Below are 72,089 nucleotides of genomic sequence, written 5' to 3'. Positions count from 1 at the left end.
TATTTTGCAATGTCCCTAATCATAGCAACAACGACCCAAACAGTAATAGACCACATTCATTGTTAGTTCTGCCTGTAACCACTCCATTGTATTTAAACATGATGCTGTGAACTATGCCACTGAAGTTGTGCAACTTGTGTGAAATTCAAAGTTCAAACTTACTACCTGCATATATGTAATCTGAAACAGGTGCCTTGACTTCCTAATTATCAGATGACCTGCACAGAACTATCGGTGGAAACTTTGCCTCAGATTTAAAGGTCATGGACAGTGTGAGTGGGTATAAAGGGTGGGGTGGGGGAGGGGTATGGGTCTCCCACTCCTCGCCTTCTCAGCTCCACCACCCCCACATCCCCCCCATTAGCTTGCATCCCCTCCTCCGTGGGCCAGAGAACAATCAGCCTGGCGTCTGATACTTCCTGCCCGGCAATAATTACCCCACCTAATTAAAACTTAATTGCTGGCCTCTCCGACCGCCATCTTAAATGAGCAATGGGAGCCGGGGCGGGGGCGTAAGCCTGCTGGGATGTTTGTGTGGACGGCAAATTGGTTTATCCCTATCAGATTCCTCAGTCCCTGGCCCCGCGCACGCTACTGCACCGGTCTACTGCCCAGAAACAGAAAGAAAGGGAGAAGGCTTAATGTGATGGAGGCCAGACAAGGCCTAATGAGATCTACTTTTTTCCCTGCTTCTTTAAACCACACTTTCATTCACAGTTTCGATTAGTTAGCTTGAAGGGGCCTGTCTGGCCAGGTTGATGAAAAGTGTGGGCGCTATGAAGTCGGCCTTGTGAGGAGAAAGAAAAGGCTTATTTTTGGGGGAGCTGGGGGTGGAGGGGGAAGTGGTGGTGGTGGGGCAAAGAGAGGGAACGAGACAAGAGATAAGGAAGTTAGGATTCATGGCCCCACTGCAAAATCATCAGGGGTAAATGAAAGAGGAAATGCTGCGTTAATCGTTATGGATTCTCATAATTGTTACGATTAAATTTCATAATTGACTAATGGCCAGCTGCGGCTTGCATTACACGCAGGATAAATACATCACATTAAACATGCAAGCTGAGAGGAGATGAGCAAAGATGGATGGACAGATAGGACAGGATGGATGGATGGATGGACATGCATGCCAGGCTTGTAAATAACTGATGGCCAGTATGGAAAGGAGTAAAAGAAAATGCATGAGGGTGAAGGAGAGAAGGAAAACTAAGTTAAGAGACAGGGGAATTTATGATAAGGTGGAAACAGAGAAAGATGAAGATGTGAAGGGAAAGGGAAGCTAGATTCGTGGCCTCCAGGGGTATTAGGCTGGGTGCCAGAGTGTGTGTCTTCCATGTTAGTGCTCCCTGCCACACTCCCTTCTTTTTCCTATGAACTCTGATTTCCCTAAAACCCATCTCTCGCTCTTGCCATCCTTCACTCTTGAACTCGCTCTGGTTTTGCCTTCCTTTCTTCATCTTTGTCCCAGGGAAACAAGCAAAAGGCAGTTGTGATGAGCAGATAGCAGGGGGGCAATGGAAGGAGGGGAGTGCAGCAGCGGAGGTGGAGGTGTGGAGGGAGAGAGAAAGTTGGAGGGTGATTAGAGAGAGATGACAGGTGACATCCATAAAGGGATTACGGAACAGGCCTCAAAGACAGGGCCCTAATCCTGGCTTTGTACAGGCACAGATAAACAGCTCCACTGATGGCTTGCTCTCTTAAAAAGTGAACATGAGCTACACAAATAACTTCCTAATTCCCCCTTTGTAGAAGTGAGTGCACGCTACAACACAAATAAGTTCCCTAATTCTTCCTTTGTACAAGTGAGCCCGAGAAGCACAAAATAACTTGCTCTCGAGGTGTTTGTGAACAGGATGCTCTGTAAGAGGCGAGAGTGACTGTGGGTGTTTGCGTGCTTGAAGGAGGGGGGGCCCACAAAGTGTCGATATGTGTCTTGGAAATGTGCGATTGTACTTGGTAGCATATAGTTGTTGGGACTTTTGAAATATTTGCAGGCTTACATTCACAAACAAAAAAAAACTGCTTAGAAATGAGAATTAAAGTGGAAATATTAAAACGCACACACTCAGGAGCACCAGCAGTTGTCAGTTTGTGGTCTAATTAAGCGTTACCTTAAAAACAGAGAGGGAGAATACACACACACACCACACACACCTGTGCTCCACAGACAGGAAAGACCACCAACTGAAAGTCTGGTTTCCCATCTAAGCGTGTGTGTGATGCGTGTCTGTGTGTGTGTCTGTGTGTGCGCACATGTGCCTAAATTCAGCGGACTACATTGACTATTTGTGTACAGACATTACTAAAAATCCCAAGAGAAGGCTCAGTTTCATTCATTATTTTATTGTCATTTCAATTATATTAGTTTATTAGCCTACTATAAGATAAATAGAAGCTTATGTCTTCCACAATTAAAGAGGGTTTTTTTGCCCTGCACGCTGTAAAGGATTCTGCAATAGTATAGTTATATTTCAAGTCATTGATCATTGAAGGACCAAAAAAATAAAGTTAAATCGCTTTACTGAGGCAGTAATAACCAGGTCCAAGCACAAAGTAGCATAAGCGTAAAATAAAGACTGCTCTGTAGCAAGCAAGCAAATATTTTAGGGTTGCTCAGTTATGGTGTGGTATAACAATTTGAATCAGATAAAAAAAAAAAAACATTTCATTAATCACAATAAAAATATTATGGTTATTGCACACATAAATGTAAACATCCTAGTTTTAGCATCATATTGTTGTGAGTTACTGCTCTGTGTATGCTAATATGGTAACTAGATATGCTAATATTAACAATAGACATGATTTATGACAATCAAATCTGAAAAAGTCAAAATTGGCTAGACAGGTAGTATGACTCATTATATTAAAAGATGTGTAAACATCTAACACTTCTTTTGTGTGTGCAAAATTAGCATTGAAGTCTTTAAAGGGTCTTAACATAAATGGGGGCTTGTCCAGGATTCAGATACAAATGTGGCCTTCTTTATATTCAATCCAAATCCGGATAAGAGGTGAGACTGAAAAAATGCAGCCAGAAGAAGCCTTTTAGCAGTAAAAACTGATGGCCATCCTAAAGGACGCAAGCAATTATTCCATGCACTAGTTATTGCAAGGCCCATAGAGCTTGCAGAAGGCCATGACAGAACTAAGAGGAGCCAAACACATTTTTCTTTTGTCACTTGAATGCACTTATCTTGTTCACAGGTTGTTGAGGGTTGAGAATATTTGTGTACGTTCCCCACCCATATATATACTTTTCCCACACACACAACCACCAGAGTCACACCAAATTTAGTTAACAGATAGCGTTTTGATAGCAGTGCTACTTATCACGCTGGGTATGATATCTGCCCGGCTCCCTCTAGCCTTCTCTTTCTTCTTTTACATATGCAAGGCCAAATCTCTATCTGCTGTTTCACACTTTGCCTTTCATCACCCTCCATTACCTGGTAATGAACAGGTCCCTGCTCTTTCTTCTTCCCCTACTCTGTTAAGTTCATGCAAATTCGGCCATAGTTTCTCCGCAATCGACAATTCGGGAGTCACTTTGTTGAGGCATAAAAGTAAAGCAGAGCAGAAGTACATGTCTCGCTTAATGACTTCATTTTCTCTTTCATGGCCCTTTCAGTATGTCTGCAGTGGGAGTCCTCGCCTAAAGCACTGATTTAGTGACATAGATACTACCATGAAATGTACCGGCTAAAAGGAGCATGACTAGATGTGTGGGATTGATGCAGAAGCAGGTCAAGCATTGATTGGACAGCTATTTTGAGGATTTTCAAATGCACTGATAGTGAGAGAAGTTGAGTGTGGGTGTGACGAGGGAATAGGAGGAAAATAAGCAAACAGCGGCTACAAATGCAGACAAACGCATAAACACACACATCTCTGTCACACTCAAACGTTACACACTCGTACACACACCTCAGCCCCCTCTAATAATCCGCTAATCCTGTTTATCATCAGCCAGCTCCTCTCAGTGCGAACGATACATGAGAGAAATCATACTCACAAACACACTCCAATGTGCAGAGCTGAGATACAGTATAAATACACACATCTCTATTTCTTGATTTCTTTCTCAATCTTCACTCCGTTTTGCTATTTTCCTCTACGCTATGTTATGCATCAGTTATGCAGTTACACATCACAATCCCACATCAATGCCCAGCCTCTCAGAAATACTGTTTGCTTCTTGCTTCTGTGTCTGAAGAGTTTTACTAAGCTGTGGAGAGCTCGCGTCTTCTCGCTCCCCTCATTGGGTTTTTAACTCCCCGCAAACGCACATACAAATTCCAAGACTTCCATGTGAGCGTTGGGAGGATTGAAAAAGTTCAGCTGTAGTTTTGGACCACATTTATTTCTAAAGAAAAAGCATATTTTCTACGATATGCCAGTCTGAAAATAGGAATATAAGGTATAATCACAGATGATCCAGGCTTGGGTACATAAGCAGGCAATAAATCTATATTTTTCATATTTCTCTTTTGGGATGCTGATTCAAGTAAGGCCTAAGTAAGTTGTAAATATAGCCATAATCGCCATTTCCCATTTCATAAGGTAATCTGTGGCGCTTAAGGGGTCATTGGAGGAATTGCTATTTGGCTGTTGTGAAGCACAGAGCAGGTTTATTCAAGCCCGGTATTGTGTAACTCTTGCTTGTCATATCTTTGAAGGAAAAATGAAAGCGGATAGGTGGGAGTGGAGGACAAGGATGGGAAGGAAAATGCTGCAGTTCCTCTACGGCAAAAACTGGCTGAACATAGGATGATACTATGTTTTTTCTGAAAGTTTCAGCTCTGTTACTTCAGAGAAGATCGGACAGACAGTTTGGTTTGACAGTTGAAACAATGTCAGATTTCTTGGGAAAAGTGTTAAGTGGAAAGGTTTTGATAAGTAATGAAGTCTGGGCTCTGGGGAGTCTGAACCATGATTCATGACCAAAGTCATAAAATAAATTCCCAATAATAACACACAATCTCTTGAAGAGGCCCAGAATCTCTTCAAAAGTAAATATATAAGTGTTGAGAAGCATTAAGGTTGTTCAGTGTGAATCAAACCATTTTTCTTCAGTGTAGTCATTTTGTGACTGTTTCTCAATTCAGATGCTTCCATAGTCTTCAGGAGTAATTCTCCGGGCTTCTTGAAGGACATTCAGAGCTCTTCTTTGGATACTGGCTGCCTCTTTTTTCCATTCTCTGTCAAGATGATCCCACATTACTTCAAATATGCCGAGGACAGGATCAGAGAAAGCCAGCCCATAACTGATATGTGAGGTCAAGTGTGTTTGTGTGCCTGTGTGTTTCTTTTTTCTTTTCTTCGATCCAGATATACTTTTGCTGTGTTGGCAGTGTGTTTGGGATCATTTTCATCCTGAAAAATTAATCTGTATCTCATGTCTTTTCCAGATGGTGCTGCATGTTAGATCAAAATCTGATGGTACTTTTCAGAGTTTATAATTCCATAAATTTTGGCAAGATCTCCAACAACACTGGCTGAAATGTGTGAAATGTGTGTGTTTGGCTTTCGTGTTTATGGGAGATTAAACCAAAGAGATGGGAACAAATTATGTTTTTGCCGCTGGCTGCTTTGTACAGTACTGTACATGTATTGTTAGTATTGGAATAAAAAAAAAAACTAGCTAGCTAAAAATGTTCTCTACATAGCATTGACATCTATGCTAATGACTTATCCATAACTAAAAGTTGTTTATGCAAACTGACAACACTATCAGGGCAGTAAAGTCAAACATGCATGAATGCCAGCATTTAGTTTCCATTTCATTTAACATTTGAGCAAGGGCACATAAAAAAAAAAAAATGAAATTATTAAAATTTTCTATAAAGACAATCCATTTACAAGTTGTATGGAAAAAGAAGAAGCATCGAAAACTTTCAAAACTTTCAAATCTACTCACTACACAAAAAAAGCATGATCATTTGAAATGCAAGGTGTGTAATACTGGCATCGAATTAGCATTTTCCTACTCAGTCATTTACACCAAGTCCCTGTCAGATTTTCCGAGATTAAAACATCTGCACTCTGTTCTGCCACTCTAATTAAAGTGAGTGATGGCTTGGCAGCGGGTGAGGTGTTTAGTCAGTTATCTGTTGCCACCATCAACACCTACTTCATGACAAATTACACCCACAACTTGACCAGGATAGATGGAGGAGCAGATAGAAATGCCTGCAGAGCATTTTAGTATTTGCAGAGAAAGAACATTTGAAAGAGACGAACAGTGTCAGGTTGTTTTCAGTTTTTTTCATGTAATGTGTTTTCTCTTAATGCTTTAACACTTTGATGTGAGTCCAAGTGTGCTTAGGGGGCAAAGAGGCCTCAGGGAAGTGGAAAGGTCTGGTCACTTAGGTCTACCTATAAACACCGGGGGGCCATTCCATTTCCTGAGTTCAGGAAGCCCACTTTTGAGGAAGCTCCGTGGGTTCGATTTCTCTCATTTCCTCCTCTGACACCATTCCTGGTTGGAGTGCAGGAATGCAGCTGGGGAAGCGCCTCAGCAGCATCCTATGGTTGTTTCCTGACTTTGAGAAATAAGACATCAAGACAGCAGAGGAGAATAGAGAAAATGACCTATTTATTGTGGTGGTCACCTTGAGGTGAGATCCAAAGTACTTTACAATCAGTACGCACATTCAGTCACAATTATGTTTCTGAGATACTTTCTAAACTTTAATAAGTGAAAAGGAGAAGGCAAGACGGTGTTAAATACAGCACATGGACCATCTAAGCTGACATAACCCTATTATACACACATACAGAAACCATCACATACACATTCTTGGACACACACATGCACACATACACACACAGTAATTTCCTCAGATGGCCTGTAATCTTGCAGGCCTCCATCTCAGCGGCTTAGCCCAGTGGACTGGGGCAGCCGCTGCCAGCTTTCTACCCAGGGCGGGGGGCCCGGAGGGGGGGCACAGGGGAGCCGCAGGGCCTGGAGGAGCCCCACATGGATTGTATTTGGGAGCCTGAGGCATGAAATGGAATAGGTTTAATCTGTTATCACCTGCAGGGGAGTGTCGGGGCCAGCCACTGACAGACATAACGGTTGAGGTGGTGGTGGTGATGGTGTTGGGATGGGGGGTGGGGGGGTCGCAGCACCTCAGTCCCCGCTGGTAAATGAAATATCAGCCACTACAGACGGAGAGTGATATTAGTTTAATTTCTCTGAAGCTCACCTTTTCTGCCTCCCTGCCTGCCTCTCTCTCTCTCAATCTATATCTCTCTTCCTGTTCCCCACATTCAAGATTCAACAGTCAGTCCGTATGAGATTTGGCTTTGCTACATGAACCATATTAGTACTGGAAATTTGTCTTTTTGTCCTCGGCATGACCTATGTGTGCACATGCAGGAACTCACAAATTATTGGGAGGAATCTTCTTGAGCCACCCATTTTGAATGCCATGAGCTATTAAATGGCTGTTGTTAGCAAACAGTGCTACTTGTTAGGCCACTCTAACCACTGATAAACAGAAAGTAGGTCAGATTATATAAGACATATTTCAATAAAGTGTTGTGAAAAAATATTTGCCCCCTTCACAATTTTTCAGTTTTGCCACACTTGTATGTTTCAGATTATCTAACAAATCTTCGACAAAGCTAACACGGGTAAATAAGTGTTTTTTGATCATTTTATCTATTAGGAAAAGAAGCTATCCAAATTACCTAACACTTTATAAAAAAAATTCAGTGGCCCTTTTCTTAAATCATGGATTAACTATGATTAACCACATTTTGTGGAAAGGTGAGTTCAATTTCACAAGCCACACTCAGGCTAAAGTAGGCTAAAAGATCTCAAAAAGCAACACATCATGCCACAGTCTAAAGTAACAGCTGAGAAACAAAGTCACTGACATCTATCGGTCTGGAAAGGGTTAAAAAGACATTTGTAAGGCTTTGGGTCCATAGTGAGCGCTATTATCCACAACTGAAGAAAACACGGAACAGTGTCCTACCAAAATTACGCCTAGAGCGCATCGATGGCTCATCCAGAAGGCCAAAAAAGAACCCAGGACAACATCTAAAGAACTGCAACCCTCACTTGCCTCAGTTAAGGTCAGAGTTCGTGGTTCAACAATCAGAAAGAGACAACAATAACATCCATGGGTGAGTTCCAAGGAGAAAACCACTGCTGACCAAAAAGAATGTCTTGCCTCGCATTTGTCAAAAAAACATCTTGATGATCCTTCTGGGAAAATATTCTGTGGCCTGATAAAACAAAAGCTCAAAAAGACGAGCTTTTTGGAAGGCATGAGTCCTGTTACATCTGCTCTAAAACTAACTCAGCATCTCATAAAAACAACATACCAACAGTTAAACACGGTGGTGGTAGTGTGATGGTCTGGGGCTGCTTTGCTGTAATTGATGGAACCATGAATTCTCCTCTCTACCAGAAGATCCTGTTGGAGAATGCCATCAGTTCAACAGAACAATGATCCAAAACAAACCAGCAACTTTAGCTCTAAATGGTTAAAAAAACCAAAATGAAGGTTTTGGAGTGTCCTAATCAAAGTCTGCACTTAAATCTAACTGAGATGCTTTAGGATGACCTTAAATAAGTCCCTCATGCTCGAAAATCCTTGAATCTGGCTAAATTTAAATAAATTCTTTAAAGAAGAGTGGTCAGAAATTGCTCCATAATGATCTGAAGGACTCATTGCCAGTTATTAGAGATGTTTGATTGCAGTTCTTCCTGCCAAGGGCAGTACAACAAGTTATCGGGTTTAGGGGCAATTCCTTTTTTGCACAGGGCAGACGAGGTTTGTATAACTTGTTTCTCTGAATGAATGAAATCATCATTTAAAAATGCGATTTATATTTACTTGGGTTATCTTGCTTATTGGCTTATTTACATTTATTTATAACAGTCTCAGAAATTATAGTATTCTCTACACTGTGACTCCATGCAAAAATATTTGCTGCTTTGACATGATCAATCTTACCACGCTACTTTCTTGACTACCAGAAGGGTAAAGGGTAAAGTTCAGTAACCAAGTTTATATAATTCGTGAAATCCAACAGTGATCGGAGACCTCAGTATGACAAAAATGACTGAAATTGTGTCCAATGAACTTGCCTTTGAAATGGGTGCTTCGAAGACAGGGACCAGGTCTGAAACCATTTACAGTCAGATGGCATTTTCAAAGCTACTTTAGCCAGGATGCCAATAAAATGGCAATAAGATGAAGTCACCTTGTTATCAGCAGAGGTGACACACTCTGTGTTACATTCGTAATTTACGTGTGTATTTTAAAAGGATACAATAGAGCGTAGTGCTGCGTTTCCATCCTGGTCATGGGGAACCCCATTGCAGGTCATGACATGTATTTCAGGAGGTCTGTGGAAATTTACAGAAATAGAGAGCAGATAAAATCTCTACAGATGCTGAAAAGGCATCTTAGACGTCCACAGTGAGGGATTACAATCTAGAAGGTTACAAACCACTGTTTTTGCAGGTCATGTTTTTGTTTGAGCATCCTTTTGTGGCCCATGAAGATCAAATGCCTTCATAAACTGGGTGATCAGAACAAGAACAAGGTGAGCTCTACTGAAAACACCAAGTCTAAGTTTAAAAAAGGTGTGATGTGTGTATTTTTTTATTTATTTTTTAAATCCAATCCCTCGGAAAGTGTTTAAAAAGCGACTGTTATGGATCTCACCTCTATGTTTGGCACAGGTTTAAGAAAAAAAAATAACATGATCGTCTTGTAGTAGTTTGACGACGCTGACATCTCCTCAACCACAATTTCCTGTAAAGGAATGAGAGAAAGAGAGAGAGAGAGAGGTCTGGTTTGACACTCAGGGGGCGTTGGAGAGGTTGAAAGGATGCAACTTTTTTTTTTTTTTAAAGCCGCTTTCTCACTCCTTGAAGTGGCTCACCGTCTCTGCTACTGTACTGAGAAGAAGACATAAAGAGTAGGAGTGGGTGAAGGTTATGAAGTAAAATTCTACAACTGGGGGAGGGAGAAAATGTTGGGAAATTGTGGTGAAATGACTACCTGTGAAAGTAGAACCTGCCTCCTTCATCATTTCAACCTCTGAGCCTTAACCAGCACCTCTTTTTTGGGATATACCAAATAATTGAGGGTGAGATCGCTCTTTTTTGTCTCCACCAGACAATAAACCACATTCCCTTTATTAATGTATTCATGTCTTTCCTGCTTCATATCTCTACAGGAGGATGTTTGTTTGTTATGGTACAATGGTGTGTAGATTGTACCACTGGGAGTGGCATGTTCGCTCCTTTTTTTTTTTTTTTTCCTTTTTTTGCAAGGCAAGTCATTTTCGGTTTAAGCTGACATAGCTCTAAAAATAGGTGTGGTTGGGAGGTTGATATTCTCACCCACGCATATTTACAAACTCCTGCTCCTTACCCGTGCACATACACACATTGATACAGCGTATTCACACACACATGCTCCATTTTGCCAACAACCCACACAAACAGATGTGGCACATGCGACAGAAAATATTCCGTTTCACACGTTTTCACTCAACTTTATTGTTGCTGAGTATCACCAGGAGGCCTTTATAGGTTTATGACACCCTAAAGAAAAGAAAGAAGTTGGTTTTCTTTCTCCAGTCAGGGTGAAAAACACACTCAGCGGCTTGCCGCTTCAAACAGAAATACGAAATACATAAAAAACGCACAGAACAAGAGGAAGCATTGATCTACTAGTGCGTGGCAGGTGTGAACTCCCCTCAACACCACTACTACCACTACATACATCACACAGCGTCATGTATATCTCAGTATCCATTGGATGAGCACCCTGGGTCCAAAAGTGCCTCTACTCCGCGGCAGGGAAGCAGCATTTGCTTGAATCACCGCATTGTTATGCGGCGACAGGACAGCAGGTCCGCTATTGTGATTGCAATCAAGCATCCCCAGACAACCATCACAACCAACTAATTAGAGGATTAGATGATCAAACAAGGCTCCTCCAAAACTTGTGCCAACTGCACTGCGTATTTTGGCATGTGTCACTGTGTACCTGTCAGTCTCAATGAGCAAAGTGCAAACAGCTGCAGATTCTGGGGGGAAAAAAACATGGGAAGGTATTTTTTTTTCAATCAACTCTAATGTGAGTTTCTTCCTGTATGGGAACTTCCAGAAGAATTTGCTGGAGTTGACTGTTTATTTTTGTTAGCACAGAAACCAGTGTGCGGAACATAGTTTTAGAAGTTAAAAAGCTATTTGTCACCGCGCAGAAATGACACAGGAATGACGCATCCTATTCAGTGGCTCTGCAATACATCGCTAATGAAGCGTGGAGCGAAAGAGTGAGGGCGACAGGTAATGAAGACGGGCAGGGGAAAGCAGAAGGAAGAGGTTTATAGAGGGCTGAGCAGGGCCTACTGTATGACATACTGTAGCTGGGTAAATGGGTGACTAGTGTTACAGTAGCATGATGCCGTATCAACTCTCATGCTATCTCCATCCAGATCGTATGAGGAAACCCCGACCAAGAACAACAAGATTAGTCAGTAATCAGATGTGATGTGATACTGTGTACACTCCGCTGAGAACCCAGAATGCAGACAGGTTGTTTGGATAGAAGCAAGAATATAAGAGCACTTTTTACAGACTGAGGCCAAACAGTAGTCTGCCGTGGTGTTTACAAAGATTTTGATGAGTAAACGTTTGTGTGTCTTAAGTATTCCTGTATGTGTTTAACTATTAAAGGCTATTAACCTTATATGACAGTGTTTCTAATGTTTGTTGCAGATTCCGCGTCAAGACTTGTGGGGTCTTGAGTACAAATATCACCATCCAGCTCCATCGAGACGTCCACATGCTTGGCACAAATTTTTTATGAACATGTAGACTGGTCCGATGTGACTTTACGTTACAGCGCACCAGCTCTCCGTGCATCCCTTTGACAGACTTCAAACAAGTATAACTGGAATGTCTACAGTTGTCTGTGTCCACATCCGCAACCGAGTATAATCCATGATGGTGTATTATTGTCACTGTCATGTTACATGCAATTTCAAGATGATCTGATAAGGCTTAAAATGTTTTCTACAGCCATTCAGTTATAAGATTTTTTTGGTTTGTCTTTTGTTTTATTTTCCACAAATTTGCACACATTTTCACATATTTTATGTGCACATTCACTGATGAATAAATAAAAAATAAAATATCCAATATTTTAATATTCAAAAACAATAATTAAAAATGTTGGACAGGAGTTGTTCCACTGTTGTGGCAAGGCGAGGGGAAAGCTGTGCAGTGTCACTTATGACCCAGGAAATACAATATATAGTTATTTAATAAGGATATTTTTCACAGGACTTTGTGCAGTCCTGTGAAAAAGCAAGTACACTTCATGATTCAATAGATTGTAGAGCTATCTTTAGCATCAAAACCTTTTGTTTGCTGTATGACTTTACAATGTTGGTTCAGTTCACTGAAGATCGTGGGCATTTGTTTATGTCCTTCCAGGGAATTTCAGTCAGGTTCAGGTCTGGACTTTGGTTGGTCCACTCCAACACCTTGATTCTTTTCTATTTCAGTCATTCTGTTATAAATCTATTGCTCTGCTTGGGATGATTGTCCTGTTGCATGACCCAGGTTGGGCCAAGCTTTAGCCATCAGACAGATGGCCTTACATTTGACTCTAGAATGATTTAGTATTCAGAGGAGTTCATGGTTGACTTCAAGGTGCCCAGGTCCTGACCAAATGCAGCGCTATAAATTATGTTCAGACATCTCCACTTTGGTCTTGTCTGTCCAAAGGATGTTGTTCCAGAAGTCTTGTAGTTTGGTTTGATGCAATGTTGCAAACCAAAGCTGTGGTGAATGTTCTTTTTAGAGAAGAGGCTCTTTCCTATTAACTCTTACAAAGAAGCCATATTGGTTCTGTTTTTTCCTATTTGTACCGTCATGAACATTTAACTCACTCATGTCGAGTCTGAGACGTAACATTTGGATTTTTTGCTGTTTCTCTGAACATTGTATAGCCTGACCTTAGGCTGAATTTGCCAGAGATGTTCACTTCTCTTTTTTTCTGAAGATGAGCCATTGACAAGTCAAAAATGACCCACTCTGACACTTGAGTCACAAATACAACTATTTGTGACTTTAAAATACCAGCAAAAGTTAGGGGGAAGTGAATATTCCTGTAAGGTATATTCAACCACCATCTGGCTTTTCTGTGTAGAGTTCACATGTTCTCTCCATGTCTCTGTGGATTCTCCAAAGACTCCAAAGGTACTTCCAAAGATATGCAGTTAGTGGCGTTAGGTTAACCAGTGATTCTAAGTTGCCCATAGGTGTGGATGTGTTTGCAAAACCTCCACCTCTCACTCTATGGGAGCTGGGATAGGCCTGGATGGACAGATGTGCAGTGGTATATATCGCCAAATACTTTTTCTCAAGGATGCTTCACAAAGAATATGTCTAATATTGCAAGAAGTTAAAATCATATGATCATGGCCAACTATAAGTCAGGTGGGAATTCTAACCAAACTTTTGGGTTGGAGATTTTTCTCCTGCAATCATATGTCATCCTTGTGTTGTTATTTTCTCACATCTAGTTCCCGCAGTTAGTTCTTCATTTTTTCAAAGTCAAAACACAAAACACAACCACTTCCTTGAGGCTGTTCCAAGTGCTATGCAGAAATAGAGTGATTAATGTCCCCATACCCTCACAATGAGATCATGACAGTAGTAAGGACTGATGTGTGACATGCGATGCAGAAATGACCTGACCTCAACGCAGCATTGTAAGGGCTCAGGATTGCAGACATGGCTGACGAACCCGCAACATGCGCAACGTGTTTGCACATAGTCTGTCCTGAACCTCGGCACAGTGAGAATGAAGAGATGGGGAACAAACACACGTGCGTGTCAGTTTGTGTGTGTGTGTGTGTGTGTGTGAGACAGCTCAGTGATGAGGGCAGGGTGCTGACGAGAACCTTTCTCAGCAGCTCCTGCCAGGCTCTGTTTGAATTGTAAACATGTCAGAAAGTGTGAGAAAGCCTCTGTGCATGACGATGATGGACTCCTTTGTTTTGGTTCTCAGGGTAATAATAGCTGATGATGAGACAGGTTAACTTTAGTTGAATTGCGGGCATGCAGGTGGTTACAGACAGGCCTCGATGGCAGGGCAGCGGCAAAACAGGTTGGGCCGTTGCCAGTGCAAGAAATACTATAAGGATATTTACGTAGTCTATTCTTACTGCCACTAAGAAAAAACAACTGGCAGAGATATTTTTCTCTGCAGACGCTCACTAAAAATCTCTCTAAATTGAATTTCACATTTTCCAACATTAGACTGAAATGCTACTTAAATGAGATAAAGATTATGCACTTTACAGCTGAAATATTAGAGTGGCATTCAAGAAAATTAGAGGAAAAAAAACATGCACTAAAGTCCCTGAAAGCAACTGATAAGGCGTCACTCTGCTTCTCTACATCAAGACCATCAAACCTCTGTAAAGTTCACACTATATAATTATAAACATAATGTCATTATGTCATGGTACATTACTAAACCTTGTTAGCCCATTACCTTCTAGCGCCCAAAGTGATTAGTCATGGAAGGCCCCGCCCTTTCCTGTACTCCCACTCACTCTGAGAGGAAGCAGGAAGCTGCTCGCATGTCAGTCATCTCCAGACGGGAAGTGCCTGGGAGATGGCTAGCCTTTAATGCTGTAATTATTGTAACTATTGTTTGGATTGATAATCACGCTCATTACAGAGAGATGGGAGGAAAAGGAAGGAAGTCGGAACCTTTAAGGCGAGTTGTTTGAGTCCAAGGTTTGTTCCGTGGAGGTCTGACAGATGGGGTGATGGGAGGGAACGAAGAGGTCCAGAGGGATGTGTGTAACTGCTTGGGTGCATGGGAAAGCTTGTTTGTTCGGAGGGTTTTCATTTGATCTGGGTTTCTCAGAGTAATTATCTGGGCTGGTGCTTCCAGGGAGAACAGCGATTAACACAAGCTAGGGGTCAGGGTAGGACAGCACTCAGTCCGCTAGAGAGAATGAAATAAACCAGAGGGAAGAGATATTCACATAGTGTAAATACTTTATTTTTAAATCCTCTACGTGTACATGACAGCTGTAGTTACAGGTCAATTTATACTTCTTTCATTCCTCTCATCTGAAAACATGAACATCCTCCAGAATGTACTCTCACTGTAAATATCAAGCTTTATCCAGCAGCTTAGCATAGCGTTCCAGCAGTATGCTAGGCTGGATGTCTAAACATTGGTATGGATAGGATTTTTTCAACACTGATGTCAATGCTGATACTGAATACCACTGATCAGTACTTATGGGTACTCTTACTGATGCTCTTCTTAATATTTTCCATGTTTTACACTGTCTATCCGTAGACAGTGTAAAACATGGATATAACTTGCTGGAAAAACCAGTGAACCCAGTGTGGGAGTTCCTTAAACCTGTATTCTACCTGAAGACCACCAGATGGTAATAGCTGTGGTTGCAAAAAGATTTCCAGTCCTTTAGAAGTCTATGGGAAAATGGCTTTCTGTCTTGACCTCTGTAAACAAATTCCTAATGTGTTTATGAGCTCAGTCACTCCTTTTGTGTCAAACTGTAAATAAAAATTCACTAAATTTTGTAAATCTTGGCCATATTATGTATCAAAATGGAGGATTATCTGTGGTGTGAAACCACACGATCGTGACTAACATATTGTAATGGCTTGGTTAGCAACCAAGATGGCGGCAGTGAAAACACTCATCTTGACACTCGAAAATGGAACTTAACAAAATAATGGGTGACTTTACATCCTTTGTGCAGTTTATGATCACAGGGCGAGAGTCAGAGTACACCCCGAGGCCAGTTCAGAATCACCAATTAAGCTATGCATATATTTAGACTGTGGGAAGGAGTCGGAGTACTTGGAGTACTTGGAGAGACGGAATATCAACATGCACACTCCCTTCACCTGGCCGGTGGATTTAAATCCAGGAACTTCTTCCTATGAGGCGACGGTGCTAACCACTGTGCCACTGCCACTTCTTGATGCTTCAATACGTTTAACTGGATGTTAGTTATGACAAAACCCATTAACCACCACTCAAATGTTACGTTTAATCTGTTTAATACACAAGAAAATTAAAATGTAAAAATGAGTGGATGGAGTTTTACATTGTGGGTTGAGGGCCAGACTATTCCTTGGCCACACTAAGCTAATCAGTTGCTTGCTGTAGCTTCGTGTTTTGTATACAGACTTGAAAGTAATTAAACTATTCCTTTAACCTCCTAAGACCCGAACTCTTCCACGGCATGCATTTCTAATTTCTCTTTGATATTTGGGCATATTGGGGCCCGATGAATGTAAAAGCAAAGAATTACCAGATTTTTTTTTTACCTTATTTATCTTTTTAAGAAAAATAAGAGCCACATATGAGGATATTCATTTAAAATTTTGATAGAACAGTGTCAGTATAATGTCCTCGTAAGTGGATATCAGGCCCTTGTAGAGCAAAATTGAGTATTTTGGTCTAAATAACCCAAAATGTGATGTCCACATATGTGGACGCCAGGTCCTAGGAAGTTAAGGGAGTATTCCTTTAAGGTGGAATACAAAATTGTAACAAATGAAAGGTACTGAAAATTAATTTAGCCTCTTATTAAGTTTCACACTGAAACTTAAACTTAAACTTATTGCATGTTAATGCCATAAATTTAAAATTCACATAGAGGTTTTAAATAATTTCCTTTTTTACATCAACTTTTTAAAATAAATTTGTAATTTTATTTAGCTTATATTTAACTCATTTTCTTTAACTGTTAAATGATTCTGATCACAAAAACTGTTGTAGACAGGTGAAAAAAATGGGTTTGGAAATTTCTCTCTACATTGGGAATCAGTGAAAGCTGATACTCAGGGAAACGAATGGAAAACAAAACTGACAAACAATTAAAATAATAAGTCGTAAAGGTCAAAATGAAACCATGGTGAGAAGGCATGAAAACAATAACAGGGCAACACGCAGAGCTTACAAACTAAAACTGGAATTTTTACTTGCCGTGCCAACTTTACTTTTGCTTCGGGGCAAAAAAAACAGTCTAACACGAAGAGGGGACAGTCCACCTATCACACCTGTTTATCAGTTACGTGCTTATAATATCTACATGTAACCAGATCTTTTAAACAATGAGACTATTTTCTACTGCGAGGAGATGAAATTGCTCCGGGATAAATATAATTTACTGGAGGCATTCTGTTATGATACAGATTGTAGAAGCTTGCAAACTATAATTAGAGAAGTGTCACTTGATTACACTTTTATTTGTATTTAACTAATCTTTAAAACCCCATTTTGGAGCATTACAACTTTCTCTTCTTCTTTACACATTACCCCTGATAGTTATCGCAACATCTCCAAATTAAAGACATTTACAATTAGTTTTTACTTTTGATGGCAAGGTGTAGTTTCAGTTTAGTTTTTACATGGAGAAAAGGTGCTTTGCTTTCTGTTCCACTTCTATGTATGCGTGACCTCTTAACCCCAATCCCAGGCTGCCCAGTTATAAACACACACACAAAACCTCCACGTGCCTTAAAACAACAAAAAGGAGACATTAACTTTTGACCTTGTATCTCATCCTGAGACCTGCTACTGTTCACATTGTTTCCAAATTGTGTCCCATCCTACAGGCCCTTTCTGTATTGACAGTAGCACAAAGCTACCATGAGGAGAGCTAAGCATCAAATTAGATTTAATAATGATTTAAACACTAGTTTTTAAAAAAATAATCAGTTATCATTTATGAAGAAGTGAGACATAGGCACGCAGAGGTGGGAAGGAAAAAAAATGAGTCAAACGAGAGATGCTACTCTTCACGCTTTCACTTGAAGAAACTGATGAGAAAATACAGGATCCTTTGTACAGTAATTTAGTAGTTTTCTTTATGAGTACAGTTTAAAATGAACACTAGACGCCGATTCCTTCTAGGAAATGCATTGCATAAGAGCAAGCTGCTGTATTTTTTTCTCATTGGAATGGAAATGTTTAAGTTGAAACCATGAATTTAGAAGTGCTGAGATGGTTTTTCAGGCTTTTCTAAATGTTGTGGTTGGTGGTTGGTGTGTTGCCAGACTGAGCGTTAGATAACAATGGACCACAATGGCCTACAGTGATTAATTGCATTCAACCAGCATTCATCCTCACATCCCTTACATTATAATGTGGTGTAAAGAGTAGATTAATTATAACCAATAAAAGTAATCAGTAAAGATATGAAAGGGTATATTTGAAAAATAACAGTAATATGGCATTTACACTGCTGACTATCAGATAATCAGAACCTACTGAAATCATTGGCCAGTGCCACACCTATAGCTCCACTTTAACATTACAGACTTTGTGGAGAGAACAATCATGATATCATCTGGACACCAGCACTGGTGCCAGGTTCCTGCTGTTGAAATGCAGGTAGAGAAATGCAGGGACACCTTGACTCCTGTCTCCTTGACGGCTGCAGTGCAGGTACTGAGTTTGCATTTGGTTTGTTAATTGTAATTTAATTCAAAGACTCAAAGAGTAGCGAGATGGATGAATGAGACAGAAGAATGTCTTTGATAAACACACTCATGGCCCTTGGGGTAAATGAGCTTATTAGGCAACCAAGAACACACACACACACACACACACACACACACACACACACATTGAGGCTGGGGTCAGCTGATTACAGGGGTATGTTAGCCCCCTGGGGCTAGTCCATTCAGTGTAGGGTTAGCACACAAGTTTATGGTATTTGCATCCATTTAAATTGCTAAAGCTCTGACTGAGGAGTTTGCTTAGTCCTGCTGGGGCCAGCAGTGCTTACAATGTCCCCTGAAGAGCTGACTGAGCATGTCTCAGCCTGAGGTGTCACTGTGCTTGTGGGCGTTACATGACAGTTATACCTGATACCCAGCCTTTCTTTTTTCTTTCTTGTTTTCTTTCTTTCACTTAACAGCTTTTTACCCTTTTACAATGTAAGGCAATTCTGACAGTCCTGAAATGCAAATATTCATTGAATTCCAAAATTACAATTAAATCTTATCAGCCACAAAACTGAAAATAGTCCTTAATAGTAACCGATATAAGACTGGAGGCCAAATAATGCACAAAAAAAAAACCTCAGCAAAGAAAATACATTGAAATGCCTAATATATATTATATTATACTTAATATAATATAATGCCTAAAATACCTAATATTAAAAAAATATAAATATAGTTTATCATGAAATCTTTTAATTTGCAGATCAGAGATTATTTTGAATTAATGAACCCTGGATTTCTATAATAGTTAACCCTCTTATTTAGTTTTGTCAAGTCACCATTTACTTCCATTTTATATACACCCTGCTGTCAAAAACTAACCCAGAGTTTCTCTAAACATCCATAAATAAGTGTTAAGGACCTGTTTGTGTCTTAGTACACTGGACTGATGCAACAGGTCACCAAGTCACTCGTACAAACAACAGAGCTGGAATAAAGGTACAGGGACTAATTTGACATTGCGTGCATGTGTGTGTTAACCACAGAAAACAAATAGCCAATTTGGTTTTATTGTGCTCCTGGAGGTCCACTCGGCCCCAGAGACAGATGACAGAGCTGTGAAACACAGAAACACAGGAGTCGGTAAATTAGACTCAGTGAACACACGCTGCCTAGAAAAGGCAAAAACAGGCCCACTCAGAGAGGCCTTCTTTGATATACAGTCTGTTAAATACTAAAAGAGGGGATAAGATAAATGACATCAATAATGTCAGAATGAGAATATTTTATTAATCCCAGAGGAGATCATGTGGTCACAGTTACTCCAAGACAGTAAAAACAGGAGCTAACAAGTTGAAGTTCCAATAAACACTAAAATATATTACAAAATTACAAAATATTACAAAAAAGCTCTAATAAATACAAATATGTGTATTTATCTTAAGATCTACTTATGATTAGTATCTTAAGATGAAAATGTGATGTTTGTCTTTTTCATTATGTAAAAATAAAACTTCAATTTAAGAAAATTATTTGACTATCAAATCTTTTTTTAAGTGCATTAAAGCAAAGAAAGTTACACAACTAACATAAATTTCAAATCATGCAGGCCTCAAACATTATATTAAAAGTAGGTGACAAGAATTAAAAGCATTGTGCTTTTAATCAATTGTTAGAGATACACGTGAATTTTGTACGTAACCTGAAAATCAGGATATAACATGGAGCAAAACAAGTGGCCCAAATGTTAATTTCAAAAGTTAATTTCAGCTCTATTTTTATCAGCTGCATCATTAAAATGTTGCCTACGTGTTAGGGCATCAGTAAGGATGGTCCCTTATTATTATTATAATACGTAATGATATTATCTGATGCTACTTAATTGCATTTTATTTTTGCTGAATTTTATTTGTAAAGCAGAACTCCAAAAATGCTGCTTTGCCGCAGGCTGTCATCTGACACCAACAACATTCTTTGCAGATCTTTATCTGCATAATATCTGCAAACAAGTGCAGTAGAGAAAATGTCAAACACACTGTGAACTGTTTATATTTCTGCATAAATGTAATCTGAAATATCACCAGATTTTTGCCACTTGCAGTAAAATAGGATTAGGCCATTTTCCCTAATAAATAAATCTTGTCTCATTTGTTGTAGTGATTCTTTTTGTCTGCTTTAAGGAGCTGTGAGCAAATCTGGTGATGTTTTAACGAAAACTTAAAGTAAGCAAAAGTCCATAATTAATGTATAGAATACAAATGAAAAGTTACATGCAAATATCTTGAGATGGTAGTAGAATAAAACTACTTCTGTTTGCCCACATGTCAGCGCACAATACGCCTCTTTAATCCTATTAAACACACACTCTTACGAGGTAGTAAATGCCTCAACAGGCACCCCAAACACAAACACACACTTAAGGCCATAAACAGCAGTCGGCAGGCCTGCTGTGCTGTCTGCCCTAAAGGTTCTAATCACAGTGACCTCTACAGTACAGAATCAACCTGAATGAAGGGGCTGTAAAGTCCTTCATCACTGTACTCTGCACTAAAGAGCCTCGTGGATTGGCCCTATAAACAACATGAGGGGTCCCTATCAGACACACTGAAGTTGGGTGGGACAGATGGAGTGCAGTGATGGTGTAGGTAGGCACGGATGTATGTAATTAAAGCAGGAGTCCGGGCTCTGAGGAGGCCAACAGATGGAAAGGAGTTACCCCCCCCAACTCCACAGAGGGACTGAGGCTGGCAAGCACAGGAACGCTAAAAGCAGAGTGTGCGCGCGCGTGTGTGTGTGTGTGCGCATGCATGTGGCCTTGGGTGTGTGATAAGCACATGTTCCCCTGGGTGAGCGCTTGAGTGATCTAACAGGGGCAATTAATTTGTTTTATATACAATTTAACTCTTCGGAGCTCTGACAAAGGAGGCAGTCCTCTGGGACCTCTGAATGCTCTCTGATACAAACCACGGGGGAGATGCACAACGAGAATGCCCGTTTATGCCCAAGCTTTCATGTGCGCTGATGAGGGTGAGGTGGGGGCAATCCACATGTAAACTCATTTTCCTCCATGAATATGTAATGGAGACTGATGAGACTAATGACTTGTAGAGGTGACCTACTTATTTACACCGAGGAAATGGGGATCTGAGACTTTCATCTGTCACACATAAGACAAATCTCAGATTATTTATGTACAAGCAATGCTTTTGATATCCCAAGAGAGGCTATCATCTGACTGACAGTGTCTTTTGGATCTAATTTATGCTCTTTTATCTCTGAGTTATGACTCGGCCTGCAGAGGACACAACAATGTGACCTTTCCCCTTCCAACTCTTTTAGTACTCGGACACATGACAAGGAAAAAAAAATCTCAAAAAGTCTATATGTATCTAAACTGAAAAGGAATAGCAGTTTGACATTAATCAATATAAATGTACTGTTCTTTGTGAATACAGGGAATCACTTTAAATTTGAGGTAAACAAATATTAACAAACAGCAATTAGAAGTCAAGTTTAACTTGAGCTTGAGTCCTCCCATAACTCATCTGCACAAAATCACGTAGAATCGGCCTTATTTTAGGAAGCTAAACCCTTAAAATGAAAAACCTCTTGAATGACAGCATTCACCTAACATGTTTGTTTTTGGTTATAACGTACTGATGCAATGTAGCAAATAGACTCTTGTGGATATAAATATGTGTCATCATGATTATTACATTACCTCCACCAAGGAGGTCATGTGTTTGGTAACATTTTTGTGTGTGCCTGTCATTCTGTCTTGGAAGGTTTTCAATTTATTCTGATAAAACTTTATAGGGGTGTAGACTTGGGGTCATGTTGACAATGCATTAAAACAAAAATTTGAAAATCGACAAAAAGCTGTATGACGAATGTGGTGTGTGTTGTCAACATATAGAAAGTAATGTAAAAGGATTTAAAATATCATGTCATATTTGACCTTAGTCAACAGATGGGGAGGTCAAAGTAATAATGCTATATAGAGCTATTTAAAACTGTTTCTTACTGCCATTGTTTGTATTGACAACAAATAGGCATATAGGGAGTGATATATGGAGAACAGTGGGCCTTGCAGGTCAAATAAGATCAAACTTTCATGTCATCAGATTTCATAAAACGTCTTTAAACTTTAAAACTTTGCTTAAAATTCCCCTGCTTTTGTTTGTATTGACAGAATTTATGAAATGACCCTGGTGTATGTGGATTCTAAGTATCACATTATAGTTTGCATTCAAATGTTGTGTCATATTTGACCTCTGACCTCACTTTTACATTTTACATCTGCCATTCTTTCAAGTTGAAATCACATATATAAATGTAAAACAAAAACTCCACCCATTGTTGACATTTTGTTATGAGTCATGTAAGACATTTGGTACTGGAATTGAGTGTGTCTGTGTACGGAGAGGGATTTTCACCCAACACAAACACGCTCCTGTGCAGTCCTCCAAAATCCCAACTGCGTGTTTCTATACATGGATGATGCCGTGTGTTGATGGAATGTTAATTGATATGTGGGATGAAATAGGGAGTTCATCAGGATCAGGGTTAGCACAGACAAAAACATCAAAGATCGCAAAGTATGGTGTGAAAATTGCAGACAGTGGCTGCAGTGGACACTTTCCATATTTTTTAGCAGTCGGCTTCACTTCAGCATCTTTGCATATTATATTTTCGCTCTTCTCCATGGCTGGCTGATGGACCCACAACAATACAGGCAAGAATAGCCCTCAGACCGGTTGTACCACATGCTTTGCACACTAGCTCCATTAATGACAGACAGACCCTCCACAGATGGCCAACGCGCTACAACTCCTGAACCGTAATTTCAAAGTCATTCCGCTGTGACCACGCATTTACTGCAGCACATCTCAGCTACGCTAACAGTGGTCAGTAACTCAAGTCAATGAAAACCAACACGACGCAGGAGTACTTTATCATACATTAGCCTTCACGATTAGAGAGGAAATGACAGGTCAAAATGGGGATTTCCAAGCATCATTTATCTATCAAAGGCGCCTGATGGTTTTCTGCTTGTCATAACCTAATTTGTTTTGTCTTTTTTATACAGTGCTGAATTTCCTTCTCTGCAACAGGTCCATTAAAGCTTTAAATTTGCACACACTCAAAAAATAAATAAAATTTGGACACAAGGAGTAGATTATGATCCCTGGTGATTTTCGCCTTTTTGATTCCGTGTCAAGATTATTTAGAAGGGGTCAAAAGATGAGCTCTCTGTAGCCTGTGTGTGTAAACAACAGCTACTGATAAAAGTAATAAGGCCTTCCCACCCCTAAAAAAGGGGGGGAAAAAACAGTTAACCATCTCACGTAACTCTTTTCACACCCTTTCTGGCTCTCATTTAGTCTCATTAACTCGCCAGTCCTCCCTCCCCTCCTCCTGTGACCTTCCCCTCCTCTGCACAGGCTAGTGACGCTGTCTGCCCATCAGTCCATATTGGTCTCCTGAGAGAGCTCAGGACGCTGGGAACGAGGACCCCCAAACGGTTCTCTGGAGAAAGAGGAGAGAGTGAGACAACAGGTTTGATGATGAAGGGAATGACCCTTAAAAAGATATTGAATGCAGGGAGGTGGGCATCGCAGATAGCGACTAGACCCTTTGAGTCACAGCCTCCCCTAATTAGAATAAAAAACAACCTGGACCTGATGATAAGGATGGCATGAGTGTCATCAATCTCAGATATGGAGGGAAGAAAATGAGCAAAAACAAAAGGACAGAGGGGACGGACCGTGGGAATTATCTGACAAGTAAAGAGGACAGCATTTTTTTCATGCTGCTGTTCCAGGATGGAGATATTGATTGCTCAGCAGGGCTGCAGATCCCAGAGGATGGTAGCAAGTGAAAACTATATTTATAGTTTCATAATAGAATCTGTTAAAACAGATGCTGAAGCAAAACCTAAAGTAGTATTTAAGACACAGACATAAATCTAGCTGAAATTTCCTTCAGTATTTGCAGTTTCGCCTCTTCAACTCAGTCAAACAAACAGACTTTATTACAGCCGATTGTGTTCTGTGCAGCCATAGTAACAGTGCAAACAGGAACTGTCCCTCATGTAACACACCGTGACTTTTCATGGTGCATCAAAATGCAAACAACTACACAATGTGAACAGGATTCAGGTATAGCAAATGGCCAACATAGACACCGTGGCACCATTCTGCTTACATAACTGGGAAAAAGCATTGGCCCCCTTCCTGATTTCTTAGTTTGTTCCATATTTGTCACACTAACATGTTTGAGGTCATCAAACAATTTTTTACATTAGACAAAGATAACCCGAGTAAATACAAAATACAGTTTTTAAATAATTATTTTATTTACTGATAGGAAAAGATCATCCAAACCCACCTAAAAAGTAATTACTCCCACTTGTTAAACCAAGAATCAGCTGTGATTAACTGCATTTATTGGAAAGCTTTCAGTTTCACCAGCCACACCCAGACCTGAGAACTGCCGGAGCTGTTAAATAAATAAATCACTTAAAAAGAACATGTCTGGAAAGTAAAGCTAAACTAAAAGATTTCAAAAAGCAACACATCATGTAGTCACTGACATCTGTCAGTTCGGAAAGCCTTACAAAACCATTTTTATGACTTTGAAACCCAGTGAATCATGGTGAGAGCCATTACTTATAGATGGAGAACAGCAGTGGGCCTTACAGGAAGTGTCCAGCCTACCAAAATTAAGAGTCCATCAACGACTCATATGGTCACAAGAGAACCCAGAATGACATCTAAAGAACTGCAGGCTTCACTTGTCTTAGTTAAAGTCAGAGTTCATGATTCAAGAATAACAAAAAGAGACTGTGCAAAATAGTATCCATGGGAGAGTCCAAGGAGAAAACCGCTGTTGACTGTGTTGAGGTGTTACTAACATTGCTGCTGGGTGGCTTGCTTAGAAGGACTACTTGATAGACTACCTATCTGATACTTTATTAAAAAAAGTATCATCATCTTTTTTCCCACTCTATTATCCAAATCTATAAAACCACCATGCAGTGATGACTCTTTCTTAAACCCACTACTAACCACAGCCTTTAATTATGCATAATTCCACCAAACAGTGGATCATTGTGTTGTGAAAGAGAACATTACTTAAGTATTTTCCCATTTGTAGCATTATCAGAGAAAGTGTCAACCCAGGAAAAACTGTGAGCTGCAGATACAGCTTTGAGGAAACATGGACTCGCCTCCCTGGAAACATTCTCATCAGGCCTTAACCCATTTAGCCTGTGTCTTAATGAGGCAAAAAGCCTTGCTGATCAGACCTCAGACACATGGGTAAATAACACCTTAGGGAAAGCTGGGAAATTAACGGAGCACATTTCAGCCTGAATCATTTATACATAATTATACACAGAAAAAGGATGAAAGGATCTGTCAGAGAGGGAACCCACCCGTAATCAAGCCTAAAACAAAACTATTAAAAAGGCAGAATGGAGACTGTTAAGTGGTTTGACCTTCAGTGACTCCGCTGTCGGAAGATGCAAAAATGTCCAGGAATATTTGGCATATTTGCTAGAAGACATTAAAGTTATGGTAGAAAGAAAATGAGACGGCGACTCGGAGAGAGAGAGCAACAGATTAACTTTCCTTTCATGCTCTGATTTACTGCTAGGTGTCAGTTTAGTTGAAAGAATTTAATATAAAGTGATCTATGTATCTTGGCAACACTGTGGTATGACGAAAGGCTCGATATGAGCAGGTAGATTTCCATTTCTGCATCACAGCTCATACTGCGAAAAAATATCCATTGTTCTGACGCTACAATTTTTGGGTATTTTTCTAGCGTAAACAGAAGCTGGTGCCAAAAGCTTTTAGAGAGTGAGGGCACACTCCAAAATAAAACTTCTTTTAGTCTTTCAGATAGAAGGAAGCTGATTTGTAATGTGAGCAGTAACTTAAGACCAAAGCAACATTAAATGTATTTGCATTTTCTCTTTGCTTTCACAAGCTCAATATTCATCAGTCCAGAGCAGGACACTTGCACAGGCATGTACCCCAGCACAAGACGGTGTTCTGATTTGCAGACATTATCCTAAAAAAAGAATAACTATTAACACAGATGGGATCAGTTTGCTTACGAAATAAGAATGTTTAAAACCGATTAGCAGGCTTTAATGCAAACTCACTGCTCTCGAAAGTTAAATAAAGACAGTCAGTGTTCTTCTTATTGTACATATTGATCTGGACAGGTCTTTTACTATGAGGACTGTGATTGAACGTTGGTGATTTTATCCACTCACCACTTTGTAACAGTGTATTAAAGCTGCACTACAAGTACATATTTTAAGATAACATTTTTTTGTGACCGTTCGTGCTAATTTTGCTGCCCAAACTATTCAAACAACCTGAACCTGGCACATGTGAACAAATATAACTTCATAAAAAAAAAAGCTTTCCTTTTGTAGGTGTGAACATTTTTTTGTCAGAGACGGGCCCGCAGTTGTTATTCATACCCAAGGGCAGTTGCACGTATATGAAAAATAGTCACCATTGTGTTAAGGTGCATCATACTACATATGTTATAAGACTGTTTTCAGTTTTGCAAGTAAAATGTAACCATGCAAAGCCATGCAAAAGTAATGCTGCACGTACAGAATAAATAAATGAACGTAGTGGTTCAACCCGTGAGCCGTTTCTAACCGTACACCTCTCGGCTTTTCACAGCAGTTAACTTTGCTCGTGAAACTTGGCAAAAAGCAACTCGCTAATTTTCTTCTACACTTATCCAGCGCAAACTCTGGTGTTTTCACTCCCGCTGAGAGGTGCAAACTCAGACCTGTGTCAGTTTATCTGCACCTGACAGCAATCCGCTCCATCACGCAGCCTGTACAGAATGAATGCAACAACGATGCTCTCTCGGTTCACTGTAGACCAAAAGATAGGAATGATGCAAGCGTAGGCTCGGCTCTGCTATCATACCATTAAAGCCCTTGGGCGTGCTAAGGGGCTATGACGCATAACGCCTTGCTCACTCTCACACTTACACAGGGAAAGAGAGAGAGAGGGAGAAACAAACATACAAAGATTTAATCTGCGCTGGCTATTGCTGGCCTCTCACTTTGATGAACCAAGGAGCCAAGAGTCTGGGTGCTGGATTAAGATGGCTGAACTAGATTCACACACACACACACACACACACACACAAACACAACACACTCCCTCGCTTTCCCTAGAGGGGTTAACCCTGATACCCCATTCATTTACATTGAGTAGTCTTTTTTTTCTAAAGTGAACACAAAGACCGTCTCACAATGGTTAAAAAATCCACCTTTGAGATTAGCCAGCATAAACAAACAGTCATCTGAGAGGAGACCTTTCTCTCTTCTCTCCATCATACACAAGGGCTGAGGCCTTCTTTAGTCTGGGCCTGTTAATAAATTATATCCGGGGTCTAAATTAATGATCCATATTATTAGAACCGGTAGAGGCTAGTATGACTAGGATGTGTTTTGTTACAATGTGGAAAGCTAGCTTGATTCTTACTGTGAGGTATTATGGAATCCGACACCACAGGCTATGCTAAAGAAAATTTCCAGAAGAGAGGTTTGATGCTGACTGATTCATGACTCAAACATGACCTTTTCCATTTATGCCAATCAGAAGATTGAACTGCAGAGGTGCAAGTATGCTGTAGAAACATTTAATAATTACTTGTGTTGTCTCAGTGGTGTGGGTACAGGGTTCAGCTCGTCAAGATCTTTTGCCAGATTTGGCTGAGTTTGAGCAAACTTAACTTGGGACAATAGGAAAGTATCTGACAGTAACTGAGTATTACTATTTATCAAGAGGTCCTGCAAGATAATCACAGAGTGTAGGTGAAAGGTAACAATAGGGCTTAAGTGTCAACCTGAGCCCTTTTGCAAACAAGCACTTAAGCACCCACACCTACACTTAACTATTAGGGAATCAGGCGGCAAATGCCATGAACCACATAGCCTGCGTGTGTCCATACATATAAAAAGCCAATTTAATAAGCATAGAAAAATGTTTGATAAACCGATTACAAAAATCTAAAGGTCTACTGGAGCCCAGGAGAAAAATCACGGATTTTCCACCAACAATATCTGGTTTTATTATCTATTGTAAGCTGTCCTGAGATAACTGATATTATGAATTAGCATAATATAAATTATAATTTTATGTAAATTTTACTTATTTACCAGAACTAGATGGTAACTTTTTTTTTTCTATTTGTCCAACTTGTGTTTAGCTTAGATTAGCACAAACACCAGCTAGCCTAGCTTTTTCCAAATGTTTTCTTCCAGTAGCCCATGTTCATATCTGTCTATTAATATGTATTAATATGGGTCACATTTTCTAGTTGCAGCTTATGTGTATAACGTTCATAAAGCCACACTGATGGTTGAATTTATACATTGGAATTTCGAATGGATTACAAAAAGCTTCAAGCGCAATAATAACTAGTTGGCTAGCTTACTAGCAAGCTTACTGGCTAGCTTATCCTCCAAGCCAGTACGCGACAATTATTTAAACAGGAACATTTTGAAGTTGGCAATTTTGTTGGTTGAAATTTCGAATCTTTTTTTTTTTGTTACAATTTATTATGCATTCACATGTTCCAGTTTCTAAATGGGGATGTTTTAATTTAGCGTTTCCACATTTTTTTACACAGAATGTCAAAACAGCATAGATGTTAAGAAAATGTGTTATATTTTATTCACTTAAGTATTCAAACATGTACTGTTAGATTATATTATACATATACTCAACAAGCAATGGCTAAAATATAATGCCACTGTACAGAAGCAAAGAAATGATAAGACACCACTGAGCAAAAGATTCTTATTATCAGCTAATCATCGACTGTTGCTCACCAGTTTTATGCCTGTACAATATCAGTAAATCAGCAACACTTACAGAGCTGTTGCTCCAGCAGGAGGGTGTGTTTCCTGAATAATGTCAAAAACTGTTTATTCAGATTATTCCAACCGCATATTTCTCTGTTAGTGGTGCTATCTCGCCACTGAATGCAATTAAATGCACTAAGAAAGCTGCTCGCACTCATGAGCAAAGAAACCAACACCGGTTATTTTAGCATCTCTGAATCAAAGTGTATATTGGCCAGGGAACTTCCATCAAATAATGCACTGGATTATTGACCTCCAACACTTCATAGGGTTTGAATGACAGGTTGGTATGGCTCATGTCAAGTCAACAAAATGTAAATAAGGTAAAAACAACAAGTCATGCAAAATGACTGTACTACAAACTTTTCCAGGGTGAATCTCCCATTGTCCTTCTACTGTAAGGTTTTGTTCTCAGTTCAGGCTCATCTATCACCCAGACTGTGATGAGAAGAGAGAGGAAGAGGATAGAAGTGAGAAAGATGAGTCATAAGAAGAGTGTGCCAAGCTTCTTGCACCTCCTCATTGCCCCCAAGCGCAGATTTAGACGGCCGGTATTGTGTATGCGTTCCACATGTTTATTGTCCCACTCAGAAGCCATTCGCTCGGTTCTGTGCATTAGTCAACAGATTTCTTCATTACCACTCTAGTTTATACCACCCAGGGAGACGGAAAGAGAGACACCTCAAAAAACAAGAAGAAAGTTTGTCACTTATATGCTCGAAATATAGAAACAAATGGATAATAGAGAAATAAATAAAAGCTAATATCATCACCACAATTGAACGTTGTTTTTTTTTGAGAATTTCTAAATTGAGCCGTCCAAATTCAGGTTAAATGTGAAACGTTATCTACAGGATCTCAAATCGCAGGCCTGTAACTTCTTTACCTGAAAATGTGTAGCAGGTTATTACTGTGTCAGGCAGTCCCCTTCCTTTCCTGTGGTTATGTACAAGCTTTGTCATATGAACCCATACACTGTACTCATACAGTACATGTGAAGTGATATTTGAGATAATATCAAATCGAGTTGAGAAAACAAATTTATTTGGAACATATTCAAAATTAACATTTGACGCACTGAAAATCTTTTGTTTTTTGTTTGTTTTTCTTTGTTTGTTTGTTTTGTTTATTGCAAATGGCAGATATGAAACAGAGGAGATATTTTTACACCCAGCACTGGAGTAAAATTCATTGCATGACCTACATAAGCAAATAACAGCACGCTGCCCAAATTACATTCAAAACAAAGACTTAATGTGAAATAGGAGTGCTGTAATATACCAAAATGTAAACCTGCTAAATTGATATTAGATGGTTTTTTCAAGACATATGATACATGCAGAGAGGCAATCTCTGCATTTAACAACAGTAGGGACGCATTTTAATTATTATTTTAATTGTACATATTGTGCTAAAACTGTCGTCTTGAGATGTTTCAGTCAACGTGAGATGCAATGGAAAGGAGGAGGTGAGCGTAAAATCCAAATTTCACTGTCATAAAACGATGCCGAGTTGCCCAGTTTATGCCTAACTTTAACTGTGTCCTGATTGGAGCGTGTCAGTTAACACAGAGTGTGTCGGGTGTAGCTAAGTGCACATTTTTAAGTAGGATTTTTTTTCTTTCATATGGTTAAAAAGATACTGTTTTCATAAACAAATGTGGCCTTTTCCATGCAACTGATGAGATCATCCTGAACAGGAAAAGTTTATATCTAGAGTGTGACACACAGGCTCGGTGTTTTATTGTAAGGTTAGGCACATCTTCTTGTGAAAAGGGTCTAGTGTTTCCGTTGATTCAGTAGTGTCAAAGTAGCTTCCCCAACACTGCCTGTGAACTTTGACTATTAAATATATATTAATTTTAGCTTGCTCGTTCAGTCATACCTGTGGTTTCCCTTCTTCACTAGCAATTTTCAGTGACGACTGATAAATCTACAAGATCAGATTTTTTTTGTTTGTTTTTTTTGTCATCACATGTTTCTGCGGTCATTTTCTGCTCTTTCCTGAAGGATTCATTTTTCTCTACTGAAATGCATTTATTTGCTTGGAACATGATTAGAGCTACACCCGGTGTCACGGCTTAACCTGCAAGTGTGCTAAAATGAGACTGTTGACTCTAAAAACTGTTAGCCAGTTCTTTGTGGCTCAGAACAGAAAGCGAAAAGAGAGCAAATGTCATGAAGGAAAGGGTGAAAATGATATACGGGGCATTTTCATGCCTTCAAGTTTTAGCAGAATCTAATTACCCACCCAGTTCGCTGAAGATGGTGCCGTCATCACGAGACAGCAATCTAGAAGAAAGAAATGACAGACAGATCAAAGTCATCTGGGGGGAAAGAGAGTTTGTAGAAAATGAGCATAGACAGACAGATTGCTGCTTGTAATCCAACAATAATTTGTCAGAGGAAGCAATTCCTTCTGGAGAGTTGCCAAGTCTGGGTATTTTACAATCACAGGAGGACTGTCATTATATCTTTATTAATTCTAATGAAACCTGGCAAGTGTGATCGGATGAGTCAGAACTCTCAGACACACATTCTGTCATTTTTTCTTGTAAAAGTCAGTGATGGTAGACATAGTGCAACTCTTTTAAGGTTGATTGCTCAACCTGCATGTTCGTTGCTGTGCATGAGCTAGTATATTTCAAATGTATGCCGTTAGGTGATGTAAGATATGTGCTTGTAGTAACTTGTTCATTTGTAAGTTTTAGTTTATGTGTCATTACAGTACAGTATATGGTCTGTGCATGTTTATCTCTTCTTTTCAGCCTAATGTTTACAAAAATCATTCATTTGACAGTCATGCACAACAGGGAAATAAAGAGAGACTCAGCAAAGGACTTTGACAACAGCTTCTTGTTCTAACCCACAAATGACGGTTTAGGTTATCGAGCCCGTATGCTGTGATGAAAAAACATCATCTAACCCTCTAAGTACACAAACCACCCATTATACTGAGCTTTACTCCTGGTACCTTTGTGAGATAATCTGTGCTAGTGTGATGAGATGGAAAAAAAAACATCAGCTGTTTAAAATATTGAAACTTTTTCACAACTTCCAAATAGGATAGGTAAGAGCCTCCAACATGCTCTTGGTCTTTGATAAACCTTCAAATGGAAATATTAAAAAAATAATGGAAATCATCTTCTGAACATTAAGTATTTTGTATTAAGTCCATCAGAGTGCAGCGTGCCAAGTGTCAAACAAAATGTTGTTGTTCCAGATATATTTTGATCATTTTTAATTTTTGATGTTTGAAACACATTGTCACTCTGATTTTATGATTTGTTAGAAAAACGTCATGTCAGATTGGGTACAGAGTCCTGGTGAAATTACTTATTTTCAAAAATACAATGCATTTTTTTAAAATGAGTCCTTTAAAAGATATATTCATCCCAACTTTGACAGCATGCAAGGGGACAAAAATGACCTACACTAAGTTTCTAATGACTGGCTGCTGGTCATATTAGTCACAATGACTGTGCTGTTGGTCGACTTCCTTTCGTTGCCTCTCCGTCTAATTTTGTCACCTCTCTTTACAGGCCTCTCACGTTAAACTGTGTGCTACACTCAATAAAGGTGTCAGTTGGAAAGCTATCTTCATTAACCACAATCCACAAATACCCTTCAACAACTGTGAGCTCCAGCATGTTTATTCTACCGTGAGTAACAGTTTCCACAATCAAGAAGCAGAGGCAGTGAAAACAATAAGAGATTTTGTTTTTTTGGAATCCAGGAAAACTAAATGAAGAAGAGACGTGGTCATTGCGCTTACTTTTAGACATGCACACTGAATAAACAGTGCAGATAACAAATGACAGCTAATGGGGTGATAATTTAGGGTGCAAAGAAAAAACAGTGTAAAACAAAGTAGCGACTTCCCCTTTTAGAGTCTTGACTTGGAGGCTTCAATTATATGCATAATCATATCATGTTCTTTGATTTTTATCTTTACAATATTTACCCCATGCTCAGATCTTCTCCTTTTGAGTCTTTTTGCAACATTATAAATTTGCATTGCACTATTTAAACTTACTTAAAGAAAGAGGCTGTAAATACGGAAATGCATGACTTCATTTTTAGTCTATGAAATAGAGCAATAGAATGCATTATGCTACTATACTGTTATTGGTCCTATCTGCATGTGTTGCTTTTTGCTTGAATGTGTGTGTGAAAACTATTTTCATGTCTACATTTAAGTATCATCTCTATGTCTGTGTGAATGGCTAAGTGCCAGCAATTACTTCAGTAAGCTTATACCAGTGCTGCACTGCAGTGCGAATGGGTGTGCACAGATGCATGTGTCTCTACATGTCAGTGTAACAGAGCCATGGTTGGGTCTTCCTGGTTCTGATCCATCCATGGGTCACCATTCATATCCAAGGTTTCTTGATTCCTCTCTGTCTGTCTGTCTGTCTATATATGTGTGTGTGTGTCTGTGTGTTTGTGTGTGTCCTGGCAGGAGGCTGGCGGTCGGTGTAGCCACAGTTGGCAGTGGGCCACCCCCTCCATCCCTCTCCCCACTCTCTGTGAGCACAATGGGCGATCCGGTAAAACAATACAGGCCGAGGAACAAGGCCCTCTATAGAGCGAGCGACACAGTATCCCTGAAAGCGAAACACTCCAAAACGCAGGGCAGTTGAAACAGAAATAGTAAGCTAATTTCAACCCCACCACCACTTACTCTCTACCTGTTACTCCATTCAAAGCCAACAATATTATTTTCCACAGAGTAGGAATCATGGCACGGTTTGTTATTTTTAAGCTGCACCCTCCCATTTTATGATTTAATTTCAAACATCACCTACTCAGTTTCCTGTATAATCATGTATGTGTGTGTATATGTAATAAGGAACACAATAGCAAAAATTCTGTGCTAATCTGATATTTGGAGTAGTCTTATTAAAGTTTATTTTTCTTTGGTTTTAATGTCACATTAATGCTGTTGTGTTCTATTTAAAATTGTATTTTGTGCAAACCTGTCACATTCACTATCAAGCTGTTATGGTATTACTGCTTATACATACATGTTTTACAGTCATAATTGACAAAAATCATCAGTTGGTATTAAGAAAAACAGTGACTATTTATTGTTCTGTTAGCTAAACCAAGCTAATATAGCTAAAGAGCAGCTACTTAAATACAGGTTAGCAAACTTAGCTATCAGGAAGCTCTTGTTTGCACATAAGTCGGCATCTTCCATGCAAACCATGGGTGATCACCACAATCAGTTGGGATTTACAGCAATTGTGGGGGGTATTTTGATGCAGCAGCATCTTTGCAAGGAATTTTACCCGACAACTGCCAGCGCCAAGTCATCGAGGCATATACAGTTTTCCCTAGCACCTGGTGATTGCCAGGTAGGTCACCAACCAGTCTCTAATCCTTTGTGACTGATAACCACAAACTACAAATTGAAATTTTCCTAGTCTGATCATATAGTGAGTGCGTGCAGTTCAAGTAATGAATGAGAAGGAGTGTAACTTTTTACTATCTTTACTCCATGATGTCACTATCTGTGTGGCAGTGCCACACTAATATTAGAGCTACTAAAACCACACAGCAGTGACCTTTTTGTTTCTCTGAAGAGGGAAACAGCCATTGAGTAGAGCACTTTGAATTTCTGAACCATCCTATGTTTAGAAAAGTGTGAGTTCGGATCTTTAATGCAACACACTGAACAAACATAATTAGAAACATTTTGGCTTGCGTTTGCTCAGTAGCAACTCTCAGTAACTGACAAAAGCAGTTCACACAAAGCAGACAAGCAGACACAAACGTGTTCCCATAGGTTAGGTTGTTGTTCTTTGAGCTGTATATACAATAAACACTGAGACCCTTTGCCTGGAGACACAAAATGTGAGCTCTGAGCTAGTCCTGCGGGTCTGACCAGTAAAGAGCGAGAGCTGCACAACCTGTTGATGCAGGCAGAGAAACATTCCATTTGGCCCCTTACACATTCACACCCACAGACACGCTCACAGAAAGCAGAGAGTGAGAGGAAGACAGGCATGCTTTACAGTACATGCCATGGAGTAAAGATCTGCTACTACATCTGTGCTTCTGAATCCCAGCGTAGTTTATCACGCGCACCAGATCTTCCTCTTAGTGCCCACTCACTAATACCAGTTATTAAACCAACATCCTGTTCTCGCTGCTATCGCTGCTACTTTACAGAGGCGTCACTAAGCACAAATCATGAATCTCAGTCCTCCAAAGCTAGAGCAGCCTTCAGACATGTAGACCTAATCAAAAATCTAACGTTTCCCTTGTTTGCAGATGGAATCTCTCCCATATTTATCAAACACGGTCTATCGCTTCTTCCCTCTTCCCTCCCTCAGGCTGCCGGGCGTATCAGAAATGACTGGCACATCGGCACATTTTATCACACCTATCACCATCACCATCACCCTGCCTCACATTTGCCCTACCCAGCACACAGACAGACAGACACACAACTCGGCTACATTACCACTTATTACACATTACACAGCTGATAAGATCCCGTGAGCTGATAGCGTCACCTTGCCCTAGAAAAGGTCGAGAAAATGTGTTGGGAAAAACTATCAAAGCACACGCTGGGAGTTTTTAAAGCATGCCGACATGTCATACAAGAGCGTGTGAGGGAAGTGGCCTAATGGATTTTTTCTGCAGCTGCACAAAAGGATCGTAATGAATGTGTTCATTCGTGCCAACCAGAGACTTCAAATGAAGGAAGCAAATGGTTTTTTTTTTAAATAAGCTGCTTTAAAATGCTCTAATATTTCTCCTTAAGCTGAGAATACGGGACATTTTCTCAGTTTAAATATGTGTTTTCTGTTTTCTATTATGAATAAATTGTATTTATGAGTGTTTTGCATAATGTACCAACTTTTACAGGGTTGCATATCATTCCCAGAAAAGCTGTAGCAAGAATCTCGCTGTAACTCCATGCCAATGCTAGTAAGTGAAGTACATGTTAAAAAGCACATTATATCAACCTTTAACTGCTCAGTGAGCATGCATTTAAATCTTGAGATAATGAGATTTTAAAGAGGTCGGTCAGCTTGAAAGTGACGAATGCTGAATGGATTCTCTGAAAGGCTCCGACTTCACTGCAGGCTGCACCGCGCTGCATTCCATCATCTTAACCGAGGCTCCATTAAATAAAGTAGTAGTCTTCCATCCAGCTGCCCTCCTGTCAGCGTGACACGGGAGCAGCGCACTGTAATGCAGCAGCTCCGGCTAATTGGAATATCTCTGTTTCACCTGACATGTTGTGGAGAAGTGGTGGAGTGATGAAGCGAAGAGGCCCCTTGGGGGTACAGAGAACCACTCTAAGTCTTTACCTGCCCCTTTCCCAGTGGCAGAGAAGAGAACTGAGCAACCGAGAGACTTGAAAGAGTTATCCACGTCTGTGTTTGAGAGAGTGCATGAGACGAAAGTTCAACCGCTCCGGGATGAGGCTCTGTCTTGGCCTTGCTGTTATTCATGTCAAATCTTGCCTCATCTGTTGCACCACTTGAGGAATGTGACGAGTGGGAGAAACTGTCCAACTTTCAGATTGTCAAGGTAAAACTCAGTTTTTCTGAAGAAAACGTAGTACTGTCTGCAGTTAGCTAATACTGATTTGACTTATTTAGGACACTTGAGATCATATTAAGTCATCTTTGCCCCACGATGCCAGATAAATTTTGATATGTAAAAATCTGTGATTGTAATGCACAGACTCTATTGAGCTGTACATGCAATAAACCTGTCAACCTGCACTTTACTTCACCTCTCACTATGAATTATAGTGATGTTGATTCACCTTCAAGGTACTCTAAACACGTGTGTTCAGTTGCAAGTTTAGTGAGTGTCTACAGACCTGCGCGCACATGTGTATGTCGCAGTGCAGCTCTGAGGTTCAAAATGGAAATCAAGAATGTTAATGCTGCGAGTAGCCCTGCAGCGAAGAGAGTGAAACCAACCAGTGAGTTCCCTCTGTTAATGAACAGTTGCATTTAAGCATTCTTTCTTTCACTCTCCAGCACACACACACACACGCACACACACACACATGTTTGTACACACACACCTGTCTTTAGCTTTCCCAGGTGTTCCTGTGTTGGCTCCGCAAAAGAGCTTCTTTCGTTTTTTTGTTCGGATCAATGCAACGTGTCCCTTAGATTTAATCACGTTCGCTCAGCTTTGGAATTGGGCATAGGTGGTCACTACTATGGTTTGTAGGTAACCTGAATCAGGCTCACACACCTGTGCCTCAAGTCCCTCCTCTTTACACCTGTCTATACAGTGGCAGAACCCAGGTATTGGTATGACTTGACAGCGGTGATCGAGTTTTAACTACCGGCTGGTGGTCAGCGTTGTGTGAACCTTGGCGTGACCTTCAGTGACCCCCTGCCTTCTACTGCAGTTCATGGCTTCTCGGAGCTGGCTCTGGCCTCTCTGTGAATTGAGCTTTAAATGAAGCCCATTATCCAGTTGCGCAACCTCCCAAACTGAAGTCCCAAAGGGGCTCCCCTTAAGGGCTAGCAGGGGCGTCTATTATGGGTCCTCAGCCAGGAGGTAGAGGGGAAGGAGGGCATCCATTACGGCTCTGGGGGATGTAATGTCCAGATGGCCAGGTGCTACAGAGGAACCTGTCCCACCCCGCAACAATCCCACCTTTCATCCCCGATTCACCTCAACCCTCCATCGGCACAGACCTGGTGGTCACACCGGGCTAGTCAAGCATAGAGAAGAGCAGGAAGAAGAGCGTTGGACCACAAGATGTTTCAGTGACTTTAGATTTAAACGAGATTTAAAGCTCTCTGTCATGCTAACGGAAAGTCATCTGTTCAAGTTGGGGCTGCCTATGAAAATAATTAACCCTGCAACGAGTTCAACATAATTCAGAGAAAAGTCATGTAAGGAATCTGCAACAAAGTCAACAATGCATGCATCCAGAGATGTTTCAGAATTTTCAGTCTGTCAACATGTCAATGTGAAGCAAGACTTGATACATCATCTCAAACATTCATTCCTCTTCTCTTTGACTATCCAAAGACTGGAATTACCCGAAGCAGAGCTGGGAAAAAAAATTCAATTTTTTTTATCCTGCGTTGCTCAAGAGCTTGGCAAGTATAGCGTATGCTACGTTCTTGTTCCAAACCTTTACCGCTCAGGCAAACATACATTCACAAACTCGCACACTTCCCACCCACATGCATACAAATCCCACCCCAATACACACAGGCCCATTGTGAAGCCACAAAACAGAAACAACAAGCCGCTCAAAAAACACCCAGGGGACTCACAATTCACTGCTCAATCAATCTAGACGCTGTGCGAGCCGACGCGCACGCTCGCTCTCACGCGCACTTAAGACACATTTAAATGCGGCAAATATGTTTTATGACAAATGAATGAAAAACATGAATGAAAAACATGCGTGCACACAGAGCTCTACACTGCATTGCCCTCAAGGGACAGGCCAACAAGTGCAGATATAGGATTACTTGAACTGACGCTTCATTCTTCCTATTGTGAACGTGAAAATCCAATGAGGGGCCTCTAAGTGGATGCACTTGTACAGAGAACCTGTTCTAAGGCCGCTAATTAAATCTAAACAGGCGCTGACATTGATTTGAGAGGCCATTATCATCCCCTTATGGTCATAGAAGCCTCATATGTTTTACAAGTGGTGTGTGCATGCAAGGGAGGCTATAGCCTCACGGGGTAAATGCCTAAAAAGTTTTCAATTCAAAAACAATTAAAGCCTAACTAAAATTGTTCGCCCCACATAAAGTTTCTCAAAAAAAAAAAAGATGAATACCCACGTGTCACTTTCTTAACAGCCCATGAGGTTGTCATGGTTGTGCCCACTCATGGAGAAAGAAGTTAGTAACTAAACATACTTTAGGTGTTAGGACAAGATTGAGTAACACTTCCACAGAACCGTACAGTTTGACAGCTTCTTTGGCTTTCACCTGAGGGCGCAGAAGCTGACATAAAACTGAAAGCAATAGAGAAACATTTTTATTTAAACCTGCAACTCTAATTATAACAACTCCCCCCCCCCCCCCACCCCCCCTAAACAAAAACAAAAAGAACGTGCATTATCGATAAATTGTAAGCAAATTGGGAGTACAGGAGCATTTACAGTACAGCGTGAAAGGGGACATTTACAATTTGAGGGCAATCCATTTCCTGAAAAATACAGCCTACTATGTGACGTTTTGCTACGTATTGCTACTGTATATCATATTACAAAGTCACCTGACTTCTGCACCTGACTAAGATGTGTATTTATATGCTACTATCTAGTTTTAGTTTTCTGTTTTACGTTGTGTAGGAGTGAGGAATGTAGTGGGTTATACTCTGAGGTCCAGGAAGCATGTTCTCCAGAGTATCAGTTGCCACACCTATATTTATAATAACCTTTGACAGCTTTCAGTTAAACTGTGACTTAGTAGTGGTGAATGTCTTTGCCTGCTTTAAAGCAAGAAACCAGAGAGACGGGCCAATGAGAAATGGCTATTGGAAGGAGAAAATAGAAGTAAAATGCCCCAATAGAAAAAGTCTGCCTGGGTTTCCCAGTGAGAAAACTGCTTGTACTGTATCTGTATGACATGTGTTATTAACACATATTTCATTTATTCCAACTTCTCACTCTACACCAGAAGACTTGCCACGAGGCATCAGCGTCCGGGTGAAGGAAAGTTCAGATAGGATCATTTTCTCTGCCTGAAAAATTGTGTGAAGAACACACACGGCACGGGGAATGCAGATCTCATACGCATAATGTGTATACATTAAAAGACATGTGGTCCGAGGTGACTAAAGTGGCCACATTCATCACCCAAGTAGAAGTACAGATACTCGTGTTAAAAAAAAAGTCCTCTTGTAAAACTTCAAGTACTGATTCAGCTTCTTTACTCGAGTAAAAGTGAAAATGTAAATGCTCTGATATGTATTTAGTCTCAAACTAAAAGCTAGCTCTTTAGAGAGTTTTTCTACCAGCCCCCCCCCCCCAACCCCCCCCCCCCTTTTTTTTTTTTTGCCAAGCTAACTGAACCTCATGACATACCGATATGCTATGGGATGTTGACCTTTGACACCTTGTGAGATGTTGGTTTTAGTTTATTTTTATTGTAGTTTTTTAGTTGATTCTATGCTGTTTCAGCTTGTTTTCTAATATAGGGCTGTTTTAATTTTTATGCTGTTTTGTTTTATTCTATTGTTCTTAACTTATTTACTGTACAGCACTTTGGTCCTGTGCTGAGTATTTTAAAGTGCTTTATAAATAAAGTTGGATTGGATTGGATTGGATAATAAAATAACATTAAAACACAGGAAGATACACTTTATTTTAACTTAAATTCTAATAAATATTCTCATATTGAAGACTTTGCCTCCACACAGAAAACTTAGTATAGTCAGAGGTTAAAGTGGGATTTGGTAGTTGTGGGAAGCCTTGACTCTAGTGGTGAAGCTGGGGGGAAATAATCCCTTAGAAATAAGTCAATAACTTCTGTTGAGAGCTACAGTAGATTTTCTTTGTGTACAGTCTGTGATCACATGATCTGTGCTGATGCTCTTTGTGAATAAAATAGAATAATCCTTAAATTGTCCCACAAGGGGAAATTTGGTAGTCAGGTCGAAGCTGCTGATACTGGCTGCCAGCTCAGAGCGGTGCCGGAATATGTGTGGATATATTAATATGTGGATAATATGTGGATCTGCAGACCTGAATTCAACAAGGTATATGTAGCTGTAATATCAACCTGATGCCTGTTTTCCAACCCCACAAGTCGACTCAGTACATTTAAAAAAGTAGAATTTGGTGAGTGAGTGACTGGGTGTCTCCTCATTGATGTAACCTTACACTGTCCATGAACGCTACAGCCGCTCTGCACCACATCACTTTCAGTAAACTGCCAAATGTTTTTAAGGACATTTTACAGTGTGGAAACTTAACTTTAGCAACACATGACGTATAGATCCACTGTCTGCCACTCTGTCATATAAGCTTTACATTTCTAGTTTATCAAATGTCACCGAGCAGACGGCATCTTTAAAAGTAATCTCTCCTCTTCCTCTTCTATCCTTGCTGCTTTCTTCATGTCTGAGTGAACTTATCTTACTTTCTTGTCTCCCTGGGAAATACGAGCACTTTACCATTAGCAGACACACTGTAGAAAGAAACAGTTTGTGTGTTTGCTGATATTTGTTGAGTTGTTAGTTGCATTTGAAATTAACAGCCATTAATTGATTTCCCTTCCTCTCTTCCTCTTTCATCTCAGTTAGTCATGTGCAATAACCATTGATGATAGATGCACCAGCATTTGTACATCATTGCTTCCCACCTCTGGATGTGGTACATACTGGATAAAATCTAGTTGGCTTTTTAAAAAAAATGCTTCTTTCTAATGTTTCTACACAATCTGCACATTGCTAAGAAATTCCTTCTTGGATCTCATAATGAACTATAGTATTTGTCTGATAATTTTATCACAAATTTTCTGAACAATGTCAACATCACAGTCATAGTGGATAAGTTCAGTAAATCCAGTTACTGGAGGTAAGGCCTTTCAGACACTGTCTGGCTTACAGCTGCCTGTGTCAGAACACCTGTATATCAAAGTGGTCATGCCCCTGTCTCTAGTATCCAGATGAATGTAAGGGAAACTATCCACAAAGACCAAAAGCATGTTCATACCAGGCTGCTGACATGCTTTTTAATGGTGTAAAGTCGAGCATTTTAGCATAGCAGTGTAAGGGGATTTACTCAAGTTTAGAGCTTCATTTTTCAGCCAGGAAGTTGCTGCTTGGTTTGAGCCCAGTCTTAAAAAAAACTCTATCATCAGCAAAGCTATGTATCACCAAGGACATAGCAGAGGACATAGTAGTGTCAAAGGAATGGAGTGGGTATACAGGACGTATACCCACTCCAGTTTCAGTTACCACTCCTATAATTATAATAACCTTTGAAAGCCTTCAGTTACAGAGGCAAAAATACTGGGTCCACATTACACCTTAGCCATGGAAACTTATGCCATGAAGCTCCTGGCACACATTTTTTGTGTCGATGTTACTGCTAAAGGCAGTGGGACTGAAAATGCCAGAATACAAAGATTAAGAGGTGTAACCCACTACTAGTTTCTATACAGTGTATATATCTTATGGTGAATCCCTACCCAGTATGAAAACCTTACCCTTGATGACTTTGAAATTCTAGGGAAGTAGGAATATGTCAGTAATACTGTGGTTAGGTTAATAAAACATATTCCCAAATTAATCCTGTCATATTTGGAGAATTGCTTTAAGTTAACAGTCATTGCCAACCCAGGGGAATGATGCAATCTGGCCACTGTGCACAAATGATGGCATTGGAAGAAAGTCTTTTTTTTCCCTTCTGGTGGATTTTCTTTAATGGCATTATGTGAGAACCACAAACAGGACTCTTTGGGGTAATACCTACGGGCATGATAGCCAGGATTACTTATTCACTTCCTTTATTGCACTGAGGAGTTTTTCTAGCTCGGAAGTCATGACTTGAAGTTACAGTAAATCGTAACTTGTCGTACAAACTTATATGAAAAGCAGTGGAAAGAGTATCGTCAATGGAGGGGAATTTCTCTTTAGGCAAGAGCTGCACACTGTTGCTTTACACAAACAAACAGGAACAAAAGAAGCATTTAACCCAGTGCTTGCCAGTTGTTTCATATTTCAGAAACATGAATATTTGATGGTATTCATTATCAGAAAAGAGGCGATAAACTACAACTGAAGTATTAAAGTGCTTGTAAATATAGTGGATGCTGCTCTAAATTTAGCATTAGAGATCAATAAACACTGATAACATGATGGTTTAAAAAGACACGTGATTATTTAAGTGGGTTTTATGCTTTGTTTTGATATCTGTATTATGGGAGACAAAAAACAATACCCTAACATCCTATTTGCAACTTCCTCTTGAAGTTTGATGGTTTTTACCATTCACATTGTTACTGTTTAAGTGAAGTTGAGTGGTGCGAACGTGCAAAACAGCACAAGCACAATGGTGATCAGTCGGCTCTCCTTGGATGGATTTTGAGGAGCAGTTCACGTCTAAAAAACCCCCAAAACAAAATCTGCTCACATTGGGTTTTAATTTAGTTTGGAATGACTGATACTGTCACAAATCTCAGCTCTAACACCTGATTAATCGCCACGCGTGATAAATACAGATGATAACAAGCAGCCCGACATCGCAACAAGACAAAGCAATGAAAGGAAAATGCTTTTAAACATATCTGAATTGTCCAAGCTCTATTTATCCACATCTCTTGATATGTAGGAGTTTTTTCTTTTTCTTTCTCATGAGCCAACAATTACAGGAACATTTTCATCTCCCTGACATGTTGGAAAAGACGTAGCTCGGAGAGAAGAGGAGTTCAGAAGGGGGAGGAATGGGTGGAACAGAAAATTCATGGAGTGATGGAGATGAAGATGATAAAGGTGAGTAAGAGAGGAAAAGAAAGATTGATGAGAGGTTGTTTTCTTTTTCTCAGGACTCTCTCGCTGTCCTCCTCTTTCCTCTCTTTCTCTTTTTTCCCTCGGGCTGATCTCAGCCTTGCATGTCCAGACGGGCTTGAGTCAGTCCCAGGTAAAACTGGTCACCCGAGTCCTCCCCTTCATCTTACCCCACCTCCATCTCCCCTTTAGCTCACCTGCCCTGAGGCGCACCCCCCCCCCCCCCCCCCCCCCCCCCCAAATCTGGCACCATGAGTAAGAACAGGAGAAACCGCCAGAGTGCTGCGCGGCATTCTGCACCGATGAAGCATTACATAAAACAATGCCACCACTGTTGAGCCAAAGTTTTGTATGAAATAAGTTTTTTCCCCCTCAGTTGATTTACAGCAGCATTGTTCCAAAATGAACCCATGTATGCATTTGACAATCCAAACTTTTGTTTGTCTCGTTGCTCTCGACGCTTGGTGACAACAGTCCAGCTCTCAAGGTTAAGCTGCAGATGTGTTAATGTGCTAAGACTGTGTGATTGTTTTTTTTGTTTGTTTTTTTAAAAAAAAAGCATTTCAAGAAACAGCCGAGTGAATAGTGAGGAAGAAAAGAAAAGAGAAGGGATGAAAGGGGTGGGGGAGAGAAAAAGCTCATTTCTGCTGACATGGACGGGCTGCTTAAAGGGGACAGCAAGCCAGGGCAGCAGAGAGTGACAGAGCTACAATGGAAACACAATGGAGACTCTCCTTCCCCCAATGCCAGCCATCTCCCCTCGCTGGCGGTTTTATCCCACTGTCGCCCCTGCCAGACGACAGCGCAGGCCAGGCTTGTTCAGCAGAGCCGCAATAAGACAACACTAATAAACGCCAGCTGGGGGGGAGAACAACAAATAGCTTACACTTTCAAATTTTACACTGAACTAGTCAGGGCTAATTCCCTCCTCCAATGTTTTGGGGAAAACACCAACCCCCACTAACCCCTTCCTTTTTTCTCTCGTACTACCTCATCCCATCCCCAACCTGTTTATCCACTGTCAACAATACAGGGCCTGCCGTTGGAGCGAGGCACCTGCTGCTTCCTGGTTCACGGCTGGTGATCGGGAGGCGTTCAGATAAACAAACTCTGTCTCGTTTGGTTCGAGTGTTGACAGCGACGCATTCCCAGTTTTCATCTGCTCTTACGCAACTCAGCACTGCACTGGCGCTCTGCTGTGCTTTTTTGGGGGGACATATCGGCCTTCCCTGCCTACTTTAAACATATTTACTTTGCGTCTACGTGCGCCTGTCCTTGTGTGCCTTTACTTTGCTTATTCTGCAGCTTAAAAATTGCTTGCGCAGGCACCATTAAGTGCAGCGCTCCAGAGTCTCGCCTGGAGCACAAGCGAGATGAAATGTTTATCTTTCTATTACAGTATAAACCACACCCACCCGTATAATATTATGAGTAAGGCCCTGATGGAAACGTTTCTCTAAACTCAGTAAGCAACACCAAGGTAACTCGGTGAATCATCAAAGGCATGAGAACCTGAGGGCATCGAGTCACCTACAATCTAATTTACTAATGACTTCAAAAGGGTTTGTGTGTGTGTGTGTGTGTGGGGGGGGGGGGGGGGGGGTGTAGTAACTCCAAGTGAGATCACGCTTTCAGTTCTGTTTAAACTTGAGGAGATACATTCAAGGCACAAGAAGTTATGGTTGTCTCTTTGTCTGCCCGCTTTGTGTGACTGTCACTAGAGGTCAAGCTCGATTAACAGCATTCTTATCTCTTCCCCACCGTTTAGACGGCACTTAAGAAAATTAGAGCCCACAATGAACACAACTGCACTGTCGCAATCCATCCTTCCCTACGCTTCTTCACTATCCCAGGCTCTTCAAACATGAGATTATGCACAAAAAAAGTTTCTTTTGAAATGAAAGTCTTGCAGCAGATTGAGCTGTACAAGCCGTAATTGGCAACTCAGTCTTGCTGCTGTGTGAATGTATGTAGCATGCATTCACATCACTGACTTAAATCATTGATTTGGTCATTTACAGCTCACAAGATGCCAGGTCATTTATGCTAAAACTGAGTTTTTGTTTGTCCACATGTGCTCTTTGGGTAAGCAGAGCTGCCCAATTTTCACCAATCTCAGGTCCACCAGCATTGGTATGTGAGTGTGTATTTAAGTGTGTGTAACATGGGGGAAATGTGTACATGTGTAGATGTATTTTCCAAATGCTTGGCAAAACAGGTTTTGTGAAATTTACTTCTAAGGTCCCAGTGACGCAGATCTGGAGGCCCGTCAGTAATTCATTAGTAACCAGCGGTTGTTAGAAACATGGTGTCTAACCAGATACGTACTTTGCTGGCAAAGTAAATGGCATTACCTTGGAATCTGGTAGTATTTTTGACCAGGTTATGCCCTTCAACGAGCATATTAAACAAATATGTAGAATTGCATTCTTGTGTTTGCAGAGTATCTCTAAAATTAGAAACATTTTGTCTCAGAGTGATTCTGAAAAACTTGTTCATGCATTTTTGTACTTTTAGGCTGGACTACTGCAATTCATTATTATCCACTTGTTCCAAAAGTTTCCTGAAAAGCCTTCAGTTGATCCAGAATGCTGCAGCAAAAGTACTGAGTACTGAGTGTCCCTGTTAAATCCACAATTTATTTTAAACTGCTTCTCCTCACATACAAGGTCTTAAATAATCAGGCCCCATCTTATCTTAATGACCTTATAGTACCGTATCATCCCAAAAGAGCACTTCACTCTCAGACTGCAGGCTTACTTGTGGTTCCTAGAGTTTTTAAAAGTAGAATGGGAGGCAGAGCCTTCAGTTTTAAGTCCCAACTGAAGCCTAACATTTATGTGTTGCTACTGCAGTTTACTCTGTCTGGTGACACATAGAATTTCTGTTTCATTTTGTCTTGAAAAACTCCAATGTTATCAAATATTTATATATAAGTGAATATGTATAAATATATATATATAAAAAAAAAATTCCCCACTCGCCCCTGTGGGCGGTTAATCCTTCAAGCTCGGGTCCTCTACCAGAGGCCTGGGAGCTTGAGGGTCCTGCGCAGTATCTTAGCTGTTCCTAGGACTGCGCTCTTCTGGACAGAGATCTCCGATGTTGTTCCTGGGATCTGCTGGAGCCACTCGCTTAGCTTGGGAGTCACTGCACCTAGTGCTCCGATTACCACTGGGACCACCGTCACCTTCACCCTCCACATCTTCTCGAGCTCTTCTCTGAGCCCTTGGTATTTCTCGAGCTTCTCGTGTTCCTTCTTCCTGATGTTGCTGTCATTCGGAACTGCTACATCGATCACTACGGCCGTCTTCTTCTGTTTGTCTACCACCACTATGTCCGGTTGGTTAGCCACCACCATTTTATATATATATATATATATTATACAGCTAATTTCTGACAGCTGGAGGTTGAACTCTTCAAAAATGTTTTGTAAAACAAAGATGTTGCCTTATGTCTTTATAATCCTTTGTTGCTTTTTTTTATTTATATAGCCCATATTTGCATTAGTTCAAGAGTACCCTCATCAGACCAATGCACTGACATATTTATGTTAAAATATGGTGTTGTTAAAGCATTACAATCCATTTGGATCTTTATAATAATAACGGCTATGTAAACAGTCCCTTCTCCTACTGAGGGTGTTAAACAGTTCTGACTCAACATTGTAAACAAGCATATATTAACCCATAACCACAAGGTTTCCTTCAACTTAACTGAGTGGTTTTTCATGCTAACACCTAACCAGAGAGTATAAAAAGCAAATGGAGATTAAAAAAAAAAAAAAGATTCACAAGTGGAGACAAACTGAAACAAATTTCCAAGCAGAACACAAACCACTGAGTGCTGGCTGATAAACTTGTGACATCCTCCACCACTACCCTCCCAACCGGCAAATGCAGACTTTTTCACTTGGCTTCCAATATTACTGGTGCATCATGAAAACAGTGCCAAATGACGCATTTGTGCATATCTCTGTGATATCAGCCCTAGCAGAACGACTGTGTTTGAATCTGTAGAATGAGAACTTGCTCTGTCATATATGACATAGCACAGGTACACTGTTTTATCTCATAAGATGTAAAATTTCTTGTGTCAAACAAAAGTTCTGAAAGCTGAAAACTCTTTTTGTGAATAAAATCTTTCTCTCTTTGCCCTCTGTCTTGCTGTTTCTGAGTCTTCTCCTCAGCGCCCGCGAGCTTTTAAAGCTTATAATGCTAACACAACCTGCTGTGCTTGCCAAAGTTAAAGGTGGGTCTGACACGTCCTGACTGAAACATCAGAGGTTGCTTCAGGCAACAATGCACTTTGGGAGGCCAAAGAATCTGCTCAAGTATTTATCCATAAATTATTTTGTCAAGGTTTCTTAATATTGGCAAATTGGTCATATATTATATATGAATTATATTGGAATCAACATTAGAGACCTAATTAATCTTTTCTTTCTCATAATGAAACGAGACAATGCAAAAAACAAAACAAAAAAAAATCAACTATATTTAACTAAGCTTTCTGTAATTGTTTTCATTCCCGCTCCTGATGTGTTGTGGGCCCATATTAGCTTCGTCTTGGCATGCACTCCCAGACAGTGAATACTCTTGAGCCGCTGTGCTTGTAAAATCAAGTCATAGCGCAAATATCTCGGGCAAAACATTAAACTGCAAAGCTCCATGGTTATGTGATCACAGACAATCCATGACCTCTTACCAGAGCTGCCACTGGGCTGTGTGTGCTGCATTGGTCAACTTAGGCCAACATTACCTCAGGAAAGAGATTTTGCTATGAAAACACCAGCCGTCTCCGCTGGCTGCCTCCAGTGCAAACACTCCCAGGGCTCCCGGAGGGAGGTGGGGTGGCAGTGGGAGCAGAGAGGGGCCTGGAAGGATTGGGGAACACGGGACACTGGAAAGGGCAGGGAGACAAGTTCAGGCAAGGAAGCTGAAACTCCTCCCTCTTGCATCGAGCATTACAAGAAACATGGTTGCTCACCGCACGATTGTGGCTGTGTAAGAGGCTCAGATTGCATCAGTGAGATGATCTGCAGCTGCAAGTTTCAGACAGGCACATCTTATCTTTTTTTCCCTTTTTTGCTGCTTTGGCATTGCCTCTAAGTATTACATCAGCTCATAAATTAAACTCTGCATTAACCACTAACTGGAGCACAAATCTGATAGTTAAAATGTAACTAATGCCCAATTGTAGTGCCAGTGTGTGAGCTGAGTACCATCTAATTATAGAGTGACTTGGGACCATTCTTTGAGCACTGCAATCCATGCACAGCAGATGAAATAAAGGGGGAAAAAGTTCTTGCTTTAGTGCATTCTTGTCCATTTTGAGAATATTTGCTGAGAAAGATCTCAAATCAAATCCCACCGGAAACTTTGTGTTTGCACTTTTGTCAGTTGTTTATTAATTTGGGGGATTTAACACCAATAATTTTTTGGAGATCACAGTTTTAGTTTCAGATGCTCCTCTTTGCGCTAACTCAGCATATTGAAAAATGCTGCTTACACAGCGCACTATGCAGCGTATCAAATCTTTGATATAAGAACATTGTGAGACACCAAGCTGGCTCAGACACCGTTGTGGATAGGTCTCATATATATTATGTAGTTCTTTCCCCATTTCATTCTTCTGAGCAAACCTTTTGCATTTGCTATGCAGAATGATTTTTCTTCAGCATATTGGTAAGTAAATAAGGCAGCAAACTCGGAAGAGCTTTAGTAACTTCTGGTATCTGATCATCATAACCATGACAGATCTGCTTGGTTGATCAGCAGGAAATAAAGCAAATTTCCTTATTGTGTCACAGTGGTTTATCAAGTATGATGAACTGAGAGCTTTGGTTTTGTCGTTTTGCAGTTAATGACGGTAGAAAGGCCTATGTGTCAGAACTTTACTGTTTATCGGGCTCCTATTGTAAAGGCTAAACGTTAGCATTGTAGTCGTTCTTGTCTTGGTTATTTTGGAATGATGAGTTGTCACATTTGCATGAGATGATGGAGTACTGATTTATCAACTGGCCCTGGCTAGTTTGGTTAGCACACTGCATCAACAGACTGTATCGCTACAGTCTATCAACAGTTGTAGCAGTCACCTGTGTGACAGACAGAGATTGTTGTTAAAAGTGACTAAGTAACAAAATAATAAAATATTAAAATTTCACTGACCAAAAGTGGTACACAGACTTTTGGGAGAGGCTGTTTGTACCACTAGGCTCCCAGCAAACCTCACACGATTGAAGACAAAAGGCATCAACACCACAGATGCAGCAGAGACTTAAATTAACAGACGTGAAGCCTAACAGACATCCCGTGACCTAGTTAGTACCAGCTCTTACTTCAACAGACCAAAGTCCTAGTAATAGATGACTACATGATTTTTTTTAAATCAGGTTCAAAATATTCAGCAGCTGTCCTAAGAGGTAAATTTAGCTGAAGAGGTCAAAACTGTCTGAAGTGGCCATTAGAGGAAGCACAGTCTTTGGCATATCTGCGAGGGGCTTATTTTTCCAGGTGTGCGCTTTGTCACTTGTGCATGAGATACTGGTTATAAAAAGTAGTTTTGTCCATCAGAAAAACCTTAATAACATTTTATTTTAATAAATAATGAATTCAGTTTAGATTCTATTGAGAAATACACATTTTCTAGTTTTCAGTTGCTTATAAGCACCAATATTACCTGATAAATCTGACATATTTTAAGTAGTTTTGCATTTAAAGCCTTTTCTCTTATAACCGAGCTCAAAATCAAGTTTCTGGTTGATCAGTAGAAGAAATCAGTCAAATACACACTTTAATTACACGTTTGCACCAGGACTAAGCAGCATGATGAAGATTAAATTGGTGTGTTAAGCTGCAGGACAAGCATTTGTTTATCTGTTGTCTTTTAGAGTTCAGTTTTCTGACCAAAAAAGGAAAAAAAAAAAGCTTGTAAATGCAGTGGTGTTTATCAGCCAACTTGGAAAATCCACATATTGGAAGTTTCCTACTACACATGCAAATACTTTATGCAAATACAAAGTTTGGCACTTTGGGTGCATTGTGCTAAACTAAAAAAATCCCCAAGCTAAATATTCCTCTGTGTTGGTCTGGACTTCTGCAAAACTGGGGATGTTCACACTACTCCAGATAGTTTAATTTATTATCAGTGATGCTCAAACCTCTCTATGAAATCCATCGGCCACAGACAATGAGCGAGCAGGGCGATATCGACTACCCAATCAGAACAGAGGCGGCCACATGAATTAAGCCTCTAATGAGATATGAGGTAGATAGTTAGAGGGGAGGAGATAGGAGGTTGCACTAATGTGTTTTGTCATTTCCCTCATCACTTTTCCCACTTCCTGGGGTGCTGCAGATAACCAGCCCAGATCCCAGTATGCTTGCCAGCGATTGGCCACAGCAGAATTATTTACCTAATAAGGCTTGTCTGATTGGCCCACGGGAGACAATGGCATGTGTAAACAGCCCTGGGCTCTGGACAGTTGACCGACACAGCAGTCTCTTTGTTACTCTAACTGTTGTCAGTGCAGACATGCATGATCACACACACACACTCCCTGGTTGTAGTTAGAGCTGGACTTGCGCTGGGTTTTAAGGTTAACTGTGAAACTGGGATTTTGTGCTAAAGCTGCCAGTCGCCAGTCACCTGTGCCAGTATGCAGCATCTTTAAATATGAGCACTTTAAAGAGTTCACTGGAAGCACTGGACTGCAGGGTACTACCATACATTCATTTCAGTCAGACCTCTTCATTGACACAGCAGGGGTCCTGAGGCAGAACCCTGAGTAAAAAAACACAGGTTTATCTGGCTAAAGAGTTCAAACTGGCTCCTAAAATTTGGAAGGTGTCCACTGTCACCACAGTAACAGAGGCCTTTAGTTATTCTGGTCTCCACTATCTTTTACTCTGTAAATTAATGGTGCCCAGAGGACCCAACAAACTGAGTTCTCTGAGGCTTATATATGTGGTTACCAGTATATTGCTTAAATCAGATGGAATGCTATGAAAATTTGTACATACATTTGTACTCCCCTTGGGATATTATAGCATTTCAGTCAGGGCCACTGCACTTTTAGAAACTTCCTGCGGTAATCTATATTTGGCAGTAAAGCTCTAATATGGGAGCTCCCTGCCTCTGGCTTTCTACGTGCCCACATGGAAAGCCAGAGGTTGGGGGAGGAACAGCAGGTCCCCAATGCCGACAGATATGACACTGATTAAGCGAGACACAGCGGTGAAGAGGTGGGTTGCAAAGTAGTTAAAGAAGCTTAAATGCAAGTCCCGACATGAGATATACCAACAAGGGGCATCGATGAGTATCAGCTGAGTTTGACTTTATGGACTGGCTTAACTGATGCTGTCAAAAATGAGTATTTTGGCTAAGCTATCATATTAGAGTGTGCTAGCTTCAGAGGTGGCGCCTATGAGCCGTTACACTTCGTCTCTAACCTAGACTGCTGGTTCAATTGTGGCTCCTATAGAGTAGTAGTGGGCTTAGCCTTCAACTTTCAGGCTCCTCTTCTGTGGAACCAGGTCCCGGTTTGGATTCAGGACGCAGCCACTCTCTCTGCTTTTAAGATTAGGCTTCAAACTTTCCTTTTTGATAGTTTCACTCACATTGTGTTTATATCACCCTGCATTTAATTATTGTTTATTGTTAATCTCTTGCTCTCTTCCACAGTGTTTTTATCCTGTCTCACTCCCCTCACCAACAGTCAGTTGTGACAGATGGCCGCCCCTCCATGAGCCTGGTTCTGTTGGAGGCTTCTCCCTGTTAAAAGGGAGTTTTTCCTTTCCACAGTGCTTTTGCACAGGGGTCCGTCTGATTGTTGGGGGTTTCTCTGTATTATTGTCTTTACTTTACAACGTGCCCTACATATTTGCTGATATGTAGGGCACAGAAGGAGATGTGACCTTCAGATATGTTCTCAATACTGAAAGTACTTTGTTTGGTAGTGGGTTGTGCTTGGCTGAAGCATTTCCTGAGTCAGTCCACAGAACGTCTGGTTTTTCAGTCACCTGTGAACCCATTTCTCATCCAGAACTTCAAGATCTTTCTCTAATCATTTCTCTAGTCAACAGTGGCGCCTATGCTGTGCCCCATTAGCAAGTCAGATAAAAAACACACTATGCAAAAAGTACTGTATGCAACACAAATGTGCAGAGTACAGAAATTCTCTTGTGTGTAAGATATGTTCCTTGGCAAGCTGAAGTTTTTTTCTACTTTTTATTGTACACTAGTGAAGTTTTATTCATGTGTTTGTAATCATAGAGAAATATATAATCTCTTGAAACTCTAAAAACTCTTAAATTAGAATAAATTAATAGTAAATGTAATCCCCAAAACAGTAACTCCAGATATAACTCAGCAGCATCTGTCCTAAGATATCAACTTCTTACCCAGTTTATTAAAAGGTGATTAATGCGTGACTTGGCCCAGATATAAACAGAGTGCTATTCAACGCGCACTCTTCAAACAGACCTGTGCACACGGTGCCAAGATCGTGTCATCAAACACAGCTTAGCTAATGCACGTCCCCTGGCACTGCAGCCAGATGAACAGAATACAAACACCTGTCTGCTCTACTTTTCTGTGGATTTGTGATGCGGCTAAGAGGTGCCAGTCAGCTATCAGTCTGTTGCTGCGCAGCTCAGGTGATTTGGCTGTGTGTTTGTACTCTGTGAAGAGCAGTGAAGGCTTCATACAGGGTTGGGTAAACCCCAGTGACAGTTTGTGGATGCAGGCCCATGCAAATGTGCTCCTACCACAGAGGGTTTTTTTTTTTTTTGACAGGTGATGTTCAGTTTGGCCTAGGGGCTGGGAGCAAAGGCGGTCTGTTATACAGGGACAGCCAGGAGCTGTTAAACATGTCCTCAGAGCCATGAAGTAGAAGGAATACAGAATACGTGGAAACACAGTAGAAATGCTGCAGCATGAGACCTCATGGAAAAGGCTGACATCATGGAAATAAAGTTAATATTCCGGAGGGACAAATCTTTTAACGCTTGTTCTTTGTTCATTAAGCATTTAAAAATACAAGGATTAAAGACTTTAACCTTTGTCTTTTTTGTTTAATTTAGGGTTACACTTTCTCCAAAGTGTGAAATAAATAAAGTGTCGAGCCTTGCTTGAGAAACAAAATCCTCCATGTCAGCATCTCGAGAGGGCACTGGTTTTTTTTCTCCCAGTGTGTGAGCCTCAGAGGTGGAGCTTATGAGCCGTTAGGCTTCGTTTCTAACCTTTACGCTGAGCTAAGTTAACTGTCATGACAATAGATAGAGACTCATTGTTGTGACCCATCTCTTGGCATGAAAGCAAAAAAAAAATGATGCATCAAAACCAGTTCCTTTTGTGCTGGAATACAGAAAGAGGATGTTTTCCCTGAGATGAGTTAAAGTCTACGACAACCAAAGCTAAAAGAAATTTGACTGCACAATTTATTTTTTTATTTGTTTGACAGCCCAACCTCATGTAGTTTCCTCTGTTTTTAATCTGAATCTGATTTATGTTGATAGGAACTTGTTGACTTAGAACTTAAACTTCGTTTCTATTTTAATTTTCCTTTCAAACACAAACCTACACAATATTTACCCACAAGTTTACCTTGCATATTTGAAACTCCTCCAAAGAAGATGGGGATAGGGACACCTTCACCACTGTTGCTTTAGCTCAACTTTTTAGCCTTTAGGCATGTGAGAAATGACGAGACTAACTGCACTAGTTTTGAAACCAAAAGGATTGTTTGGGATTACTGTTAAGATTTCTAGCATTTCAGTTCATTTCATCTGATGCCTTCAGTGAATGGCAGGTCAGGTTATTTGAATGTTATACTATGTACCAAAGGATTTCTTACACATAGGGTTACTAATACATAATGCATTTCACAGCTGTAAGACAAATTTGCTCATCTTTCCACCTCCATATTTCACTTATGCACCCTTACACTATCCTTAAATAACGGAACATTTCCCTCTCCGCCATATATCCCTCAGTATTTCGCTGAAACACTTCACCTCAGGTTTTTCTCAGCCCTCTCAAGTCATCATTCATTCCCTCTTACTCTTGTCTGTCACAGGCTGAGTGCCCTTTACCTCAAAGGTGCTCCCTAAGTGAACCTGTGAACTTTGTGCCCCCCCCACACACACACACAGACACACACACGCTTTGGAAAAACCCTGCGTTTTCACATCTGTGCTACACAAAGTCAATTTATGCAGAGGTAAAGGGAAGGTTTGGGTGATTTTTTTTTTTGTTTCTTTGCTTTTGTGCGCACATTCAAGGAAAAAGTGATTTACTCTCATCTGTTTAAGTATCTCTACATAGCAGCAGCAGCCTCCGTAGCCTGTTGCAAACGCAAGAGAGAGTGAGTGCCTCTGTTTGTCTGTGGGTGTGTGTGGGGGATGGGGGTTTAGGCATGTTGTCTGCTAGGCCGTCCAAGAAGCCCCAGGGTACCTCAGTAAAAGAGATAATTATCTTTTATCTGCCATGTTGTGACGGGAGATTATGGTTCAAATTTACGATTGTTAAGGAGACAATACAGCACGAGGCTGCTCTTTTGAAAGTGGCGAGGGGGTCTCGAACAAGTGGGAGAACTCCCACAATGCTCCAGAAGCTCATCCCTCATGTTTTGGGCTTGAGGTCTTTCAAAAACAAAGAAAGGGGATAAGAACCGGAGCCATTTACTCTCAGAAAAATGACTTACACAAATCCTATCATAATTTTTAGATGACATTCTATATTGTGTGTCATATCAAAGTGCTATCGCAGGAGATCACAGATACAACAGACTACAATAAATGAGCTCAGTGTCACCATAAGCTCATTGTGGGGCCTAAAATTTGAGTTGTCAGTTGTGATAAAAAAGTGAAGTCGAAACATTTTTATCTGAGCTCAGAGTAGTTCTTATTTTCCAGTGATTCACAACAAAACCTTGATAACAAAAGTTTCATCTGAAGTTCTTGAGATTAAGATAACTGGATTTCTTTGAGGAGTCCCAAGTGTTTAACCTCTACTAGAGTAGTCATCTGGGAGGTGGTTGGTGACAGCCAGACAGGAACATTAATACTTGGCACTAACCATCTAAGCCACCATCTTGACAGTATAGCAAAAGAAGGAGCACCATCATCCGCACTGTCAGTGTTAGCATAGGTATATTTTTAGCATAGGTATATTTTATCAGGCATTGTTCTGTGTTTGATGATATTCTTTGGTGTTTATGTGTGTTACGCTTACGTCTTCACTGTATATGAATTGTTTAGTATACGTCGGGGTGTCATTTCCTTTACATGTAAAGCTTGCAGTGTTCAATTTCAGACACTACCCCAGCTAAATCCACACACTAGATCGTATACGCTGTTAGCTAGAAATGGTACTAATTGTATTCTGTGTTTATGTTGTTTGTTTTCGATTTGTTGCACAAAGTAGGGAACACTTGCTTCGTCGCTGAGAGTCTGTCCAAGAAGATGAAGCTATAGCTAGTGTTTGGATAGCATAGCTTGGGTAGCTAGCCTAGTCGTACACCAAAACTGCCAGAAAGTACCAAGAGACTTCTTTTTTTTTTTCTTTTTTTTTGTAGTAAATAAACTATCGCATGCTAACTCAAGGCTTTCAGAGGTGCTCGTAAGCTAAGCAACTGCTGTGCGTTCATACTGGGGGTACATAGATGATAGTTGTATCTGTTGTGTCCAATGACTGTAGAAACCAATGACTGTTTTCTACAGTCACTGGTTGTGTCATAGTTGTCTCAGAAAAGTTTCTGACTGTGTAACAATCCCTTTGATAGTGAGATAGCTAAAGGAGCAACATGTGCCTAATGGAACTGACTTTGATTGAAGGTAGTCTCTTGCTGCTAGTTTAATTGAGGGCAAAGTCATGTCATTCTACATTATATGATAGCATACACATCGCAGATTTGGTCAGCTTGTTCAAAACCTTTATCAAAGCCAGATGGCCACAAGGTATAGTCACAAGCATAGTTTTCTAAAATCTAGAGAACGTCTCTAGATTTGAGTGGTTTGGAACATTTTGGCTACACAGAGAGAGAGTTTGCATTGATTACCCTGCTATAAAGCATTCCAGTATCACTCTTAGGAACAAGAGTTGCACAGACAACAAATAGCAGTAGAACAATTTTCACAAAGTTGAGTGTATCACACCAGTGTCTTTCTAATCGACTTGTCATTAGACAGTGTTGTCTGTCTCTTCGTACCAGTGCCAAATTTTAATGTTATATGACACACTGTAGAGCGTGTGGTATGGGATGTGGATAACCATTAAGCCGAACCCACGCTTATTTTTGTTGTTTTCTTTTTGGGGGTTTTTTTCTTCATCCAGGCCTCAAAATATGTAGCCAAGAAAAAAATACTATACACCGTTAAACAGGTATTGGTTTGAGCTGCGAGACAGTAGCAGAACCATTAGCCCACAACACACAACCTGTTCCCCCACATGAGACCACACTGACACAGATTGGTCCCACTTTCAAACCAGTATTACTAATACAACACTGTGTTTGTATGTGCTGAGAAACTAGAACACACGTAAACCAAAACATGAAACGTTTTGCACATAAACCATGTGTAATGTAAAGAAAGGTGTGAGGGAACAATCAACACATCCTGTACAAATAGGTTTCTGCTTCCTGTTGTGTGATCATTTTTAGCATTGGGGGGAAATTCTGATGTTTTTTTTCTCTCTTTCAGTCTTTACTTAAAATATTCAGAGTTTATTTGAATACCCCCTGCTATTGAATGGGTATTGCCTTTTCACATATTAATTCCAAGCAGCAATGTTGCATCTTTTTGGAAGAAGAGTGCTTTTCAAAGCCATCAAATTCTTAGCGGCACCAAATTTGACCTGACCTCTGCTGAGGGTGACAGCGGTGCAGCGCGGATGAAGATGGACTATTCCTAAGAGCCAATTACACCCACAAATCTGTCATCATCCTCACCTGAAAGACGAGAGGCAGATGCAGGAAGAGAGACAGACAGAAGGAGAGACGGACAGAAATAAGTGGTTTGTGATGGGGATGGCGACGATGACGGAGGGAAGAGGACACGAGATCACAGAGAGTGCCTCATCCTCACCTGAGCCAGTCGCTGCACCTCCAGTCACCCTTGGCAGACGTCCACAGCCAGACACCAGCGGGGAAAAGGTCAGCCAGAGGCCATGGGGTCCCACCACTGGGCAAAGCTCTCCTCAATCCCTCTATACACACACGCATACACTCACTATTTCTGTTCTCATTCCACATGCCCCCTTGACCTCACTATTAAAACACAGGAGCAAATCTCCTGATTGGTCACAGCAGCTCAGAAACAAATGATGCCAAATACCTGACTCCTGTATGGCCTTTTCTGCCGGGAAGCAGGCATTCCACTTGTGCAAATATATTTCGATACTGGAAATGGTTTGTAACAGTGTACAGTTTAGGGGTAGTTAGATCTTTAGAGTTGTTTAGAGGTTTCGAGCCAAAGACGACATTTCAGTGCTTTGCATGCGAAAGGATCAAACCTTGAGAGGCCGATTACGTGCAGAAGTTCGCTGTAAGACTACCTGGTTAACTTGTGGCATAATAAAACTAAAAATAAATGAATTTCTTTTTTTCTCTCATCTGAGCTTGATGTGGGTGTCTTTTTTTTAACTCCTGCATCCTGTTATTATCGCAGATTGTAACAAATTAGCATCAGCGCGATCTCTTTTGCTTTGTTTTCTTGTATGTTTTTGGGGGGCTTTAAAGGGTAAAAATGATGCTGAAAGGCAAAGATTCTCCTTGTTTTACCACATTTACATTTAGTATTTTTTTCTGCTTAAATGTGTAAGTCAGGTACTATAAACACAGCTGTCCAGGCTCACTGTGGAAACACGTCACTTTCACCATTTTCACCAGTTTCTTCACAAGTCTTTCCTAAATTCTTGATTCAATTGTGATCCTTTAAAACTTACTGCTTTTTTTCATATTCACACCATTTTCATGATTATCAGTTTTTAAATGGGATCATTGTAGCTAAAAAAAAAAAAATTAACATTTTTTTAAATCTTTTGCCTGTTCTGCTGCATTTATGTAATTATTTAAAAATTTTTGATGTGCATTTTGAATTGCACCTGAGATGGAAAATATGGCAGACGTACTTTTTCATTGCAGATTTCATTAAAGCCAACGTGTCACGAACTGCTCTGCATACACAGAATAAAATATCATGCAAGCAAAGAGAACTGACGTGACTCTAACCACTGTAGCTGCGTTGATGTGAATAAGATGCCGCTTGTAGATTACTGGAAGGCTAATGATGGTAAAGAAAAATGAAGGGGGATAACATGCAGGAAATTCTTCAATTGAGAACTTTATGGCATCCAAAGTCATACTCATTGGATGAATGGAATAAATCATATATGCATCATGTCTTGGATTGCATGTACAGAGCATAGTGATAACTTCCCAGCTTTAACAACACTAATCACCCACTACAGTGTATTACTGAGCTCTGCAGCCCTGCATTGCAATCTTTCATATTAATATCAGCTCATTATCTTCTTTTCTCTCCTTCCTGCTTCCTTACACAGGCCACTATCATGCATTCGCACTAACAGCCCTAAAACTCTACTTTGAGCGCGAGCTGTGGAAACGTCTCGAGCAAAACTGATCACTTAATAAACTGACGGGCAAAATGATATTAAAGATGAAGGGAACTTTATCCGCTCTGCGGTTCAGAGATTGAAACAAACACATACAGTAGTTCCTCTTTTCCACTCCTGCTTAACGCTTTAATCATCTCTCACTACTAGAGGTGATACATTCAGTGAGGTTAACTCAATGTTTAGAAGTGTTCATTAACTTTTTTCTTTAAAGGGTGTTGCACACAGCCATGTGGCTATTTTATATGTATTATTATGTGTATTGTTATATGTATATGATTGTAATATGTAGCGTTATGTTGCTTAAATTAATATCAACCTGTATTTGTTATCCGACTTAGTTATTAGTCATTATTAGGATGCAAGAGAAATGCCTGAAACGATGCTTCTTCCTGTTGGGTCCTTCTCTCTCAGTGTAGGACAGATGTTTTTGTTTTGTTGCATGTCAGTCGCGATGTGTTTATGTATTTGTCGGATGAGACAAAAGCCACTTGAGCCCACGGTGCCCCGCGCATAGTGGCCTGTTTGACCCTGCCATTTGATTTGTTCCTCCATTGCTGCTGTTTATTCCTTCACTTCCTGTTTGTGCTCAACTGACCTAAGAGCTGTTCCTATGAATGCTGGGTAAAAAAAAAAAGGAAAAAAAAGGTGGGCGTTACTAGATGTGGTTGTGGTGGGTAGGTGAGTGGGTGGGGGTGTGTGAGCATGTGTCAAAGATCACACAGCACAGAGGCAGGCAGAAAAGACAGCTCTCAACCACAGCTAACATGTCAACAGAGATTAAACTAGTTTATTATTTTCAAAGAGGAAAAAAAAAATTACGAAACAAAAAAAGCAGTCATATTTTACACTAGTGATTATTATTAAATTTTTTACAACCATTCAGTCTGCATAACATAAAGAAATAATTCTACATCTTTGTTTCTTTCGTATTTTTGGTACTCTGATTTATACATACAAATAACAAATACAGGAACTTTTTTCACAATGCATATAATCTGTGGGCAGGAAGAAAGTCTTTCAGGTGATCGAGTGTGTGCGAGTGTGTGCGTGCGTGTAAGTGTGTGCATGTATGTGTGTGCTTGTACGTGCGCGCTTCAACACAAACCAATTGCCCGAGACCTATAGCACATCCAAAACAAAAAAAAAAGAAGAAGAAGAGAGATGCCTGCAGCCGGAGCTGCTGACTCTCTGCAAACTTAATGCAACACAATTCATGCAGGCAAAAACCGAGGCCTGCCCTTTCTCAAAAGTCTTTCCCTCACCTCCTCCTCCCTTTTTTTCTTTCCTCCGGGACTCGGAGGCAGCCTCTCCTCACTCCTCTGGTGGCAAGTCTCTCCACCTGCTGCGACTCGTACCCTTCTTGTTGTTAGCTGCCCAGGGGCATGTTTCCTTTTTTTCTTACTTAATTAAAAAGTCTTCATTAAATGTACTGTATTTCATACAATTTGTACAAATATATTCAACGTCTGTCTCTCCTCATCTTCAGCAGAAGAAGGAGGAGAAGAGGGAGAGGAAGCAAGGGAGCGGGAAGGGGGCGGCAGGGGGGGGTTCCTGTTACACAGGTGCAAGGTGAAGAGAGTCGGGTTTGGACATTGAGGAAGAGGGCGTCACAAAAGTTCTTTTAATGTCAGTTTTTTGTGATGTCAAGTGTGGAAAAATGGCTTTTTGTACACAAATGGAGCTCCTTATCGTGTGGATCAGCTGGGAGGACAGCCTCAATGTGGTGGTGGCAGCTCGGGGAGGAGGGAAAACAAAAAAACGTCCCCCTGGAGGTCAGTGCGCCACAGTCAAGTCAAGTCTGCAAAGCATTCACATCGCAGAGGTACACTTCGATTTTTATAAAAAATAAGATACAACTGAGGAGAACAGGAGCCTAAAGCCTGTCGCACTCACACGCCGTGGCTCGGCGGTGAGACTGGGGAGCTTAGATCGGACCGAGAAGCAGTTTGTCATTTAGGATATGGAAGCAGGTCAGCAGAGGTACCGAAAGGTGCGGTGGTGGCGAGGCTGAGGATTCAGGAGTGGTGCACCACGGGGAGCTCTAACCCATGGCTGTGACCATACTGGAAGGGTGGTGCGGGGTGAAGGGGAGGCTCGAGGAGGGGTGCATGGGTGTGGGGGTGGTCAGCATGTGGCCGGAGTGCGAAAAGGGGGGGAAGGATGACATGTGGCGGGACAGGGCGGCCGGGCTGAATGAGCTGGTCTTGTCCATCAGGCTCTTGGAGAAGTCGTCCATGTTATCTTGGGCCTTTTTGCTCTTCTTTGACTTGCTGGACATCTTCCTGTTCCTGGTCTGGATGCCTTCCTTCTTCATGGTCAGAGGTCGGTTGATCTGCTCTCGAAAGGAGAAAGAAAAAGATGGCAGATGAGTATTTGGTCCTCGTGAACATTTCACATGAGATACGAATCTTAAAATTTAAGATTCCAGTATGAGATTTATATTAAAGCAAAACAAACCGTAAGTGAGGGGTGTCACAGAGTTTCAGAGTAAATAAGAAAAATGTGGTGCACAAAGAGCTTTTTAGTTCTCTTAGAGGCAGATTTTGGGGTTTTGGACAGACATAATGATATGTAATGGAGTCCCATTACGAGGCGAATCAGGCTGTCCCATCCCGAAACACAAGATTGTTTATCTATACTGTGAGAATGTGTGTGTGTGTGTGTGTGTGTGTGTGTGTGTGTGTGTGTGTGTTGGGTCGGATATGAATGTTGATTCCTATAAGCTGGACTGTATCTAAGGCTGTAGCTATGCCAGGAAGAGAAAAGAGAGAAAAAGGACAGATGAAGGGGAGGAGGGGGGTGCAGGGAAGATGGAGAGAGCGTGTGCAGAACACAGACGGAGAAGAGTCTGGCAGCTAATGTGCAGCCGGTCAACCACAGAGACACATGGCCATGACGACTGTCAGCGTCGGCCAAGTCCTTCTCTCCACCCTCCTCCTTCTCGACCGCGTGGCCGACTCTTGGCCAAAATGGCCCCAGCTGCCATATTCCAGCATAGGTTTTAGCGGGGAATGAGAGCTGGATGATGGAATTCCGACTGTGGGCAGGATTATGAGGGAGGTGGATGAGGCCGACTGGCTTCCTGATCTTTCTCAGTGGTTCTTCCCGGGGAAATGGGAACAGGGATTTCTCGAGCTGTCTGAGACATTGGCATTTTTCGCTGACTCTTTAAACAGCGGCCTCGATGATTAGTGGAGGGCACAGATCTGTTTTCCCCCCAGTGATGTGGGTTTCACTCGCTAAGCTTCGACTCCATACTGGGTGACCTTCTCTGCCTTGCGTGCCCTGATTCCAGTTCTAGGGCATGCTACACCCACCGAAAGCCAGTCTAGCCTCTGCTCTTTGATGCTGAGATGTCTACCGTCTCGCGGAACAATTCTTGGGCCTCCAGCGTGTGCTCGGCCACCAACACCCGAGCATATCAAACAAAAGCATTTGAGTCAATGGCCTCCACAGAATGCACAGTGCAAGCTCTCACATCCTCCCTCCAAAAACCAGCAGCTAACCACCTGAAACCTCAGCGTCCGTACGGAGGTGTGAGGACTGTACACCTCTCAGAAATAAAAAGATGAGAAAGACACCTTACAGGCACAGTGAGAAAACCCCTGATTACTCAGAGAAGGCCGTCTATGTTTTGGGTGTTAACACAACCTTATGTTTGTGGCAACTTTTCTGTTTTCACAAGCTTCTTATCTGAGCTTACGGGACAACAGACTGCTACCATCAGGTGTTTTGTACGCTCACACTTACACACATTAGGAGCCCATGCAGGCCAGCGGGGACTCCACTAAATTCTCCATGAAGAATGTGGAATTTGTTTCAAAGGGAGCAAACCCCAACAGAAGTCTGGATTTACCAAAATAAACTAATTTCATAATTACGCCAAGGTCGGGGTCAGTTCAGATGCTAATATGTAACGGGGAAATATTATTCTACTCTCCTTTTAACCTTGGTCTGAATCTGCTTCTGCACCGCCTCACTATGTGCCAAAAGTAACATGGGAAAATGATTTAACAGAGAGCGCTTGCGTGACAAGCTGGCCAGCAGAGCAGGATACTCTTCCCCTTATGCACAGGGGTATAGGCAACCTCTATCTGTTGTCTGTACAAGGGGGAGGAAAATTACCTACATGTGGCCTCAGAGCAGTTATCCTGCTTATTATTATTATTAGTTTCAGCCACAATGGCAGTTTGATTAAAAGTGACAGCTTTGTGCACAGGAGAGGAGAGAGAGGGAGAGATAAACGCGTCCCTGGGGTTTTCAGATTGAGGATGTGAAATGATGTGGCGAGGCACTAACCAACCCAAAACGAATCAGACGGATTGGTGGTCAGAGGGGGGACTCAGAGTCCCTGGCGCGCATGGAACCAAAAGGCTAGAAATAGAAGAAGAAGAAGGGGGGGGGAAAACGGTCTAAAAAAAATTAATCGAATTTTAATTAAGCCCCTTCTTTAATATTCAAAAGCAAGGCGGCTGCGGGCTTAGTTCACTTAGGTCTTATACATTTTAGATTCGCATTTACTGCCAATAAATCATATTAATTCTACAGTATTTGTTATCGCCGTGCCCCGGAAATTCTCTGCAGGGACAAGTCAGATAAAATATTCAGAGGGAGAGAGGGGAAGGTGCCCAGCAGGACGTGATGGGAGAGAAATAAAGAAGGCAGATCTGAGGAGAAGGGGGACATAGATGGGAGCTGGACGAATAAATATTGGAGGCAAGCCTCGATAGTTATGAGAGATATCCAGTGAAGGTTTATTACTCACATTGTGCAGTTTAAAGTACAGGCCGCAGGCGTTGCACACCGGGTCCCCGTTGGCATTTCTCCGCCACAGCGTCGTCGTTGTTGTCTGACAGTTTGCGCACGACGTCCCTGCCCGCCTGGCTGCAGACTGTACGACGCAGACAGGCCAAAAAAAGGGAAAGGGGAAAGAAAAAAACATCACATGACCACTCAATGACCCAATCATCACTGAGGTTTATTCTAACAGCTTTAATACCATAATTCAGGGCTCGTTTTAACACTTAAATTTGGCTTAAAAAATACACACACTAGTTAACTTTGCTTACGCGAAATAGCCATGTGGCACTCATTAAGAGGGATTTGCAAGGATATCTGTGGAATTTTTAAGTCATCGGGATAAATTGGTGTAAATTCAGCAGCCCTGTATCCATGGTATCCTCGACTGATTTAACAAAGAAACAACACATGCATTTTCTATTATACCTGCTTAAATACAGTCTTTAATTTTTCACTCCAGCATTGCGCAAAGCTGCTTGAAACATTCAGGAAGCTTTTATTTTGATAATATATACATTGTATATCTCTACCCAGTGCCTTTTCTTTTGCATTTAGTACAAGCTGAAATTTTTTTCCAATGAGGAAAGAAATAAATTTTAAAAAGGAAAACAGGGCTGCTTTCACCCGGGGCTAAAAATAGCCACGTAGAGCTCATACCTCCTGGAGAATAAATATTTACAGAACACATAAAAGCAGGGCCTTGAAATGGGAGAGCTATTAAATGTGATTAAATTAACCCCCTCCTTAAAAAAAAAGCCAACACGTGACGTCAGACAATGGAAAGGAAAAGGAAGGAGATGAAACGTATAGATTTGGCATCTATTAAACGTAAAAGGCCTCGTCTGGAATGTATGCTTTGGATTCTTCCAATATGCGCACAAAATATGAATACATGATGCGGTGAAATGAACCACATGGCAATAATTGCACGCCAGTTAAAAGCACACAGTTTGGAAAAAGAAAGAAAGAAAGAAAGAAAGAAAGAAAGAAAGAAAGAAAGAAAGAAAGAAAGAAAAAGAAAGAAGTGGGTATTTTTGGCTTCGCTGCAGGCTACTAGCAGAGTAAAACCCTCGCTTCATCCTGCCACAGTGAAAGTCATGTCTTCCGATGGATTTCAGCTGCCTGCCTCACAGGCCAGTTTGCTGCAGTGGCTTGACATTGATGTTATAATCTCTAAAAACAATCAATAGACAGGTGACCGCAGAGGACACGCTAACGTAAAGGACTACATTATCTCAGGGAGGAATTTCCAATTATACACACGTGGTGGCCCAATAACCCCTGCTGCTGATCGCTGTGAATACCCAATCACAGTGGAGGAACACACCTTATGAAATAATCTCTATTTTTATTCACTTAACCTATCATCATAGTTTGATCGGTTTTGTTATTTTTCCAACATTTTGTTTTTTTCTTCGCAGCCAACACTTTAAATATCAGCAATGAAAGGTCAACAGGATTGGTATTTACACGATGTGGTGATTTCATAGAGAAATGACTCGGCTCGCAGATCTTATCTTCGTGCTAATTTTCACTTTCTGGCCTGTACAGTTTTTTCCTGACCTTTTTCACCTCCGCGAGAAAGAGGTTCAAGGTCAAACTGGCCTGGTTGTTACCCAAACCTGAGCATCCTCGTGTATTTAAGCGGTGATTACAACGCTAAACAATTTCACGTCGTGGCTCTCTGTCTGGCCTGGCTCGGGCTGCCTCAGCCTTTATGTTTTGACTGGGGAAGCGGGGCTTGTGTTGTTGAAAGCGACTTATCTGCGCTGCTCAGATATCCGGCAGCTCTTTCCTGAGTAGTCGGGTTTTCACATTATAGAGGCAAAGTGGTGCAGAGAAGAAGTCCAGAGCAGAAGAGGTCTGGACGGCCATTTTTGCCTCGAAAGATTTTTTTTTTTTTTCAAAGAGTGGGGAACTCCTGTGAAGCTCATAAGAGATGTAAGCTCTGATGAGAGGGGCTTTCCCCAAAATAACTGTAAAAATAGCTGCACTTGGAAAGCAAAAAGGTCTGCTTATAGCTACAATATAGGCTCACCTACAAGATGAAATAAAAAAAAAATGGATGCTGTAAAGAGTGCACAACTGCAGCCATGCTCAGTTCCTTTAATTAGAATCAGAGAGGGGGGTTTTTTGTTTTGTTTTTTTGTTTGTTTTATCCCGGGGGGTTGTTTTATTTGCTCAATTAAATATGAAAGATAGAAAATGTAATCTCTCTTAAAGGCGCTCGCAGTGCAATTTTAAATTAAATATTTAAAAGTTAAATAACACTGTGCAGGACGTAAATAAGGTACTACAAGTGGAAATAGTCCAGATGTCGTACAATAGCTGTAAAGCTTTGATGGCCACAGGTAGCGTTCTATGATATACATGGGGCCTACTGTGTGAATCAATGACAATTTTAGCAAATAAAAAGTAGCACTGTCATTGCATTAAAAAAAACTGCACTTTTTTTCTGTGGTAATATCTGAAAGCAGAGACCTGCACTTGTCGAGTCAATTTCCTGCAGCTAATAGGCCTACTTCTTCCTGGATAGGGGAAAAAACAGAGAGAGAGACGGAAATGTCATCAACAGAGAAACATGGTGGAGACGTACCAGCCGTCGCTTGGGTTTGATGAGAGGGCGATTCTGCCCGTTCATCTTGTGATAGAGTCCGCAGGCGTTACACAGATAGTGACCCGTACCGTCCCGCCTCCACAGCGGAGTCGACGTGGCCCCGCAGTTCACACACTCTCTACCTTCTGCAAGAGCCAACGCGCACACACACACACACACACACACACACACACACACACACACACACATACACACACACACACACACACACACACACAGAAGATGGAGAGAGTGTCCAGGTCAGTTGGTCCTTAAAATAACCAGCAATAACTGGTTCATGCAATCAATGCTGAGAATAAAAAAAGGTTAGAGAAAAGTGTGTGCATATGCATATATATATATATATATATATATATATATATATATATATATATATATATATATATATATATATCAAGTATTCTGTAAAGGACAGAACAATTAATAATAACATCGAATAATAATAATAATAATAATAATAACTAGACAAACTAGTACCAGTAATTAACAATAATGATATTGATAACAATAACTAGAAAGTAGAAAGGCTTGCACTAGATTTATTTGTCACACACACACACCACGCACGCACACATTAAACACATGTGGTTAGTGTTGGTGTCGAATACAGCAGTTGTGTTAAGGTCCATAAAGCATAAATTATTTCAGTAAACCACAAAACTTTTCACACTGCGTGTCTCTGAGCAGGATTTTCAGACTGAGCAAAATCCACTTTGGAGCGTGACAAATTTTTAAAATAAATCTAATCAAATCCGCCTTCGTCCGAGTCATTAAATTTCCCTTTATTGAAAATTTATATAATTTAAATAATAATAATAATAATAATAATAATAATAACATTCATAATAATCTTTTATTTTGAAATTGGGGGGGGCGGGGGGGCAGGTTTGATTGGCACTTCTCTAGTGACACCGACAGGTGAGACGCGCACTAACAGTTGGATTATGGTATACGGGGGGCCTGAAACTGAAACAAGGGAGCTCGCTGCACACATAGTCAGATTATTTGAAAGCAGAGACTCACTCACACAGGGCTTTTGTGCAGCGCCGAGAGCCTTTTGCATTCTCAGGCATGCAGCCACACTTCCCCTTTTTTTTCGAGCTGCAAACACACGCGCGCGCACGCACACACACACACAGCTCGACTTCTTCACAAAGACTAAAAGAGATGCGTCGGTCCGGGTCGTGCCGCGTCGTTTAGATGTGACAGACATGCAAGCACCTGGGAAAGTGTGTGTTGCTATTTCTCTCTCTTTTTTTTTTTCTTTTTTTTTTTTTTTTGGCTTGAGAATATGTTGCAGAAATCAAACAGGAACTGATCCAATGCATGTGACTTAAGAAAAGCAGGCCTCTGCAATGCAGCGTTTTGCACAGTGTGTTTGGTGCTCCGGGAGAAAAGCTTTCAGCGCTGCGCTGAGTTTACATGAAGCACGCCGCACTGAAGACCCGATTAAAACATCCAAATGAAACTCTTCAGATCGCCAAATATCTTTAACTGCACATTATCTCACATGATCCCGGAATTCACATCTTTATTTGCATTAATGGCCCAGTGTATAGTGCTGAATAATCCCGATGATATGCATCAACTAATCCTCTGTTTTCTATTCCCCATCAAAGACGCTGATATTAATCTCATTACAGAAAACTGGTTTTCAGCGGCGCTGAAATAACCTTTAAAATAATTACCCACCCTCTTCACAATTTGTAAATATCTCCCTCCTCTCTGTCTGTCTGCCTTCTTTTTTCCCTCCCCTCGGTGGTTCGTGCACTCTGCCACGGCGACGGTTCAGCCGCTTTTTCCCTGTGAATGAACGAGCAGTATCCGGTGCTCTACCGCTGGGTAAACAATGCAACTGTGGCGTGCACTGGTCCGACAATAATGGGATTATCTTAAACATATAAACGGGGCGACACAGCCCAGAGAGTTGGCTTCCCCTCTGTCTCTCTCCCACTCTCTGTTAGTGCAGAGGAAGATGAAAAAAATGACCTAATTTATGGTTCAACTCGGAAATCATTTGCGTCATGATTTTTTCTTTTTACCTCAATATAAAAAAAGTTAAATTCATATATTTTTTTTATTTCAGTTGTCAATGGTGTTAATCTTTTACCCCCATTTTTTATTTTTAAATTATTTTTTTAAAATAAATATAACTTCTTTTTTATTTGTTTTATTGGTGTTATTATTATATTTCATATTATTATCATTTTTTTAAAATCAGACCATTAAGGGAAATCTGTGAGGTATTTTTGCGGCTGTTTGGGTTAAACTGACTCGTGCGGCCTTAAACCTCCATGTGAGGGATGAACGTGCTGATTATGGGCATTTATTTTAGAAATCTATGTGAGATTAAACACGGCTGATCATTAAAGGCTGCAAATCTGGGGAATGCTGTTAGATCAAAAGGGAATGTAATAAAGCGCACGCCTACCTGAAGTGGACCTTGTTTTTGGTCTTGTTTTGGAACCATAACTAGAAGATGACCCACCTATCAGGCTACTTGGTGGGAAGAGGCCTGGGCCGTATTCAGGGACATAGGGTGGGTATGTGGCGATGGGGTGGTGGGCAGAGGATGACCCTGCTCCGATTGATGCCACGCTCCGGCTGTGAGCTGACTCCAGTTTCATACTCTCGGCCAGGGTCACTTGGTACTTTATGCACTCTTTATCCTCCTGCCGCCCGGAGCTGCTGGAGCCGGGGGTAGATATGCCCGGATCCGGGGATACGTCTTTGGGAGGGGTCGGGGGAAACGTGAAGAGGTGTGGACTGGAGTGACCGGTAGACAGGGAGGAGGAGGATGAGGCTGGGGGGTAGACGGACAGGCTGGCCGGGGAGCCGTGGTGCAGGTTCTTGGGAAAGGGGCTCAGGTTCCAGGGAGAAGTGCTGTGGTGCGGGGGGATTCCTTTGCTCCCCTCCAGCCAGGGCAGAGAGCCGTGCAGTAATGAGGGACGGCACACCTGGCTACCTGAGGCAGCACAGAAAAACAACAGAAAAGATCACAACCTGACTTCACTCTGCAGCAAAAACAAATACACATTGCCATTTAGAGTTGTCGGGCTTCAGGCCTGAAAAAGCAGGATTTAAGCTTTACACACAAATTAAGCAAACAAGTCAGATGACATTTCTTTATTTCTTTTTTTATTATTTTTTAAAATTATTCCACACACAGAAGCAATCATTCACTGTGACCAACATCCAGTTCTACATTTTAAAAAATCCTAACAGTTTGTTTACACGTAGAAATTATTTGAACCCCTCTAGTGTGTAGAAATTTGAGAGTTTCATGTGGCCACGCACGTGCGTAAATTTACCCTTTAACCTTCCTATTGAGAGGGCCTAAATGCAACATATGAATGCATGTAATTCAAAAGTAACTCGACTGTTGAGGAAGTTAAAGCCTACATCATAGGAAACTTCATAAATGACTACGCGTCAGTGACTGGCACATTAGAAAATAGACAGTTGGAGTGTGAGAGCAGAAGCCAAAAAACAAAACAAAAAAAACATAAATACCAAAGTGTTCCAGGTGTATCTCTGGTTTCTGTGCCAACACGTCTATTTGTTTAAATCCGTAACTAAACACTCGATCGATCCAGAAAACAAATTGGGCACGAGCTTTTAAAAAAGGAAAAAAAACTTCACCAGCATATGAGTCAGCTCATGTTTGTGAACTTTAAACGGGAATTGACTTCAGTACGAGCCATACTCAGAAACCATACGCGTAAACTACACATATTCACGCCGTGGTTTCACAACACTTGAGTTTTATAAGTCGAATCAACCCGGGCTAAAATCGAAACTCGTTTCTTTTTTTTTCTTTTTTTCCTTTTTTCTTTTGTCTGGGTCACAGTGAGAAAATAATTCCGAGCTGTAATGGAGCCTGCCTGCAATTACGCACGGGCATCCAAACAAATAAAGGGAGCAAATGATTAAATAAAAGGCCTTAACAGGCCGTTTACTTACTGTGTGGAGGAGGAGGGTACCTCTGGACGGCTCGGACAGAGTTTCCATAGTATGGAGAGACGTGGTTCCCCTGTCCATCGATATTAAAGAGTACATCCACATCTTCAGCGAGGGGATACTGCGAAGGGTCCATGTATGAGTGGCCGAGGCCCGGGTGATGTGAGCCAGGATGCTGTTCGTTCATCACCGCGGGATGATGGCTTATCCATCGTGGCTGGTCCGCACTTACTTCCATCGCTTGATTTCTTTAGATATATTTTTTCGTTGCTTTAGCAAATGTTCATGCAAGCTGAAGCAAACTGGTACAAGTCAAAAGATAAGAAATAAACTGTCCCAAATCCGCGTGTTTGTTAAATCCACAGGTTCCGCGCTTGCTTCCGATCACCTGGAGACAGAGGGGAGAATTTATTGTCTTACGTTCTCACATTTGTTTACATGCAACGCTTCTAAAACTTGGCAGGACGCTCACAATTAAGCAAATTCACATGCGATTTTTTTTTTAAACAAAGACACAGAAATTAAACAGGGAACATACCCAACATTACAAATGCAACTGAGGTGCTGTCACAGAAATACGTCCAAAATGGAATCCGGTCCCACGCAGAGCTCCTGAACTTCTTCCTCTTAGCAAACAAACAGCGAGAAAAAAAAAGTCAGTGTTTCAGCTCAACAAGTAGCGGAGGCTCGCACGGGGCGCAGGCAGGGCTTGTTTGCAGTGGATGGCTTCACTGCGCACTGACCAGCACCAGCAAGTTAAAGTCACTGATCAAATCTCTGTTTGTGCGCAGTTGAAGCCCTCTCCATTAACTCCGCTCCTCTCTCTCTCTCTTTCCCTCTAGGTCTGTGAGTCTCTTGCTTACTCACCCTTGCCCTACCTCTCTCTCGCTCGCTCTCTCTCTCTCTCTTTTGCTCCTTCCAGTCCCCCTTCTTTTTTTTCCTTTTCTCTCTCTCTCTCTCTCTTTTTTTTTTTTTTTACAGTGAAGGCATTCTTTCAGGATGGCGCCAGGCAGCTCAATGCTTGCAGACAGCTGTGGCGCGACGCAACTTAAGGAGGGTCTGTCAGTGTCATCAGTTAAGGGGAGGGGCCTGCTCTAATTGAATACAACATTGGGCCAAGGAAGATATAGAAGAGCTGCAAGAATTTATTACTTTTTTAATGTTTGTTTGTTT

General features: G+C 40.9%; 1 protein-coding gene across 4 annotated transcripts; it reads right to left on the bottom strand.

Moving 5' to 3' along the window:
- Positions 1–60,317: 60,317 nt before the first annotated feature.
- On the bottom strand, positions 60,318–71,844 carry gata3 (GATA binding protein 3). 4 transcript variants are annotated; one of them, XM_063460474.1, is made up of 7 exons: positions 71,455–71,844; positions 70,920–71,304; positions 69,388–69,921; positions 67,025–67,081; positions 66,821–66,867; positions 64,305–64,430; positions 60,318–61,871 (listed from the first exon to the last, which is right to left on the bottom strand). In XM_063460474.1, the coding sequence occupies exons 2-7, from the start codon at positions 71,152–71,154 to the stop codon at positions 61,581–61,583; spliced, it is 1,290 nt and encodes a 429-aa protein (XP_063316544.1). In that variant the 5' UTR covers positions 71,155–71,304; positions 71,455–71,844; the 3' UTR covers positions 60,318–61,580. The 4 variants fall into 4 exon arrangements, with proteins under 4 accessions (XP_063316544.1, XP_063316546.1, XP_063316543.1 ...); XM_063460476.1 differs by having other exon boundaries at positions 69,445–69,921; XM_063460473.1 differs by lacking the exon at positions 66,821–66,867 and having other exon boundaries at positions 66,936–67,081.
- Positions 71,845–72,089: the final 245 nt, after the last annotated feature.

The sequence above is a fragment of the Pelmatolapia mariae genome, linkage group LG17 (genome assembly GCF_036321145.2).
Source record: "Pelmatolapia mariae isolate MD_Pm_ZW linkage group LG17, Pm_UMD_F_2, whole genome shotgun sequence".
Classification (NCBI taxonomy): domain Eukaryota; kingdom Metazoa; phylum Chordata; class Actinopteri; order Cichliformes; family Cichlidae; genus Pelmatolapia; species Pelmatolapia mariae.
This window is presented reverse-complemented; position numbering and strand designations above follow the sequence as displayed.

What these genes read in the sequence shown, in the direction of transcription:
- gata3 (XM_063460473.1), bottom strand. Translation starts at nt 71,154, where the DNA reads ATGGAAGTAAGTGCGGACCAGCCACGATGGATAAGCCATCATCCCGCG. An exon ending in GTACCCTCCTCCTCCACACA is followed by an intron (nt 69,922 to 70,919) that starts GTAAGTAAACGG and finishes GTGCTGCCTCAG; the next exon opens with GTAGCCAGGTGTGCCGTCCC. An exon ending in TCAAACCCAAGCGACGGCTG is followed by an intron (nt 64,431 to 66,935) that starts GTACGTCTCCAC and finishes TGCGTCGTACAG; the next exon opens with TCTGCAGCCAGGCGGGCAGG.